Source organism: Polypterus senegalus, chromosome 4 (assembly GCF_016835505.1).
Source record: "Polypterus senegalus isolate Bchr_013 chromosome 4, ASM1683550v1, whole genome shotgun sequence".
In the NCBI taxonomy this organism is placed as follows: domain Eukaryota; kingdom Metazoa; phylum Chordata; class Cladistia; order Polypteriformes; family Polypteridae; genus Polypterus; species Polypterus senegalus.
This window is the reverse complement of record NC_053157.1, coordinates 180,533,846-180,605,934: the sequence shown is the minus strand read 5'-3', so window position 1 is coordinate 180,605,934 and position 72,089 is coordinate 180,533,846. Positions and strand designations below refer to the sequence as shown.

The 72,089-nt window shown below is 38.1% G+C and overlaps 2 protein-coding genes across 3 annotated transcripts in view; one reads left to right on the top strand and one right to left on the bottom strand.

Annotated features, from left to right (window-relative positions):
• Nucleotides 1-31,210: 31,210 nt before the first annotated feature.
• Nucleotides 31,211-46,961, bottom strand: c4h4orf48 (chromosome 4 C4orf48 homolog). 2 transcript variants are annotated; one of them, XM_039751719.1, is made up of 4 exons: nucleotides 46,856-46,961; nucleotides 46,383-46,540; nucleotides 40,250-40,338; nucleotides 31,211-33,006 (listed from the first exon to the last, which is right to left on the bottom strand). In XM_039751719.1, the coding sequence occupies exons 2-4, from the start codon at nucleotides 46,507-46,509 to the stop codon at nucleotides 32,935-32,937; spliced, it is 288 nt and encodes a 95-aa protein (XP_039607653.1). In that variant the 5' UTR covers nucleotides 46,510-46,540; nucleotides 46,856-46,961; the 3' UTR covers nucleotides 31,211-32,934. The 2 variants fall into 2 exon arrangements, with proteins under 2 accessions (XP_039607653.1, XP_039607652.1); XM_039751718.1 differs by lacking the exon at nucleotides 46,856-46,961 and adding an exon at nucleotides 46,726-46,849.
• A 14,454-nt stretch (nucleotides 46,962-61,415) lies between these two features.
• The window catches only part of nelfa (negative elongation factor complex member A), a 52,143-nt gene continuing 41,469 nt past the window's right edge, over nucleotides 61,416-72,089 (top strand). Inside the window, exon 1 of the mRNA XM_039751717.1 lies at nucleotides 61,416-61,726. Within this exon, the coding sequence (XP_039607651.1) occupies nucleotides 61,517-61,726 (210 nt within the window). The 5' untranslated portion in view covers nucleotides 61,416-61,516. The remainder of the gene's footprint in view (nucleotides 61,727-72,089) is intronic.

Sequence of the window (72,089 nt, the reverse complement as noted above, 5' to 3'; positions counted from 1 at the left end):
CTTGTGGAAGGTTGCAAGAAGCATTCTATATAAATAAAATGTATTATTATTATTATCTATACTAATAAAAGGCAAAGCCCTCACTCACTGACTCGCTCATCACTAATTCTCCAACTTCCTGTGTAGGTAGAAGGCTGAAATTTGGCAGGCTCATTCCTTACAGCTTACTTACAAAAGTTGGGCAGGTTTCATTTCGAAATTCTAAGCGTAATGGTCATAACTGGAACCTATTTTTCTCCATATACTGTAATGGACGTTACCTCGATGGCCGTGGGGGGTGGAGCTGCGTGTGACATTATCACGCCTTCCACGTAATCACGTGAACTGACTGTGACCGTAGTACATAGAAAAGAAGAAAGAGCTCCCAACAATAAAACAGCGGAGAACCCGTGGATTAAATAAAAAGGCTGCTTAGTTGGCGAAGCAAGGAAAAACGACAGCCTTATATGCCGTTTGTTTATAAAACAGCGGGGAAGCTGTGTAAAGGCTGCTTCACAAAAAAATAGCGGAGCGGCTTATATGGGCAGGCAGTCAGCCAAAGAAGGGAATCAATAAATAACTGTAATCGTAATAAAGGAACAAAAAAATAGTGGAGAACCCGCGAATTAAATAAAGGAAATGGGTACTTGAACAGTAAACTAAGTCTAAAATAGCTACACAATAACTATAACAATTGTAATAAACGAAAAATAAAACAGTAGAGAACTGCGAAGCAAGGAGAATAAAACAGCGGAGAAGCTGTGTAAAGGCTGCCTCACAAAAAAACAGCAAAGCGCCTTATATGGGCAGGCAGTCAGCCAAAGAAGGGAATCAATAAATAACTATAATCGTAATAAAGGAACAAAAAAATAGCAGAGAGCCCGTGGATTAAATAAAGGAAATGGGTATCTGAACAGTAAAATAAGTCTAAAATAGCTACACAATAACTATAACAATCATAATAAATGAACAATAAAACAGTAGAGAACCGCAAAGCAAGGAGAAAGGACAGACTTATATGGCGTTCGTTTATAACACAGCTAAGAAGCTGTGTAAAGGCTGCTTCACAAAAAAACTGCGGAGCGCCATATATGGGCAGGCAGTCAGGCAAAGAAAGGGAATCAAATAACTATAATCGTAATAAACGGACAAAACAACAGCAGAAAAGCCACGGATTAAATACAGTAAAGGAAATGGGTACCTGAACAGTAAACTAAGTGTAAAATACGTACACAATAAGTATAACAATCGTAATAAATGAACAATAAAACAGCGGAGAACCCGTGGATTAAATAAAAAGGCTGCTTCATTGGTGAAGCAAGGAAAAAGGACTTTCTTATATGTCGTTCGTTTATAAAACAGTGCAGAAGCTGTGAGAAGGCTGCTTCCTTGGCAAAGCAAGGAAAGGAATGAACACACCGTAGCGAAGAATGGCCTTATATGGGCAGGCAGTCAATTACGTGGGAGGCGTGCTGAGTAGCGCAGCAGCCTTACTTATGAATATACTAAGCACAGTCCTTCACCCGTGAATATATTTTACACTTTTGGAGAACCGCCAATGCCTCTTAAACATCTTAGATTCACAGGTGACGATTTGAGTACTGGACATTTTGATGTTTATGAATATTTAAACTCTCAAAAGCTGGATGCGAAGTTATCGATGAAACCAGTTGTATGCTTACAACGCTTGACAGATGCCGAATGTCACTTCAACACAAGTCCTGCAAATACTAACGTCATTGAAACAAACCATGAAACTCAAACCGATTATGACAGCAGCAATCCAAACTGTGAGATTTGAACAAGATTACTTTTCACATGGCCAGCTCTACGTTGCATGCTCAAGAGTAAGCTCAGTGCACAGCTTGGTCATATTACAACCGGAGGGCTGAACTCGCAATGTGGTATACAAAGAGATCCTTAACAAATAATTATTGGTATATTTTCCCTCAGTTTTAAAAGGTTTAATTTTCTTCTTAATAAAAATTTTAAGGCAGTACATATATATATATATATATATATATATATATATATATATATATATATATATATATACTGTATATGACAGCAACACTCATAACAGTGACTACACAATTACATTGATTACATTGACAATCATGTTACATTATTTTCAAAATGTTTCTTTTTCTTTTTCATTACTTCTTTAACACACTACTTCTCCACTACAAAGCGCGGGTACTTTGCTATATATGTATATGTGTATATGTGTATATGTATATATATATGTATATGTGTATATATATATATATGTATATATACAGTATTTTTATATGCATGTGTGTATGTGTATATATGTTTATATGCGTGTGTGTGTATATATATATATATATATATATATATATATATATATATGCCAGCAACACTCATGACAATGACAACACAATTACATTGACAATCATGTTACGTTATTATTAAAATGTTTCCTTTTCTTTTTCATTACTTCTTTAACACACTACTTCTCCGCTGCGAAGCGCAGGTATTTTGCTAGTTATAACTATATGCCAAAACCTCCTCAACAAGTTCTTCTCAGTCCAGAGCAATTCTACTCCAAGACCTTCTCTTGTTGGAACTTATGACCAGAGGTGGGAAAAGTAGCCAAAAATTGTACTCAAGTAAGAGTAGCGTTACTTCAAAATAATATTACTCAATTAGAAGTAAAAAGTAGTCATCCAAAAAATTACTCAAGTAAGAGTAAAAATGTACTTGGTGAAAAGACTACTCAAGTACTGAGTAACTGTTTGATCATAATAAATGGTTTATTTTTTAGAAATGTAATAAGACAGACAAAAATATAAAATAATGTGAAAATTCTGCTATTTCCAAATAACACAATAAAAAATGAGTAAAAATAAATAACATCTTTACAAAATAAAGATGCACAAATAACATAAAGTTCCAAATCTCAGTTTTCCACAACACAGCTTTTGAAGCCAATACCTACAGTAGGTAACATGTATGTTTGAACAGTGCAAACAGTGACAAGATATACTGACTGTACACTGACCGTATAATACTGCATATTCACTTGCCCTCCAAATAGCACAGCTGATAGAAAATAACATTAGAACAAGGCAGCTTGTGCACGTACAACAAGTCTCACTTTATATTGACTGTCTGTGTCTTGTACTTCATTCAGTGAAGTGATGTTTAAGCTTCAGCAGGAGTTGGATCTCAAGGTTCCTGCAGTGAAGCTGTGACCATTTAGCAGTGATCAGGAGCCCTGTATGAGTAAAAAGTCTCTCACAGGCTGCAGATGCAAAACGTTTGTGTGTGTTCATGTGACTGCATGGCTACGTCTGATTAGTGAAAGAGAGTCATGTGACTATTGTTGCTACGTCTGTTTGGTGAAATGGAGTCATGTGATTATTGTTGCTTCATTTGATTGGTGAAGCAGTCATTCAGTAGATCCTCTGGCGACCTCTCCGAGAAAAATATAGCGTATATAAATGTGTAAATGGAAAAAAGTAATGAGTCGAGTGTTGAGCAATGTAGTGGAGTAAGAGTAGCATTACTCAAGTAAAAGTAAAAAGTATGGTGCAGTAAAACTACTTGAAGAAGCACAATTTTTTTAAAAAGTTACTCAAGTAAATGTAACGAAGTAAGTGTAACTCATTACTACCCACCTCTGCTTATGACCACACATGAGGATAATAATATAGACTAACTGGTAAACTGAAAGCTTCAACTGATAACTGTTTTAAATGATGACAGCTCCCACATCACCACCACAGTCTGGTACATCATCCACAAAACTGCTACTGCTGCACCAATGCGATGGTCAATCTCAACATCTCATGTGTTGTCTCACTTATGAACAAAACTCTAAGGTACTCAAACTTCTCCACTAGGGTTGGTTGCTTACTCTTTATGTTAAGAGAACAAGCCACTTTTTCAGGAGAGGGCCATGACTTTAGATTTCAAAGTACAGTACTGATTCATGCACCACTGCAGATCACAGTCCTGTAATACCAAGAGGACAAAATCATGTGCTAACATACAGATATGCAATCCATAGCTTCTCATACAGGGTGCCTCCTAGTTTTTGATATCTTGTCCATGAACATAATGAGAGGAGAACAGATATGGCCATGGCAGAGGCCTACACACACATTGAACAAACTGACTTTAACAGTATGTATGAGGACATGAATCTGGTTTCACAAATACATGAGCTGAATGGTATGCACCATAAGTCCTTGAATATTCTGAAGTGCTGAACACAAGACATAATAGAGTACACAACTATAAGATTTCTACAAATCCACAAAGCACATCATTTCAAGTCCACCTATTTCACAATGTGCACACTGTGTACAGAGCATTGTCATAAAGCAGAAAGGGTGCTCTTCCCAGATTGCTGCAAATGCCAAATCAAACTGTGAAGTACTGACCAATGTTGGCCTTTTGAGCCATGTAATCAATATGGTCTACATCTTCAGCATAAGAAAGTGTACATACAGTATGGCCTTGCTGACACCAGTGTAGACCTTGAATTTCTATTGGTGTTGAACAATCACCATATTTGATTGAATGCTGTAGTTCATCTTTTGATTGTGGTAGATGTTCTGGTACCAATTTACTAGGTGAGATTGAATTCCTGAACATCTAGTGTGCTTCAGCATTATAATTTACTACAGTTATACTGTAGAATACTTTAGTTTTAGTTTTCTCAACCCTGTTGACTTACCTCTGAAGCAAGTATATAAACCATAAAAGGCAGACACTTAAAAAATAGGTTTAGTATAAAGGAGCTAATCTTTAGTCCTTTGGAGTTTTTGATTAAATTGCAGAAAGTTGAAAAGTGTGAGAGAGCACAACAAGTTCAGTCATTGGAGCACTGTTAGTCCAATAGCGTTTGTCTCAGTCTGGGAATTTTCTCTGTGGATGCATGGTCAAGCTCTGCTCGGCAGGCATGAAGTGGAGATCTTCGTGTTACAAAGAAACTCTCTCATTTTGTTGAGCAAATAGGAGGACCACTACTCTCCAGAAGACAGAGCTTCTAAAGTGCAGTGATGCACTTCTATGTGCATATTATCAGGGTTGCTCCATCTCCATCTGGACTACTACAGCTTGATGAAATTAACAGGGATGTAACAGTGAGCAGAAGAATAATAGTAACACATAATTCAAGGCAGAGAAATGCCTCAGTAACACCTTAGTGAACAGATTGTCCCCTGCATAGGCAGGGACCTTTAATGCTTTCCTAATAGATGTCACTCAGACAGGATGCCCAGAAATGCAGTAGCCCATTCACATTAATGATGTGGTGGCTAGGAAAAAAGAAAGGAATGATGCTACAGGATAGATGTTGCTTGGCATATGGCAGACACCCTCCCATAGCCTAAAGAAAAAGTGAGGTCAGCAGCAACATTTATTAGACCATGCTTCCTTTGGATGAACCAAACAGTTGAGACATTTGGTCATTTCAGGCACACGGAAGGTCCAGGGGACACAAAGTATGAAGGCGGAAGATCTAACCTAGAATCCCTATTCCAGATATGGAGTCACTCCTGAAACTCGAAGTGATTTCAGTACTCTGGCAGAAGTAACCCCACAGAAGAAATCACCTCACAGATAGATGCATATTGAACGTGGAATTGGAAGTAGAGAAAGGTGAAATGCTTAACTGGTAGGATGAAGTTATGCCAAATGACATAAAGAGATGGGATGACATACAGAGTTGTGCAGAGAACAGTGATATAGGCATCCCACCAGAGTTTAGCACCAATGGGGGTAACCCCAGAATGGCGATAGGATTTTATTGTTTTCCTTTATGTATAATCTGTGAGCTTTGGTGTATTCATCCCTTTCATTATTTTTGAAACCAAGTTGCATTAACTCAGTTTATTTAGTTATCTTGGCTTCCTTGGTATTATTCTGGGTTGACATAGTTCTCATATACTAAAAAATAGGTATGAAGTCTAAGCAGTCTAAAGAAACTTTCTATACAGATGTGTCTTAAAGTGGCTCCTGTCATCAGTAAATAGGAAGCAGTTGGGGTGGCTTTGGGGAGCTCATTCAATGGTTTGATGTTGATAACTTAGCAGTATTGTCCATTTTGAGAGCATCTAGAAGAATGTAAGATAGACCTGCAGGATTTGACCAAGGTCTTGTATAACATGAAAGAAAATGAGTCCAAATGAAGGGTTTCTTATCGGTAGACTGCACCTCTTTGTGAATTTGTAACAGAAATAATGGAAATCAAAAAATGGATTGGTGGTTGCAATAATAACCTGGGAATAATGTAATTAAGCCAAGGACACACAAATTCATCTTTTTGTGGATTCCTTAAGTATTATTGAATATGCGTAGGTATAAAAAGATAAGGATTCCTAAGTATTCCAGAAAAACAGTATGGGTAACATTTTTCTAGACACCTACACTATTTCCATGCTCAGCTTTTTTTCCCTCAGACAGACGTGTCAGACTCTATTTAATTTTAAATGCACAAGTGAGTGTATAAGGCTCTCTATTAGAGACCTGTAATCTAATTTACCGCCTCATATTACACATTTCAAGGTGCTGGAGGGATTGAGAAACTGTAATTGCATTTCCAGTGGTTCCAATCACTTCTGAGAGTGCAGTTATCTCAATGTATCCAATACTCTGTGGATTCTTATTGCTTATATACCAGCAGTGAACAGTTTCTGCAGGAAGGGGAGCCTTTTTTTCTTATTTTTACAAGCTTTTATTGAAATTGCTCAGCTGGCAGACATGGAGAATAAGGAGTAACATCAGTTTAATGTTGTTCTTGATTGCTTTGTAAAGTGAGGATTCACAGTAAATGATGGTTAACAGATAAGATCCAATGTTCTGTATGATATTATTCTGGTGTGACCCAACAGAAGCACAAACAAATGCCATTATACAAGGTTCCAGCCTGCTTTAAAGCTGCTATTATTGTTGCAGTCATGAAGAAGGATAAAATTAGGGGACTTAATAATTATAGGCCTGTTGCTCTGACATCAGTGGCTATAAATATCTCTGAGTGTTTGGTACTGGCCCACCTACAGTTCATTACTGATCTTTTATTGATCCCATACAGTCTGCCTACAAGGCAAACCATTCAGTTAAAGATGTGATCAGTTCGTGCCTCCATCATAATATGCATTGTGGTAACCAGGGGAGTGCCACCTGCCCCAACCCTGACACAGGCACAAGTTCCAGCACACGTTTACTTACAAAAGGGGAAGTGCATCTCCCTCATTCACCTCAACAGCACAGTACACAGGGCACCAAATATACAGTCCCTTCTGTCTTCCTTTTCTCTTCTTTCTGCCTCCACTCCTCCATGGTCAAGCTTCATCCCTCTTCCTCCTGATTCTGGCTCCTTGAATGGAGTGATGCTGCTCCTTTTAAGCAGGTCCTGGGAGTGTTCCAGGTGGTTCATTAATCAGACTTGTAACCACTCCTAGGTGTGGTGAAAGCCCAATGTAGGGCTCTGCAGCTCCCCCTGGCGGCTCCCACAGAACCCAACGGGGCCGTGCCAAACTCCAACTCCCAGCATGTCCTGTAGGAGTCCATGATGCCACAACTGCCTAGGAGGGCTGCCCTCTAGCGTCCCAAAGAAGGTAGTGCCATGCCGATACTCTCTCCATGGTCCTTCCAGCCAGCTTGTGTTCTGGTCAGGTAATGGCCGTGGCCACCAGTCACCGTATGTTAGGACCTTGTTTTTAGATTTCTGTTCTGTATTCAACACTATAGTCCCAGACTTTCTTTACAGCAAACTAATCACACTAGTTGTGCCCCCTAATATTTGTAAGGGGATTAAAAGCTTCACACAGGAAGGAAGTGTACTCTCTATGCCTGCATTCTTTCACCCCTCTTGCTCCCAATTTGCACTAATGACTGTACCTCATTTGACGATTCCACAAAAATTGTGAAATTTACTAATGAAACGACAGTTGTGTGTCTCATCACTAATTATGTTGGGACCTGCTACCAAAGCGTGGTGGACCGTCTTGTTAAGATGTGTGCTTGTAATAACCTAAAACTCAGCATCATCAAAATAATGTGTAACAAAATGCAAACAAACAAAAAAAGGTTTAGGGTACCACACAGTTATGTCCCATTTAGTGAACAAAAGAAAAGACTTACAATGACAAAATTACCTTACAGAAAATGTAAACAACATCCATCCATCCATTATCCGACCCGCTACTGTATATCCTAACTACAGGGTCACGGGGGTCTGCTGGAGCCAATCCCAGCTAATACAGGGCGCAAGGCAGGAAACAAACCCCAGGCAGTGCGCCAAACCAATGCAGGGCAATGAAAACAACAAGAGATCTTATTTTAAGAGTAAAGATTGCCCCTGGGGAACCTTTTCACACTTATAGGTTGGTTCCACAAATAAATTCAGATGCCTAGCATGGATGTCCCTTATATTTTTAGTCCGAGGTAGAAGGGGTAGGACTTTCAGGCTGCAAGTAGAGGAAATGATGCCATTCTGGCAATGGATCTGTACTGGAGGTAAAAAAGGAGAAGGTGTTACAGACAGCGCCATCTCATGCTTGGTGATATTGCCCATATAGTAGTCATGTAATTGTCTCCTATTTGCATGTGTCTGACAAATGGAAATGGTGATTCATTTCCACAGAGTCTCTCATGGATATCTATATCCCTCCATGGATATCTGTGGCCAGGTTGTGTCCATGGTGGAATCATTTTAAGTTTTTGGGTGCCACCATTAACAACACTATGAAGTGGGGCAAGAGCATCAATTTCAAAACTGGGAAAGAACCACATAGAATGTTCTTTTTATACCAGCTAAGGAAACTCAGCAGTTCTCGATTTGTGCTAATAAAATTGACCCGGCCATCACTGAGAGTGTTCAGAGTTTTTTAAGGCTGTCTATTTACCTTCTGCCTGGTCTTTTTTCTAGACTAGGCTACAGTGGGTGGATCAATCTGCCAAGAAGAACCTTGTCTGTCAGTTTCTTTCAATAAATGTCTTGTTCATTGCCAGGACTAAGAATGCAGCAAGAAAGATGGCTACAGACTCCACTTACCCTGGTAACCATTTATTCTCCAGATTCCCATTTCAGAGACAGGCCCATTGTATTTGGACTACACACCACCTCTGTAGACTCTTTCCTACGGCCATTGAGTTCCTCAATAAACTCACTCAGGTGTAATCCAGTTTTTCCAACAACATCCTATTGTCATTGACATTTCTTGTTAGTTTATACTGCACCGGGAACTTGATCCTATTGCTGTTATCACAGTAAACCACTGGTGCTAACTCTATTGTGAGGTGTTTATATTATCCAGTATTTTATGATATAGTACTGATGCAAAGATCAAATCCTGTATGACTGACATACTGGCAATTAAGTGTTCTAAATCTGCATCTGAAAAAGTAGAAGAATATTGGAAATGTTTCATTACCCTGTATTATAAGAAATGCTGATATTCTCTTAGGTGGAGAGACTGATTAGTAAGTAAGAATGTGGCTTCTAAATATCCCATGATCCCCAATTTCAGGAGGCTACCAATTGAGAACAGATTAAAACACTTCAGATCAGGTAGGCAAGTCATGATTTAAATGACATTGAGGCAGTTGGTTCATAAAAGTATATATAGAATTGTTGATTAAGTTATAAATAAAAGAAAAATTTAGTAAAATACCAAAAGGAGCCAAGCCCTCTGCTCAGAAGTCTTACTAATGTGCCTGTTTTTGTCTTCAGTGATGGGAAAAGCCTAAAAAACATAGCCATAACATGAATGTATTGCTTAAAAGTAGTCCTTGGATCTTCTATCATCATCATAAATAACTCAATGAGAAATAAAGAAAGAAACTGAAAACAGAGTGGCAGAAGGAAAATGACATCCATATGGAGTGACCTGAATCACTGGATTTGTCACTGTTTCATTGTGGGGTGACCCTATTCTAAAACACAGACACTGTAATTCCACTCCCAGATTCTTTGTTATTTAGTTCCACAATATGTTGGCCGTCTCTCCTCTAGTTCTCTTACTCATGAACTCACCTGGTCTGGAAGGAGACAAAAAACACAATATAGTTGTAGCTGGGTCTGCAGATCTGCCATCATTCACCCAGACCTGACTGCTACTCTGCTTCACTTCTCCTGTTTGAGGACATCTCCTCTTTTCTGTACACCCCAGATTTCAAGACAGAGCAAACATTAATAAAAGCAATGGAAGCAAGTTCCAAATTTCTATTCAATCAAAGATTAATCATTCTTAAAAGAAGAAGCAAAAGAAAAAGTAACTAAATCTGGCAAAAGCACAATGTACAAGCTGGATATTCTTTGGAGATGTCATAGATGGCTCCGTCTGGCACTCCCAATGTGGGTCAGCATTCGGTGAGGCACTTCTCTTTTGTTTCTGAATGGTATGAAACTTCTGATCTCCATTCTTGGTTTCACTTGAAGATGTTCACTTTTAAAAGCTTGTCAGGGCCGAGGTGAATAATTCCCTAGCCCTTCTCTATCTAATGTCATTTTTACAAACCATTTCAGTGAATGTGCTTGATATGTACACATGGAAGGGCAATAGTTCAAGGGATTTGCTTTTACATAAGTAGAAAGTCCAGACAAATGATCAGTGCGTCCTTTATGGTTCTGACTTTAATTTTGCCAGACTGCACTTTTTTTTTTTACAGTAACAAGTTTCATTTTTGGCAATTCACCTTTCAGTCTGCTGCCTCTACTAACACTTCGTCTGTCTGTGGATAGACAAGCAACTATACTGAGATCTAAAGTTCATGTTAAAATATTAATAGTACAAGTCAAAACTTTATGCTGTGCTTATTGTCCAAAAGTGTTCTTAACAAACTTCAGTTCTTAGAAGGAAAGAAAGAAAGGTAATTAAAACATATTCCTAACATCAATAAAAATCATATTCCCTCAAAGTTGCATATCAACAGCATTGCTGTGCAAGCATACTAAATGTCTCAAAGCAGGAATTTTCTTACTTCCAATTGCAAAATAAATGAGAAACCCAGTGCCTTCCAGATGTTTGGCTGTCTCTGAGTTTGTTCTTCTCACCACATACAGTATATAAAAAGTGAAAATTAGTAAACAATAGAGAGTGAACTACTTGTAAGCTATGCAGATAGCCAAACATTATCGGAAGCATTATTATTACTCATTGGTTTGTTTCAAAGCAGGTCAAATGCATCGTGTTCAACAAGCTGCTCAGATATCCAGTTCCAATAAACCACCACATTTGCTTTCATCCATGTCGCATACTGATCTGTTAGGTTTTATCTTTGGAGGTTGCCTTATTAATAAACAACTACAAAATCAAATGTGTTGTATATTGTTATGTTATGTGCTATTGTTTTTCACCTTAGATTAGGTTTATGCAGTTTTAGGATTTGGGAATAACTAGATGATTATTACTTATGTCCTGATGTTTAAAACACACTGCTGAAAGAAGGCATACTTTCTCTTCACATGACATGTGAATTATAACTAAAATGTTTAAACACAAGAACAAAAGGAACCAATGGATGTTCATAGATGAATGAGAATCCCATTTGTGGACAGTAAATCACAAGGCTGCTTGTTCAATTTTCATCTCAGTTCCATAGCATGACCATGAACAAGCTGCCTTCCTATGTTTAAACTGTAAATATATATGGGTAAAAACAAATATATAATAAATCTAATGAGAGATTAGGCTCCAGAGGTAGTTCTGTGTTCATGGTAAGTGGCGCATTGTCTCCACGATCTCCCAGTAGATGGCACTGCTTATCAAAAATGAAACAAGTAGCAAATTTTCCAGATTGATTGAATATCTTCTTAAACTGTTTATAGTAAACCAGAAGCTTTTCTAGTCCTCTCTGTGATCACCTCTATATAAAATCAAAGAGCAGGAGGTCCCACTTGGAGTTTCCTACATGTTTTACATATATATGATATACATATATATGATCAGGTGCTGTCATATATGGAGGACAAAAGATTAGGGGAATGACTGTTATTAAATTTGTAGGCACAGCAAATCAGGGGCTTTAGCTTCTGAAGCCCCCTCTCATGACACCACTGAAGCAAATTCAACTTATTCATCAAATCAAAATGTTTCTGATTTCCTTTATATATTTAATGCAATTTCCGATCAGGGAAGATATTTATTTTCTGACTATATGAAATTTCCTTTGTGCCTGGCACTGCTAACCTGCTTCTGGGTTACTTGGGCAGGCACTACAACCCTACAATATACTCACATACTTTTACTCATGACTGCTGCTGTGCGGTCTGAATTTTTCAGTTCTACCTTGGGGCTTGATGGCTAGAGCCCTTTAAAGAGACCCCTTAATTACTTTCTGGGGTCTATCTGAGACTCAATTCACTATTAGTTGTCATCATTATCATGAATCATAATAATTACTTCAGTACAATTCAATGTAGCACTTTGCCCACTGAACAAAAATTGGAAATTTATGAATATTCATTTGCATGTCTGCTTTGTATGTGGAGTATTTGATTTGATTTTTAGATATTCTTTAATACAATTCTTTGGTGGCTGTTCCTTATTCAGTATGCCAACAGATCTTCCTTTCAAATGAGCTTTTTTATGTCATTATTTGACTGACATTTTATCATCAGTGGTGCAGGTAGCCTAATACTAGTGTGATTGTTGTCTCCCATAAGGTTCCTCATATTCATATTTGCATATAAATTCTGAATTGTTGGAGTAAACAGCATAAAACAGAGCATTTGATTTTACAATTGTTATAGTTACAGCAAGCAAGCATAGCATCCACTCATTCATTCTCTAAAGCAACTTTTTTAAGCATGAAATTCCAGAAAGTTGCAGCCTGTAGTAGCAGCGTGGGATTCTAGGAAGGAACCAAACCAGGATGGGCCACCATTTCATAACAATGCACAGGGCGTCACTAACTTCAAAATCATCCTCTGTAGCAATCCACCAGTGATAGAATGTGTGAAAAAAGCAGTAGGCAGCCTCATCCTATCTTTTCGGTTGGATACTTCCACTCCTACTAATCGTCTTGCTGAGATTAATTAAAATTATTTTAGTCATAAGCCCAGTTCCTTTCAGTGAAAAAAAGAACAGCATGATATTTAAGTGCTGATCCCTTCCTGTGAACTGAATTATTTCTTCATTCTTTCCTTTATCTGGGTTAAATGCTTTATGCAGTATGAGCCTATAATAGATTGGACTTATTCTTTAGATTCCCACAGAAGACATAATGTTCAGTTGTTCTTTTTGAAAACCTAGCTTTTTCCCACACATAAAATTATTTTGTTCATTTCTCTCTTCTCATTTTGTCAGACTACTGAGGAACCAAAGCTGGACAGTATCAGGCCATCAAGGGGTACACACACACACAAACATCTATATTCACCTTGGACAAATTTAGAGTTCCCATTCAACTTGACATATAGTCTTTAGACACAAATACAACCTGTGAGCATAAAGCACCTCTCTGGGAATATTCATAAAAATGTAAATTACTCATACATGTAAAAGAGAACATGAAGTGTTCATTATGAGGGAACCATAATTGAAAATTGAATCATGATCCAAGCTCTGTGAGTCAGCTAAAATAAATAAATAAAATTGTTTAATCTCTAAAAAGTCCAATGTGCTATCCAATAATACCAAATATGCATAGATTAAAATTTTATTGATAATATCAATATCAGTCAGTCATTTTCTAACCTGTTTCTTCCTGAACAGGGTCGGTGGGTGCTGGTGCCTGGACAGGACACAAATCCATCGCAGAGTGAACACACACACACACACACACTCCACCTTACCACACACTAAGGTCAATTTAGCACCTCCAATCCACCTAACCTGGAGGACTGCTACTTCATTGGTCCCTTGAGCAAGGCCCCTAACCTGCAGAAAATAGCTGAGCCTGCACTCTGACCCCAAAAAACTGTGTGTGTATCTCTGGAGAGGAAGTTGGTATGTGAAAATTGACAAATTCCTAATACAAGAAACTGTATATGGCAAATAAATGGATTAAAAAAATGTGTTTGGACTGCGGGAGGAGACCGGAGCACCTGAAGGAAAACCACACAGACATGGGGAGAACATGCAAACTCCATGCAAGGAGGACCCAGGACATGAACCCTGGTCTCCTTACTGCGAGGCAGCAGCACTACCACTGTGCTGCCCACATAATACGAATGGTTTCTTAAATTGTCAAAAATGTTAATCCCAGATTTCAAATGCTTCAGGTCAGGTAGGTGCTCAATGAAATAACTGGCAACCACGGATTAGGCAAATGATAACCATTGTAGCACAATATCATAATATCTGAAAACATCACGATAATCTACACCCATCATTAAAGATAGATAGATAGATAGATAGATAGATAGATAGATAGATAGATAGATAGATAGATAGATAGATAGATAGATGATATATCTAATTAAGGATACACAAAGTGCCCCTGCCGGACACTAAAGAGTAAAACAGAATGGGAAAGATTTACTAAAGCTCATTCAAAATGATTACTACCATTATTAAAAAGCAATATGAACAGCCTCAGCAGCAGCAGCTCTAAAAAAATACACTGTTTTAAAGAGACTTCACCTACTGCACATTCAGAGACTCACTGCAAAGTAATTTCTTTTTATGAATGTGTACAAACATCATGTGTCATCTTCACAAACCCACAGAGCCGAAGTGGCGACAATGCACATAGAGTAAAAAGGTATTGTTTCAAATAATTGTATATTATGAATATGTACTAATCACGATTCATAATTAACCCACTGTTTATTATGACCATGTGTTATGATTATATTTGTGTATAATTATGCATAATAATGAATACATTATGATCACGCATTACAATTATTATGCATTACAGTCATGGTCATGCACTATGATTATCATGAATTAAGAATAATGAATTATTGATGGCCAACAATCAGTTTGAATTAATCATGTATGATGATTGTGCATAAACATTGCTGCATTAATTGCACGATGGGAGGGCCATGGCAAATTAAGAGAAAGCCTAGACAGCTCTGCCTCTACAAAACCCTCCTATAAGACTTTGCTCCTATGCAGTATGTAGCGTTCATAATGTTGACCTTCTCATCTGCTCTTCCTTCTCGCCATTTCTGTCTGTTTCTACCTGCCTACTTGTGTTATTGATCTTGTTCCTGTAAAATACTGCTTGATTGTTGCATGTTGGAGGAGGGACGATGGAGGGGGATGTTATTGGTTCACCAAAATTGGATTTAACGGTACATTTTACAAACAGTGCTTTCTTCTTTGAACCTAACCCAATTCACTAAGTGACTGTGTGCCCTACTGACAGCACCAACTGTGAGGTGAGTCGGCCCTGAAGATGACTCAGAGCTAACACCTCCACCCCTCTTTAAACGGCTTTGATAACACCCACATAGTCTCCTTATTTTTGTTTCTTATTCTGCATGTGTATACAGTAATTCAGCTTTTAATATTTAATAAATCCTATTTCTATGTGTAGCCTACTCTAAAATGAATTATTGATAAATCCATTTTTTTTGAATGACTAATAAATGCTATTTGAATAACCAGTTGCTGCACTTAGGGAAAACTAACAAGAATGTACAGGGTATTTGAGCAATAATTATAAAACACCAATGATTTTAATAATCCATCCATTTTCTAACCCGCTGAATCCGAATACAGGGTCACGGGGACCCTGCTGGAGCCAATCCCAGCCAACACAGGGCACAAGGCAGGAAGCAATCCTGGGCAGGGTGCCAACCCACTGCAGGACACACACAAACACACCCACACACTAGGGCCAATTTAGAATCGCCAATCCACCTAACCTGCATGTCTTTGGATTGTGGGAGGAAACCCACGCAGACACGGGGAGAACATGCAAACTCCACGCAGGGAGGACCTGGGAAGCGAACCCGGGTCTCCTAACTGCGAGGCAGCAGCGCTACCACTGCGCCGCCCGATTTTAATAATGATTCTAATAATTCTACAATGTGCTCTGAATATAAACAATATAGAACAGTCAGAAGTGACTTGACATGATTTGCATAATTAATTACATTTTTTATACTGTTAATTTTCTCTGCTGTAATCCCAATACTTAAATATCCATGATAAAAACTACTTGCAAAAATGAAAAATTTATAGAACTACTCTGGCTACTACTGGTCACTTAGGTTATTAAAACACTTTAGATAGCGTTCATCAATGGAATAATGACGATAAAAAAACAAAAGGACACAAACCACTACCCACATAATCTAAAATGTCAACTAACCAGTCCAACATGTTATTGACATCTTTACAAAATTAGAATCTAGAATGGTGCTCTCTTACATAGAATACAAATTGTGTCTTCACAGCAAGCAATGGGGGTCCCTCTACTGCTAGTGGTCCTCAAAAAGCAGACAGGAAGAAAGCAACAGGGCTCAAAGAAGAAGCAGGCATTACAGGTGAGCCGTGAAGAAGCTGACCGCCCTGCACCTTGTTACTCACTTTGTCAAATCTCCATTTGCATTTTCATTCTGTCTCTCATGAATATTTCAAAACCTTTCTAGTTATTTCTAACCTTTCTAGTTACTCCTCTAAGCTCACAGCTGCCCAGCCAAGCATTTTAACATGAATTGGCTGCAAAGAGCAGACCTTCTACAAGGCAGATAGAGACCACCTTCTATTGTAGGGACTAAGATTAATTTAGTGTAAAAGGTAAGCCCATGCTTCAAATTCAAAATGAAAATGTTACTTGTCAGGAAGTGGCATGCCTCTGTGCCTGTAAACAAAAAGTGGTACATTTAAATACATTAGACATCTATTTAGTGGCACAAAGTTTGACAATACTGCTGCATAGTTAATTGTCTTCTATGCATCCGTTTCGCCCTCTCCCATCCAAAGGATGAGTGTGTTTGGTTAATTGGTGACCTGTGTAAGTGTGATTCTGTTGTGTTAGTGCATTACTGTGTCCTGTGGCGGATGAGCAGGCCACCCGGAGTTGTTTTCTGTTTTGTACCTGTCAGTTTCCAGGTAAAACAGGCACAAGGCAAAAACGATATAGTAAGTAAGCCTGGCAAAATTCGTACTGAAAAAGAAGAACCTACATTTTTATAAAGAGAGTCATGTCTTGCAAAAGAGTGGAGAAAATTTGGCAGGCCATAAAGGTTGGAAAGTCATGGACCATGAGGTATGAAAGTAAAAAAAATGCACCATCAAAAGGCTAATAAATCATAAGAACCAACTTTTTCTTAATATGCTGCTTTCCTCATGTGGTGTATAAAATTTCTAATCTTGTGATTTCATGGAGGTAATAAAGCTTTTGATAGAACAGGCATCTATGGGAACCAAATCTGGACAAACAGCAAAGAATGTTAAAACATTCATGAAAAAATCTGAAGTTGCTCATGTCGCATTTATTTGACTCCATGTTAAGTTGATTTACAACATATGCAGCTAACATGATGTACATATTATACAGCAGCATATTTAATTAGTATTGTGAGTTTGATTATTGAAAATTCTTAATGTAGTATTTAGTGCAAAGTATTGAAAAATATCACAAGCACAAAAATATTAAAATCCTGAACTCTTAGAGCAGAAGACTGCTCGGATCACAGCAGTTACATACCAATCACTTTTCTATATTTAGTTTTGTAGTAAATACTACTTCCTAAACAATACAGCTCTATTTATCATCCTGAGAAAATATTAGGAGCTGCAATAAGCTTCAGAAAAGTGACCAGGAACACTTAAGCTGCAAGTAGTCATCCTTAAAGAAGTGGGAGTCACAAACGCCTAGAAGAGCTTTTCGAATGTCTGTGATTGGAGTGTAAAGTTCTAATCATAGGTTTAAGCTAGAGGAGGTTCAAGCTTTAGGGAGAACAATGGACATTATATAAAGGTGCGAACTGCCAGGGACCTAATCACCCATTATATAAATTATATAAAATATTAAGTGAGGATCCTTTCTCCAATGTACTCTGGGGTGTTTGAAAGGAAGAGACTATAAAATATTATATAAATTGTAGAGGTCGCAATCTGAGTCTTCAGGACTGATGGAATAGAATAAGTTGGGAGGTGAGGAAAACTGGACGGTTCTGTTTAGCAAAGTTTCTAGCTTGAAAGTGGTGGAGGAATTGTGTTGATGAGAAGCTGAATTTGAAGCCCAATTGTTCATAGGATACAAAGATATTATGTATGTACAAGTCTCCAAGTGCTTTAATCCTGGACATTTTCAGGACATTAAATAGTGTATATGTTTGAGAGGGTGAGAAAAGGTGGTTGTTATGTAGAAGTGCAACAAATAAAAGCTTCACTGTCTTAAGGTGCTTCCTACATTGGTTCCAAAATTGTGAGAGTATGAAGGCCAATTAGATTATTAGTGTATTGGTGATAAATTGTATTAACTGGGGAACAGAGCAGGAAATATAAAGAAGTAATGCAAGTACTGCATGGTCTTCCCTCCATTTTACATTAGTAGGGAGAATCAGCATTGTTAAAATGACCATCCTTCCCAAGCTTCTCTTATTTCAAAGCATCCCCATATACATTAACAAATCATTTTTCTAAGAAATTAGATTTAATCATAACCTCATTTATTTGGAATTTTAAACATCCATGCATCCAAAGGGCGACTTTACAAAGACTTAAAGCAGAAGGGGGCATGGCACTACCTCAAGGGTCCTTTCATCGGAGCAACGTTTCAGCCGTGGCATGGCCAAATAGGGAGGCAGCTAGATGGATGAGGTCTCCAGGACTCTAAAAATATCCAAACCTAATTATGTCATATCATCTACTGTTAAACCGTACTTCTAAAATTTTTATTATTATGCTGTATTAAGGAATTGTTCTGTTCTGTGTATTGTATTGTATTGACCCCCTACTTTTGACACCCACTGCACGCCCAACCTACCTGGAAAGGGGTCTCTCTTTGAACTGCCTTTCCCGAGGTTTCTTCCATTTTTCCCTAAAAGGTTTTTTTTGGGAGTTTTTCCTTGTCTTCTCAGAGAGTCAAGGCTGGGGGGCTGTCAAAAGGCAGGGCCTGTTAAAGCCCATTGCGGCACTTCCTGTGTGATTTTGGGCTATACAAAAATAAACTGTATTGTATTGTATTGTAAACTGTATTGTATTACTGGGTGGCAAATATGCAAGTTATAAAGACCTGGGGCCTCATGTATAAACACTGCATACGCACAAAAATGTTGCGTAAGAACGTTTCCACGTTCGAATCACGATGTATAAAAACTAAACTTGGCGTAAAGCCACGCACATTTCCACGGTACCTCATACCCTGGCGTACACAAGTTCTGCGCTTGGTTTTGCAGACTGACGACAACCAGCATCAAAGCAGTGCTACTGTTCCTGTGTGGTTACCCTTTCTTTTTCAGATCCACATCCCTGATGCGGCTTTATAAATACACTGAAATTAACCGCATATTGTTTATTAGTTTAAGGCATCTGATTGTAATTAACCAGTAAAAATATAATGGTCCACAGAATGGTCAAACTATTCTAAATACCATAGCTGATTTAGCATTGTTACTCTCACTGCACCTTCTTCTTCTTCTTCTTTCAGCTGCTTCCGTTAGGGGTTGCCACAGCAGATCATCTTTTTCCGTATTACTCTCACTGCACAACTCAGTGTATTTATATCACTGTATCTGAGTGGGGAATCAAAGATCTACAGAAGCTGAGAAAGAGAAATATCGGTATACAGCATCAAGCACACGCTGCCTTAGCCATGCTGCCTATTTGAATTGTTCTCACACGGCAAATGTTTCAAAGCCTTTCCTGTACGGACCTCACGGTTCAGAAACAGTTTCAACCCAAGAATTACAAATGCACTCAATCAGTCCATCAATTGCTCCTTGTAGAACTGTTTTTACTTATAAGTACAATTACCTCACTGTAAACGTGGACTACAGTTATAATATTGCACAACCTGAGCCACTTTATAAAGTGCGTATTTATATATGATGACAATATCATTTTTAAGATGAAATGCAGCAAAATATGTTTATTACATTATACAGATAAAACTTTAACTTCATTTAAATAATCTATATTGTTAATAATTAAATATGCCAAGACACGGTGCTGCAGAGCTAACTAGGAGCTGGCACTCCATTCATGGATTGTTCCTGCCTCACACTGTATTCTTGCTTGTGCTGTCGCGACACTTGAAGGATAGATGGATAGAATAATTAAACACGTACTGCGAAGATATTTCAATGTTCCTGAAAAGTTTTGAAGAATCAGTGTTCTAAGCTTACAGATGGCTTAACGTCAGAGCTGGTTATGTGGCGAATGGGTATTTGGATAAAGTAAAGTAAGGACAGGAATTAGGGGTTAGTACGTTTGAAAGACACAGTACTGCTATAATAAAGTATTTCATCGAAGGTTGTGCATGGCGCAACAAGCATCTTGCATGAGACATGAACAATCACTGCGCCACCATGTTCCCATGTTTAATAACATGATTTAACTCCTATCATCATGAAAATGATATCACATATACATCTCAATATTTTAATTATTCAGAGAGCTGTAATATCACAAATGTAATGGATTCTGTGTCCTGTCGGAGGAAGAGAAAGCCCGGAAGCACGTAGTGATTCACACACATAGAGCAAAATAGAATATCAAATACAAAACAAAGCATTTAACGTGTTACTTTAGTTAAGATGGGATTTGAGAAACTAGTAAATTAAAAGATTTTAAGATGAAGTTTATAATGTTCTACTTTATTGACAAAATAAACTATGTGATTAAAGTGGAAATTTCGAGATTAAAGTTGACATTTTGTGCTTTTCTTCCCACTGTGTGCCTATTTTCTTTTCTCTGTACGCTAATAAGCTTTCATATGACACTCAGACGGTGGGCTACGACTCACCTTTTCACGGTGACTTTGATATCTGACAACTTCTTTTTTATTTCGGACACTGTGCGACTTTGTGAACTTGAGCTTTCGAGCTTCTCCGACACTCTGTCACTCAATCAGCTTCCTTTTGTTGATTATTTCACTGTTTAACCCAACAGATAGTACGTTTTTCCTTGCCTCCACTTGGTATTTGCTGAAATTCTTCTATTTTCCTCCATGCTTTTCCCATTTTCTTTTCACAAAACGCTAAGCTTAAGGGCTATTTATATTGATTTCCATATTCAAAGAGTCGTAATTCAGGGAGGAGTTGGGGCAGGACAGTAGGTGCGTAAACGTGCGTTAGTTTTCATGCTGACCGGGATTTATGTAGCAGAAGAACGTGGAAGTTTGCGTACGCACAGATTTATGCATCTGGAACTTTTTGTGCGTAAGCACATTTCCGCTTTTGTCCATACGCTATTTTTTAGTGTGAATTCTATGCACGGCGTTATACATTAGGCCCCTGGACATTGACACAAATTGATGAATACGCAGAAGCCTGGTCTGCAATAGAAATAAAATCTTGTAGAGATGCTTTTTTTAAATGTATAAATAGGATTTCACTTGACTTCATTTTCCAGGACACATGAATACAGTACATGCCACCAATTTGACAAAAGGAGTTTAAATTCACAACTGCCACACTTACCCTTTAAGTATGGAGATCTTTTCTGATTTAAATTATAATAGAGCATTTCAAAGAAATGTATGCAACAGAAATATTTTATTTTTTTATTTAAATCCTGAATTAAATATGCGTAAAAATGTTCTTTTATTAGGCTATTTATCTCATCTCACCAAATGATTAATGGATAGGCTCACACCACATACACAAAACTGCTGGGATAGGCACTGACTCCCCCCAAACCCTGAGCAGAATGCATGGCTTTGGAAATGGAAATACAGATGGGTGGATCTTTCACAGTGAATACATTCACAACTTTACATAGCACATAAGAAAGTAATGAGAAGGAAAACAAAACAAAACAGCTTAGAAACCCATTGATATACATGAGAAATTGCAGCATACTTTTTAGAAATTAAAGAGATGCTGCAAATCCCTCTTGCCCCAAAATAAGAATGAAGGATGATGAACATATGATGAAAATCTTCCAAAGATGTGATGCATTGGATGCAATTTATACTGCACTCTTGGACTGGATGATACTATATTTAGACAAGACGGCTACATTATAAAGTTTCATTTCTCATTGCATGACTCAGAAATACAGACACAACATTATTTAAGATGACAGTCTACTTTCACTTTTCAGGTTTAATGTATAACAGCATTTAGTTCTCAGGAATGCTATGCATTTCACTCATATACAGTACATTTCTCATTACTGATAACATATAATACGCTCTTGAGATGCAATCTTTAGTTCATTAGGATTAGAGAAGGAAGGCACAAAAGATGACATTGCAAAAAAATTCACTTGGGCAAGGTATTCAAAAAAAGTAAAGAAGCAGTCTGCAGTTTTCTCTCTTTTTGTGCGGTATGCAGATTATTGCATCACTGCGACATCAAACAAAGAGAAACTTGTGGCATCTTACTGCCCTCTAGTGCTGAGAAAAAAAAGCTTTTTACTCTACAGCCACAGCTGCAATGGTGTAGTACCTAGGAAGCCAATACCATACAAAACAAATGTTTTGTAAGGGTAGTGTTCAGCCAAAATCCCAGAAATTTTGAATTAGGTAAATTAAATTGTCCCTGTGTGCTTGTGATTGTAGACCTCTATATAAGATCTTCCTGAGATGGACTAGCACCCTGCCCAGGTCTCCTTTCTGCCTTCTGCCCAGTGCTGCCAGGATAGGCTCCAGCCCCCTACATCCCTAAATTTGTTAGGCGGGTTTGAGAATATTGCCTTATGTTAGAAAGCCTGTGTTTTTGCTATACATCCACCCACTTGTTTTATCAAACTGTTGTATTCATCAACAGAATTGCAGGAAGCTGAAACCTGTCTCAAGAGCAATCAAGTAAAAGACAAAGACTAAGTTTGGCTGAAGTATCAGCTTGTTACCGAGCACACGTGCGCACATCCATACTCATTCTCTCTAGCCCAGTTTACCTGACCAGCATGCTTTTGGATTGTGGGAAGGAAAACTGGAAAAACTACAGAGGAAAACACAACAAATATGAAGTTTAACCTCACCTCTCAAATAAGGTCCTGAAATTTGTCCAAAGCTTTGTGACAGCAATTATTTTTTGAAAGAATGTTAACGTCCTTTTAAAAGTCACTAGCAAGTAATATTTACTTCTGTTTTATTCTGTTAAAATTTTATTTTTAATATAGTTTTAAATAGCATTATTGTTTGTACTTGTTTTATGTATATGAATTTGTAAAGCACCTAGGAAAGACTGTTATTTTAGTGTGCTATATAAGCAAACCTATTATTATTATTATTGCTTAGCATTAAGAAACCACAGATGTCATGTTCAATCAAACCACTTAAGGCCTGGTCAAATTTGTGGAAAAATGCATTGTAGAATTTGTCAAGATGCCATGCAATGTTAGCTGGAAGGACTTTTGATTTGGACGTACTGATTGGAAGCAAGGCAACACATGTGGCAACAGCTGGGTGTGGGCTGAGTTGTTGAAACCATGGACACTGGCATGCAGGGGGGAGAGAACTATCATCCATGACTGGAGATATAGTTGGAACATGAAAAAAAACGCTCTGAGGAACTACTGAACCCAACAGACACAGAGGAGTGGCTAAGTTCTGTGAAGTAGTTCAGCAACTCTACAGGGTTTTGGGGGTAAATGAGATAGACTTGGAAATGTTGAACCTACTGGATATTTGTGGAATGTCTTGATTAATGAGGCAGAGTGGTGACTCTGAGGCTAGGGATCTGCAGTGGTAATCAAAAGGTTGCTGGTTGAAATCCTGTAAATGCCAAAAGGGACTCTGCTCTGTTGGGCCCTTGAGCAAGGCCCTTAACCTGCAATTGCTGAGCGCTTTGAGTAGTGAGAAAAGCGAAGAATTTATTTTTATTTAATGAGCCAATTCAATGTTGCAACAATGGTGAGGACAGTACTTATGGACTGGCAAACGGAAGTCACTGTTACCATTTCAAAAAAAAAAATGAGAATCTGGTGATGTTTTCAAGCTATAGAGGGACTGAACTCTTCAGCATTTCTTCAGAAGAATATTAGCAGGCAGCTAGAAAGGAGACTATTAATCCTTCTATGAGTATCAACATAGAAAACAAGCTAAAGCACTTACCGTCATAAACAAAATATTCCAAATGCTTTAACCTTCCTTTTTACTGAAATCAAAGCTGAAAATGATAACCCTTAACTGTTTATTCCAACATTTCAAATAAAATATCTGCTCTGGTTCAACACTGCACTTTAGTTATATAAAAATGGATATGACACACAGGACACTTTTATCTGATGGAAATACAGTTAGTGCTTTGAATTTTATTTGAAACGAAACATAATAAGTTAAATTTTTATCTCCATTTATAGTTAATTAAGTGCAGTAAAGTGTAATAAAGTCAGCTGTGTAGGAAAAATAAATAGTAGTTAAAATGTACTACGGTATATGATTTATTTAACGTGAAGAGGAAAAGTTTTCTCATAACCAGCTGGACCGTAACCGTGCAGAACTGGGTGGAAGGCAAGGCGCTATAACTTTACAGGGAAATTAATTTAGAGTGTCAGTTTCTGAAGATTTGGTTTGATGTTCTTGACTTAACAGCTTTCCATTGTTTGTTTGGTACACCCAGTCTTGAGTCAAAACGTGACATTTAGTCCTTCTGTGTGAAGCAAGTGCATGCTGTTAAAACCAATGTATTTGAACATTCCTTAAAAACAAGAAACTTCCATTAACCATTAAAATGCATTTACTTTTGTCCAATGGATTTTTGATGCATTTTTCTTTAACAAGGTATAAAAAAACGGGTTAAAAAGTTGTCGTAAACAAGTAGTAAAAGGAATAGTGTTCCACCATTGTCATATAGCTGTGTTGAGCAGAATGAAAGCAGAAAAAAGGTACAAAGATACCAGACTGGAAACACTGATAGCACTTAGTCTTTGGTTCATCTCCTGACCCAACATGTGTACATTAGTAGGTGTTACCTTTTTGAGGTTACACTTATTAGGTTTAGTGGTTTCTTTATTTAAAAATATATATCATCTTCCTCCTTTTCATCCAAATCATGTTTACAAAGCTGATTTCAGAAAAACACTTTTCAGCCAGCATTTCATCTGAATTACAGTAGATGATGTATTTCCAATATACTGTATAAAGCGATAAGACAACCTTCCATCCGGCATCGTGCTCTTGCCCAGGTGTAATGTCACCCAATGTCCAGTGAACCAAAACAAGTAGCTGGCGTAAGGTAGTCGGGAGGCAGAGGATAACACTTGCTTGGAAGAAGAGGAGTAAGATAGAGAAGGAAAAAAAAGTCTTTATTGTTTTTGTGTGCTGCACAAAGGATTCTAGAAGGAGCTGTAAAGGTACTGCATTTCATAAAATCATTGCATTTGAATCAGTGACTGTGTCTGCAACAGTTGTGTCCAGGGTTTGGGCCTCAGCAACACCCCTTTGTTTCCAAATGGGTTTCATCTCAGTACATCATCTTTCCCCCATACTAAACTGGTCAGTCAGCATAACATGCACCATGATGGACTTGTACTCCATTCAGGATTGGTTCTTGATTTGCACCCAGTGCTACCAAGAATTAGAATTTCTCACAGAAGTATCAAGTGCATGGAAGGAACAAACCTCAGGCCAGTTTCCGAAAGAACACTGGAGAACCTCAAGAAAAATCCATGCAAACATGCAAAGAACATGTAGGCTCCACACAGTGCCAAGGAAGTTCATGTGTTGTTTTTATAAAAACAACTCTCAAAATGGATGCACCATTATATTCATAGTTGTTTTTCAAACCTATGGTGTGCCATTGTTTCCATAGTTGCACAGTAGCCAAGGCAGGTTTAGTACTCACTCAGAGTATCACAGACAGTGGCAGGGTCTGAATCAACAGGCAGTCTATGACATTAGCCATTAACTCATAATAATATCTTCAATAATTCATATTGTTTAACAATAATTTTATTACTTCTAAGTAGGTAAATACATTCAGTGTATTTAAGACACTGAATATTTTAATATAAAAGGCACTACAGAGCACACATGCTTTTAACTGATTTATATAATGAACAAAATTACCCAACATCAATTGGCATTGCGTAAAAAAAGTCTTTGCCCCCTGCTTAAAGCAACCCAATTAAAAGGATAATTGCAATCTGCTGACTAAACACAAGCAAGTTTGAATATAGCCAGCCATACTCAATATAATGCAACCCTCACTTAACCACCACAATTCAAGTTGCCAACATCCTTTGATCATGACACATCAAAGGAAATTAATGGACAAAAATAAATGGATGTCTGTAGGTCCAGAAAGAACTAAAGGCACTCAGGACTCCACGTTGAGAGCCTTAATCTCCAAATACAAACAGTTGTAAATCTTCCCAGGAGTGACAAGCCTGCCAAAATATTTCCAAGGGCATAGCATGAAATAATCCAGGAAATCACAAAGGTTCCTAAAAGAACTGTAAGCTGATCTTGCAAAAGTCAGAGTTCATGCCTCCAGAATCTGAAAGACGCAGAGCAAAAATGGGCTTCAATGGAAAGCAGTGAGATGGAAACTGCTGTTAACCAAGAATATAAATACTAACCTCTGAAATGCTAGGAAGCACCTACGTGATTTTTAAGCCTTTGGAAAGAATGATTTATGGAAAGATGTGACAAAAATAGTACTTTTTCGATGACATGGATTCTATTATGTCCAGCTGAAAGTAATCACAGCATTCTACAGCAAGAACGCCACACCAACAGCCAACAATTGTGCTGGTATTGTGATGGTGTGGGAATGCTTTGGTGCCTCAAGACTTGGATGTCCTGCTTTAATTAAAGACACAGTAAATTCGGCACTGTATTAGAAAATTATTAGGGAGAATATCTGTATACCAATCCATAAGCTGGAGCCAAAGTATATTAAGGTTATGCAGCAAGATGAGTGAATTCTAAAAAAGTAGGATGAGTTTGTTTACAATTATTACAGTTAAAGGTAGCACAACTAATTATTAAAAGTAGGGGGCTTCTTTGAGGCTCTGATAAAGTAAAGACAATTGCCCTGTGATGAGAGTAGGTGCTGGCAATCACAACCGTGTCTTCCCATCTGCTGGTTCGAAGTACCACAGCCAAATGACTCCTGACCACTTCTGCGAATAACTCCCAAGCCACACACATTTCTAGATCAGTTTATCAGGGAATGCTGTGTTTCGTGTTTCTGCTGTCGATTTCTTGTTTTTAGCGTTGAAAAGGACAGTGCACAGATTGTTCGTGGGTTTGAATGCTGTTCTGACGCCTGACCTGGCTAGGATTTGTGCTGCACCTTCAGACACCTTGTGGTGATAAGGGAGTGAGTGCCAGGTGGGGTGGGGGTTCTGATACATGTTTACAGCATTCCATGCAGTTCTTGATCAGTGGTATACATAGGACAAACATCAAAAAGAATCTCAACACTTATACAGGAACATCACAACGCCATCAGAAGAAAGGACTCACGATCATTGATCTATACGCACACTAAATCAACAGGACATACATTTAACTGGGACAATGTACAAGTAAGATTTAAAGCCAATACTAAAAGTGCCAGAGAACTGGCTGTCAAATGAGAACGCCATCAACAGATACTTGGACATAAATCCAGCATATGCAAACTTAAGAAGAACATATTTGTAATAAACAAAACTTTACACCCAATAACCCCCTTCCTGATCACACTGACTTAGCCACCTCTAATGCCCCCATACGTAATTTTTGCTATATGTTGCCTTTGATTATTGTAAATATAAGCATTATCCTCTGATGAAGACCCCTGGCAGGGGTTGAAAGCTCAGGAACAAAAACTACTTTATGGTACGCAATTCATTTTTTTTCCCTTAGTGCATCTCCAGCTGAAAATATATATATATATATATAAAATATATATATATATACCGTATATGCTCCAATAGTGGCCCCCAGCATTTATTTGTAAAACTAGCCTCGGCCTAGAGACTGGCCATTATTAAAAAAAACCTTCAGAATGCAATATTTTTTTCACGCGTGTCGGTACATGTAGGTACACAAAAATATTGGCTAATATTACAAACAGCTACTTCATGCTGCATAAGACTGTTAAAGATAAATGGCAATGTCTTTCTGTACCTTTCGCTGCTATTCGTTGTCCGAATCCGCAATGACGGCTTCGTTGTTGTCCAGTTCACTATCGTCTTCCTCTTCTTCCAGGTTTGTCCGTATTTTGGTCAACCCAGCACGAAAATGAAGCAGTTTTAGAAACCGGTATATCCGTATTTCTTATATATGCAATGTGCTGACATGCACATGTATTACACATGCAAAGATACAAACGCTTACAATGCACGCTAGTAGGCAAATATCAAAGACCGGCTACTTTTAGAGCTGGCTGGGGTGGTGACCCGGCCAGTACGCCCAAGAGGAGGGCTTGCGCCTTCCCCAGACCATCTGGGGGCGACCGCCCTGATTCCTTAGGGGGCCATGGGTACAGAGCTTTGAAACTCCACCCTGTAGGGGCCCATGGTTGCCGCCAGGGGGCGCCCTCATGCCTTTGGAGCTCTGGACCTCAGCACTTCCGCCACACCAGGAAGTGCTGGGGAAGAGAGAGGACACCGAGTGCTTCCGGGTTGCAGCCGGCACTTCCGTCACACGGGAGTGTGTCCGTGGAAGATTGCCGGAACCCACCTGGAGCACATCCGGGTGATAATAAAAGGGGCCGCCTCCCTTCATTCAGTGGCAAGAGTCGGGTGGAAGTGGACGGAGCTGGAAGGAGAGGAGTGGAGGCGGTCTGAGAACTGAGCAAGGCGTTGTGGGGTACAGCTCGGACACAGACAGGCAGACATGTTGGTTCACCACACACGTTTTATTTTCAATTCTATTTACAGTGCACAACCCAGTGCCGCAGCACCAATCACTCCTTCAAGTCCTGGCCAACACAATACCTTCCTCAGTCCTCAGACCGCCTCCACTCCTCTCCTTCGAGCTCCATCCACTTCCACCCGACTCTTGCCAGTGGGGTCGCCACCCCAGCCAGCTCTGACAATAACTATATATATATATATACTGTAGTTATGGATGACCAGGAACCCTGCCGGGACGCTTGGAGGAAGGATGGACTGGGAGAGCGGCACTATTCTTCCCTGGGTGCCTGGACGGTCCTTGAACCCTGGAGGACAGCGCTTCTGGTAAACCAGGAAGTGCTGACGGACCAGGGATGGTGTATGCCCGGACTGCTTCCGGGTGCAAGGGCAGCACTTCCGCCACACTGGGGAGTGCTGCCGGAAGGTCATCATCATGCACCTGGAGCACATCCGGGCAAGATAAAAGGGGCCACCTCACTCCAATCGGGTAGCCGGAGTTGGTTGGAAGAGGACGGAGCTTGCGAGAGAGGAGTGGAGGTGGCTGAAGGACCATGCAAAACCTGTAAATAGTTTGTAAATAGTGTGAAATAAACATGTGTGTATTTTGGACATTGTTGTGTCAGGTCTGTCTGTGGCCCGGCTATTTTTACTATATATATATATATATATATATATATATATATATATATATATATATATATATATATATATATATATATATATATATATTGTGCAGCCATCCCGGACACAGAAAGGCAGACATGTTGTTTCTCAACCACCACACGTTTATTTACAATTATTTACAGTGTCACAGAGACCCAAATAATGGTCACTAAGCCCCAAGTTAGTGCACAAAACACCCCAACACACTCAGTCCTAGCCACAAATGCCTTCTTCGGGCCTCCACACCTCCTCTGTGCCGTCCTGCCTCCTCCCGACTCCAGCGCTGAATGAATGGAGACGGTCCCTTTATGCAGTCCCGGATGAGCCCCAGGTGTTCCGGCATTCCTCCCTTGGCCACGCCCTGCGCGGCAGAAGTGCCGCTGTCCTCCCGGCAGCTCTCCGGGTGCCGTCCTAAATCTTCCCCCCAGCACTTCCGCCACACCAGGTAACCAGGTCCCCAAGGCATTGGGGCGCCTCCTGGTGGTGACCAGTGGCCCCTACAGGGTGGAGCTTCCATGCCCAGTACCCGTGGCCCCCAGAGCAACCAGGAAGGCGGCCCCCACGTGATCCAGGGTGGGCTCTGACCCTCTTCCGGTCCCTCACGGCGTCCCGGCCGGGTCGTTGCCCCTGGCATCCCTGACAATATATATATATATAGTATATATATATATATATATATATATATATATATATATATATATATATATATATATATATATATATATATATAGACAATATACCCCTGCACCTTAATTTGACCCTTAAGTAAGAGACAAATAGAACCAAGATGGGTTTAACTCTAGCCATTCAAATTGATAGTACATATTTTTAATGGCACAGGCAGATTTCTTTACTTTGGTATCTTCTGTTGTTTTCTGGTGTCAGGGATGCCAGGGGCGACGACCTGGCCAGGACGCCTTGAGGGACCGGAATAGGGCATGCACCTACTTGGGATCACGTGGGGGCCGCCACCCTGGTTGCTTTGGGGGCCACGGGTTAAGGGCTTGAAAGTCCAACCCTGTAGGGGCCCGTGGTCACCGCCAGGGGATGCCCCAATGCCTTGGGAGCCCGGGACCTCAGCACTTCCGCCGCACCAGGAAGTGCTGGGGGGAAGAGAAGCAGGGACACCCGGAGTGCTTTCGGGAGGACAGCCAGCACTTACGCCACACTAGGGCGTGTCGGCGGGTGATTGCCGGTGAGCACCTAGAGCACATCCGGGTGTGGATAAAAGGGGCTGCCTCCCTTCATTCGAGGCTGGAGTTGGGTGGAAGAAGGACAAGGTCAGAGACGAGAGAGAGAGTGGAGGCGGCCCGAAGAGTGAAGGCATTGTGTGGCCAGGACTTTTTGGGGTTTTGTGTGTGCACTTTAATCTTGTAAATAGTGTAAATAAACATGTGGTGGTGAATTTACAACATGTCTGCCTGTCTGTGCCCGGGTATCGTTCACACTGGTGACATTTAAATTGGGTTACTAGGCTGGTACCCAAGATCCTAAACCTGTGCCTGACCAGTCTGTTCACAATATGTATTCATATCTTTTTACAGCATGATGCCAAACTTCTGATTAGCAAGAGTAAGACAGCACCAGAGGCAGATGGACAATTAAAACATTTTATTATTTAAACAAAAATGATGTAAACAGCAAAGAAAACATTCTCATTAACAAATGTTAAAAATCAGTTCAGATAATAGGTAAACATCCTAATACTTTTAAACAAAAGTTTTGTTTGGCTGCAAGTACAACTGAACATGATTGGTAGCATATGAACATACCTCACAGGTGAGCCAGTGGTACTGCTCAGTACTCAGTTATATAAAGAGCTATAAGAAGGATGAAGACATAGTGCATGTTCAGACAAAAAGCCTTCAGCAAATACAAAGGTGTCTTTTTTCCGAAAAGATTCTATTTCTGGTGACAACAAAAACATTTACATCACACACAAAAATGGAAACACCCTAACAGACTGTTAAGTGTAATCACAGTTTGGTGAAACTTTTTAAATCTCAGCTAACCTTGCAGCTATTTATAGCACAGTTACAAGGACACATTGTCAGACAGATAATATGGAGGCGCAAAGAGTAATTATTTAAATGGTTACATTAATGGATGACACCAATTTAGAAATTGTGATTAAACTACCAATTTTCCACATAGAGATCAAACAACAATATCTGCATAAATATTTGGTGAAGTGTTTTGAATTTACCACCAAGGTACTTGAGGTTTTTGAGCGTAAAGATACTGAAACACTGACATTATTTATGCTGTGTAGAGGAAATTAAACTTTAACTTCAAAAACAAGTCCCTCCTCTGACCTATTTTGCATAGTCAGTGGAAGCTGCATTAGGTGTGGAGTACCATGAAAATTTAAATGCAGATGCCATATGAAGATGAATTGCATCTATATACTTAAATCACACTTTTTAGGTCCTGGGTTTCCTTTTGCCAGGGCTTTTTCTGTATTCAGTATGATGTATGTATGCATGTATGTGTTACAACTTAACCCACTATAAATGTAATCCTCCTGGAAAGGAAAAAAAAAGTTTAAATTGGCTTTATACTGTATCAGAAAAATGTCTGCAGTTATCACTGTGTATTTTATAGTATAAACGTTTTACCCAGTTTGATATATTTTAATGTTATATTACTGCTCAAAGGGATGTCAAAAAACATAGCTGATAGCTGATAAGAATTTAGATATATTATTTCACCTTTAGCTTTGCCACCTTTGTCCACAAAGTTTTTTTCTAATTTTCAATAACCCCCCTACTCATTTCATTTTTGTAGATGATGTGGTAGAAGATAGTGGTTGGACAAGATTTTTGGCTTGTTCAGCCCAGTATGCTTTTGTATGGTTAATGAGCTATGCTGTAATGCCACTTTGCGTGTCCCTTTATAAATGTATATTGTAATAGTTACCAAACATTAGACTGTTAAAAGTTACCACGCTTATTCAGTTTCGGGGAAGGCCCCTTAATATTCCGAAGTTTCTGTTCTTGATGGATGAGTGCCTCACCCTGGGGTGGTTAAATTGGTTTCACAATAGGATTTCTTTTCTATACTAATGATGTTACAAAATTAAACACAGAAAATATGAATACACAAACACTGCATTTCTGAAAAGTCTGACAACAGTAATGCTTGAAACTGACGCTTTGGACAAAGGCTGTAGTAGTGGGCATAGACTGAATCATTAAATGTTTGTGATATTTTCTTTTCATTCATGCTACAGCAACATGGCAATCAAACAAAATGTTTATACTGCTTCATGATGGCAAAATATCAGTTATTTTATATATTATAAGCTGCCTGATTAGTTCCTTACTGACTTTTCTCATTTTATTATATTTTGAAAACAGATCAATAAACATTTTACAGATTATTGTTGAAAAACTGTATTTCTACTTGTCTGGACACTCATATCCTGGGGAATTCCTGTTCAGCTTAGCGCATTGGTGGGCAAGCAGTCACACAGAGCTCTCTTCTCCACTCCCAATAGAAGTGTTTCAGTCTGTTAAAGCAAAAAATGGAAAGCGTTAAATACTAGTACAAAAATTATATTTTGTGACAATTAGACTAAATGTGACAACATTTAATATTGTGTAAGGAAAACTGCACCAGAACAAACAGATAGAACCTTCATTGGCCATACACTGACTAAACAAATCCTACTGGAGCAAGTTTACCACGATGTATTAGGTGATCCTCTATCATGCTAAGATGAGGCCCAGCAATGCAGTGTCTTGTACAATGGGTCTTTAAGATAACAAACAGTAAACACTTGGTGTTTTGCAACTTTCAAGAAACACTCCTACATTCAAAGTCAAGCATTGAAACTTTGTTACTTTTACAGTATAAAGAGAAGAAAATTAGCAAAATTATATGAATAGTACAGTATATATATATATATGTATATATGTGTGTATATATATATATTTGTATATATATATATATATATACTGTATATATATACTAGGAGGCTATGCACCCCATGCTCGCTTCACTCGCCAACCCCCAGTCCTGCGCTATGTGCAAGCCACTTCGCGTCTCTGCTGCTCGCATATGTGGATTTCACTTTCACCAAACAACAAATCTTTTAATTCTCACGTATATGCCTCTTCATTGGGAAGAAATGCTACTTTTCCCTGATGGCAACACGAATTAGACAACCTACAAGTCTCCAACTTAAAGTTTAAATCTGAACAATATATTCCATGTCTTTTTGCTGTTCCAATATTTCTGTTTGTATGCGCTAATAATTTCTGTTTGTTTGTGCTAATGCGATCTTTACTATCATTTTTTTAAGACTTTTGAATTTTAGTACTTTCATTATCTCTAAACTGCTCTGCATGTGTATCGCATCAACGTTGGAACCTCTTTATGACGTTCTACTGGCCCTTCGGTGGTTAAATCTCTTGGCACAAAGTCTTGTCTTGTGGGACTTGAAAGTATCTCTTTGAAAAAGTCACGTCTCACCCCAGGCTAAAATGTCTTGTCTCCTCCCAGTTTTTTTTTTATAATAGATATGTCCTTATATATAATTTGATACTATCCGTGTGTATGGTGTTCGCGTCAATATGTATGGTGTTTGCGTCAGTACCCTGTATGTATGGTGTTCGAGTCAATAACCCGTATGTATGGTGCTCGCATCAATACCTCGACTCAATACAAGTTAGAACCATGCAATGGGACTCTGCCTCTGTAGTTAGAACATAAAGTGGCAAACGCGGACGCAGTATTGCATTTGAATGCTTCAGTGACGCCGCTGGACAGCCGAGTATAGTAAGTCAGTGTTGGTTCGAGCAGATAACAGTAAGTTTGGTTGGTTTTTGGAACGTTTGTTTGGTAGGGCGTACTTTCCAGGACTAACACCGTCGACTGACTTAAGCCATTCGACAGCTTCGGAACCGTAAGTAATTTAGAACGTATCGCCATTTGCTTGGTACGTCGAAATCTATCTTTGGTCAGTTCGGTTTTGGCATCCGTCCTTCTGACATCTATTGGCAAACTGAATAATGATGGCTGGGTATTAACAACGGTCATTGTTTAAATTTTAGCCAATCTCAGATCTAAAATGACCACGCCAACATAATTATTACTCCGATTCTGATTACAGTCGTAAAATATGGTTTGTTTTGAAAATTTGTTTGCCAGAAAAAATCAAATGAGGTGCGCCGAAGAGCTGAGTTAATGTCTCGCACCCCCGTTTAAACAGGAAGCTATTCATGACATCGGCAAAAAAGGTCTATTTTAAGCACAAATCAATGCCATGATAACAAAATAATTTCAAGGACATAAAAAAACAAATAATTCTTTGCAGAGAAAAAGTATGGATTTCACAAACGTAGAATTTGTAGCCCAATTCGATCGGGCTCCCAGTCGCTAGTATATATACTGGGGGAGAGAGAATCTCTAAGGAACTACCTCCCCTGAGACACTAGAGGGCAGCCCTACTGGGTAGCTGTGGCACTACTGATTCCCACAAGGCATGCAAGTACTTGGAGTCTGGTACTGCCCTGTTGGGTTTTGTGGGGGCCACCAGGGAAATCTGGCATGCCCTACATAACTGCTAAAAAAAATTAAAGGAACACTTTGAAAACACATATCTCAATAGGGAAAAACATCATGCTGGACATCTATACTGGTATGGACCGGGTAGTGTGTTAGGAACAAAAGGAGGCCACATCATTGGATGGAAATGAAAAATTTCAATCTACAGAGGGCTGAATGCAAAGACACTCCAAAAATCAAAGTGAAAAAATGATGTGGCAGCCTAGTCCATTTTGCCAAAATTTCATTGAAGCACCTCAAAATCATACTCAGTAGTTTGTATGGCCCCTATGTGCTTGTATGCATACCTTACAATGTCAGGGCATGCTCCTAATGAGACAACAAATGGTGTCCTGGGGGATCTCCTTCCAGATCTGAACCAGGGCATCACTGAGCTCCTGGACAGTTTGAGGTGAAGCTTGGCGGCATCAGATGGACTGAAACACAATGTCCCAGAGGTGTTATGTTGGATGTAGGTCAGGCGAGCGTGGGGGCCAGTCAATGGTTTCAATTCCTTTATCCTCCAGTAACTGCCTGCATACTCTCACCACATGAGGCCGGGCATTGTCATGCCCCAATAGGAGCCCAGGACCCACTGCACCAACATAAGGTCTGACAATGGGTCCAAGGATTTCATCCCAATACCTAATGGCAGTCAAGGTGCTGTTGTCTAGCCTGTAGAAGGTCTGTGCATCCCTCCATGGATATGCTTCCTCAGACTATCACTGACCCACCTCAAAACTGGTCATGCTGAACGATGTTACAGGCAACATAACATTCTCTATGGCTTCTCCAGACCCTTTCACATCTGTCACATGTGCTCAGGGTGAACCTGCTCTCATCTGGGAAAAGCACAGGGCACCAGTGGTGGACCTGCCAATTCTGGTATTCTATGGGAAATGCCAATCAAGCTCTGCGGTGCCGAGCAGTTAGCACAGGGCCCACTAGAAGACGTCAGACACTCAGGCCACCTTCATGAAGTCTGTTTCTGATTGTTTGGTCAGAGACATTCACACCAGTGTCCTGCTGTAGCTCATTTTATAGGGCTCTGGCAGTGCTAATCCTGGTCCTCCTTGCCCAATGGAGTAGATACCGGTCCTGCTGATGGGTTAAGGACCTTCTACAGCCCTGTTCAGCTCTCCTAGAGTAACTGCCTGTCTCCTGGAATCTCATCCATGTCCTTGAGACTGTTGTATACCAGGATTAATTCTATGAATCATCTGCAAGATTTAAGTTAAAGTTTATTATTTTAATCATAGTAATATTGATGAGAATGTACTCAATTTTAAACATGAAATTCATGTTCTGTGCTTAAATATCAGTAGCTAATTTAACAATATGATTTCTGCAAAGAATATGTCTGCTTTAAAAGAATTCAAAAATATGCATTGTATTCCACACTTAAAGAAATACATGCTAAAGAAATGCATGCTTTAGAAATTGAGTATCTAACTTACTCCTCCTATGGCTGACATTTGCATCTATTCAAGAGCTGAATAGCTTTAGCAACCCCACTTGGCTATACATTGTTTAATTTAAGCATTAAGCAGGGTCAATACAGATTTTAGATCTAATTTCATCATTGTAGTTATCATATTTATACTTTTTTACTGTATGACATGCCACTAGAGAAGTCATTGATCACCACTTAATAACTGATACCAATTACATCACTGCCTGAACAAAACGATTGCTACCAATCATTACCTATCAAATCAAATTAGAGAAATGCTTTCAGTAAGTTTACAAATTAAAGAAATGATTTAAGTAAGTTTACAACATTTTTGTATTTTGGATTGTTAGCACTGACCTGATGTAACAATCTAAAGGGGTTGCATTTTAAAAAGTGCTAAAATATCTGACTGCTTCATACTAAGGAACAATTCAACTCCTCTGTAGTTTCTAATTTACCTATGTCTTTTACATGATCTGAACTAAAAATAATAATAAAAATTATATCTCACTGATGAATTATAGATCTTACATATGAAAAGAACTGATTTGCTTTCCAAAGTAATAACACAAATATATAACTACTTCCTAATTATTGTTAGTAAGATGCTATATAAATATAAAGTATAATAATATTATTATTATTGTTATTATTACTATTTTTTTTTAGTGGTTAGCTCTGTTGACTCACTGGTTCAGAGTCCTGGGATCAAATCCAACCCCTTGCATGACATGCCCTGGCTACCCCAGATAACCAAAATGTTTAACATTAATTATATCTCTATACAGTATATTTTTTCTGGAGTAAAAACCTGAATCTGGTGATTGTCTGTGTTGAGGATGCACAATTTGCTGTACCATCAAAAATCTTAAATTGGATGAAACTAATTTGATAATACTGTATATGGATGAAATTCTTGAAACAACTAACAATTTAAACATATAATAATATGGCAATGTGTGATCCACATTTTACCTAACACATAAAATGATCACATCAGTGTCTCAGTCTAGGAATTTGCTCTGTGGTGTCGCTTTCAAGTGCTGCCCAAGCTTTAAGATAATATATAGCATGATGTGAGAAACTGTTGCTATTGCTAACATGAATTAACTATATTGAAACAAACAAGGTAGTCCATAACAGTACATAAGGTTACAAGTCCTGTTTCACAAATTGTGCTAATCCAGGACCCTGCACAGTTTCTCTTTCACCCTTAATTAATCCTTGCATTTTCAAAAGATAAAAGAGTGCTTTGTTGATAGGCTTCCCCCTTCGTGCCTGTGATCTTTTTTTAACAGCAGGCTTCAAGCCTAGGCCCAGATTTTTTGAAGCTTGTTCTTATTTAAGGTATTCTGTGGCTATATGTCACAACAGGGTCAATCCTGAGAAGTAATTATTGCAAGGTATCAACCCACCCAGGATTTGGAGCCATTCCATTACAGGACACATTTACAAGCACACTAACTCTCACAATTTGGCAAAACCTAACATATACTTTTTTGGGATATCTTCTTCTTCTTCTTTCGGCTGCTCCTGTTAGGGGTCACCACAGCGGATCATCTTCTTCCATATCTTTCTGTCCACTGCATCTTGTTCTGTTACACCCATCACCTGCATGTCCTCTCTCACCACATCCATAAACTTTCGTTTAGGCCTTCCTCATTTCCTCTTCCCTTGCAGCTCTATCCTTAGCATCCTTCTCCCAATATACCCAGCATCTCTCCTCTGCACATGTCCAAAACAATGCAATCTCGCCTCTCTGACTTTGTCTCCCAACCACCGTACAACTTGACCTAACCCTCTAATGTACTCATTTCTAATCCTGTTGATCCTCGTCACGCCCAATGCAAATCTTAGCATCTTTAACTCTGCCACCTCCAACTCTGTCTCCTCGTTTCTGGTCAGTGCCACCGTCTCCAGCTCATATAACACAGCTGGTCTCACTACAACAGCAATGACAATATTTATTTATATAGCACATTTTCATACAAACAGTAGCTCAAAGTGCTTTACATATTAAAGAATAGAAAAATGAAAGACATAATTATAAAAAATAAATCAACATTAACATCGAATAAGAGTAAGGTTCAATGGCCAGGGGGGACAGAAAAACAAAAAAAACTCCAGACGGCTGGAGAAAAATAAAATCTGTAGGGATTCCAGACCATGAGACCGCCCAGTCCCCTCTGGGCATTCTACCTAATACTACCGTCCTGTAGACCTTCCTTTTCACTCTTGCTGATATCCGTCTGTCACAAATTACTCCTGACACTCTTCTCCACCCATTCCACCCTGCCTGCACTCTCTTTTTCACCTCTCTTCCACAATCCCCATTACTCTGTACTGTTGATCCTAAGTATTTAAACTCATCCACTTTCGCCAACTCTACTCCTTGCATCCTCACCATTCCACTCTCATTTACACACATGTATTCTGTCTTGTTCCTACTGACCTTCATTCCTCTCCTCTCTAGAGCATATCTCCACCTCTCCAGGGTCTCCTCAACCTGCTCCTTACTATCGCTACAGATCACAATGTTATCAGCAAACATCATAGTCCACGGGGTCTCCTGTCTAATCTTGTCTGTCAACCTGTCCATCACCATTGCAAATAAGAAAGGGCTCAGAGCCGATCCCTGATGTAATCCCACCTCTAAATTGAATGCATCTGTCACTCCTACCGCAGACCTCACCACTGTCACACTTCCCTTGTACATATCCTCTACAACTCTTGTATACTTCTCTGCCACTCCCGACTTCCTCATACAATACCACAGCTCCTCTCAAGGCACCCTGTCATATGCTTTCTCCATGTCCACAAAGATGCAATGCAGCTCCTTCTGGCCTCCTCTAAACTTCTCCATCAACATCCTTAGAGCAAACATTCCATCTGTGGTGTTCTTTCTTGACATGAAACCATACTGCTGCTCACTAATCATCACCTCACTTCTTAACCTAGCTTCCACTACTCTTTCCCATAACTTCATGCTGTGGCTCATCAATTTTATTCCCCTGTAGTTACTGCAGTCCTGCATATCCCCCTTATTCTTAAATATTGGCACCAGTACACTTCTTCTCCACTCCTCAGGCATCTTCTCACTTTCCAAGATTCCATTAAACAATCTGTAGCCATGTAAATAATGTCCAACTCTACACAGGCAGTAGCTGGGGTAAATTAGAAAAGAAAATTCTTAAGCTATGTCTTAGTACATTGCAATACTTTGTTTCGCATAGGTCACTTGAGCTGTGAGGCATACTGTATATGCTAACTACTGTGCTGCGCATTCAAAGTCATTAACAGAAAGTCAAGCTTAATACATTGTGTTATTGTAAGGCACTTAACTATTTCCTTAATACTGTATATTGGTGGTACAGGGTAAAATGTAACATATCACTTTTAATTCCATAACCTGTATCTCTTATGTTTTGGCAGTGTGGCCTAGTGACTAAGCAATTTTACTGCTATTTTACTTAATTTATCAGATGTAAACAAAAAAATATATTGTTATACTATAGATGAGTATTTCTATGAAACACACCAATATAGCAATGAATTCCAGTTAAACGAAAGCATTAAATTTAGATCAGTGCAGCAATTCCAATATACACAAGAATAATGAATGATAAAATACCAAAAAAATTAAACTCATTACAAAATGTAGAATGAAGCTGTTTAAAATAACAAGAGACAGAAATAATTACTCAATTTAAAAATCAGTAGTGGCACACTCAATAAAAAAAAAACAACTTACTCTTGAGTCTAGGTTAAATGCAGTCTTCCTTAAGTCCTGCAGTGCCCTCTGCATGAACTCAAATGCATGACAATCCACACAGGGACGACCTAAAGTAATAAAAAAAAAAAATAGCAGCATTAGAAGCATAGAAGCACAAGAGGAACTAAACCAGGATATGGTCATTCACATACTCACATCTGGATACTTTAAAGATGTTAAGCAACATAACTAACCTAAGATGTGGCGTCAGTTTGTTTCAGGACCATAAATACATATGGTTCTGTATGGGGTATAGTGGGTATAGAAAACAGATGATTAAAGGCATTATGAAGTGGAAATACCTTTCATCTATTTTTAATTCTTTTGAAGGCTGCATACTGATTAATTAGAAGATTAATATTTGCTATTAACAAATTATACCTAAAAACAATGTATCGAGTTTCTGAATTTATCATCATGCCTCCACTTTGTTCCACTCTGCTTCGTTAGTTAATTTTACATGTGTAATATATGTTGGGATAGTGCAGTGAGTTCTTTTATCACAGGTCTGAATTTTAGTTTGGGTACATATTAGTGGAGCATATGCTCTCAATGAGTCTGATCTGGATAAGTTGGTTCCAAGATATACAGTATGGAGAGATGAACAATTTATATTTATAAAATGTCCAATTAAAATGTATATATTTGAAGTCTATGCAATGTCTTCTTATTTTATATATAAAAGTATATACAGTATATAAAATGTGTATATACTGTATACATATATGCAGTACAATATGTATATTGTATATAAAAGTAGTATGAAATCAAACAAGTTAAAAACATCAGATCAAAACCTAGGTCACAATGTTAGTATGAAGAGAGCCCCTGAATATAGTCACCCTCAGTAAATAAAGGATTATGAGATCTTGCTTTTTAAATTGTCTGCTTATTTATTGTGCAGAGAAATACCAGTAGTCTGAGTTAAATAAAGTATGAGTTTAAGTGTATAACATCCAGGAACATAGTGAAGCCTGGTTAATACCAGTGTGGATATCACAGTCACACACATGATCGATATCTGTATGGAGTTTGTACCTTCACCCAGTGTCTGCATGGGTTTTCCTTGATGTATCCCAGTTTTTCTCTCACATGTCCTTAGACATATTTGCCAAATTAATTAGTAATTCTAAATCAGCCACATGAGTGTGGCTATGCGAGTAGAACCTGTAAGAAACTGGTAACCTGTAAGGGAATGTTTTCCTTCTTGTACTTAACATGGCCAGGATGAGCCCCAGGTCTCTGCACCTCAGAATTGGATTAAGCAGGTTGTAGATTGTTAATGGAAATGTTTAAATAGAGTTTGACATGGATTACTAGTGCCCTAAGACAAGACAAGACAAATAGTCCCTTAAAAAAGGACACATTGTAGGCTACAGCATGTGTTTGTGAACAGAGATGTGGCATGTGGTATGAGGGCAGCAGCTGATTCACTCAGTGATTTACAGCTTGGCTGATACGTTCTCTAATTTACATTAACAGCACAGGTTGAGGTAGTGAACAAATATGTGAAATGTACTGTACAGGTGACCTCAAAACCAGACAGATATCAGCTCTGCTGCCAAGCTGTTATCCTGCATAGGGAAAAGTGATCTGAGATATTTTGAGACCTTAGAATCATAGAAACCCTCTGTCATCAGACTGGATGGCCCAGTACAGATTCTACAATAGAATTCCCAGAGGGCATCCCAGTTGGCCTAGGTCTATGTGACTTACAATTGATCATGGACCTCCCAAAGGTTTATTTTCTCCATTGGTGCCACTCAGGTTTTTTGTTTTCCTCTCCTCTAGTGTGAATTGTCTATAATTCAACAGTTAAGTAATGGAGAAATATTGTTGGTTTCCATTTATGCTAATCCATTTCAAACTACTTTGTTTTCCTGTATGTTTAAACAAATTTTGTTTTTATGTGTACTAATTCTGTATTTAGTAATCTGTAAATTTCATACTTACCGATTACCTACGCTTTTGTTACAGTGCTCTGTGCCTGCACTCAGTGAAAAGCACTTGACAAAAATAACCTAAATTGAATAAACTGAGTAGTGTGGAGACAGGAGATACACCTGAACAATCTTCACGGAACACCTGAACAATCTTTATGGACAAACTGTGTTTTATCCTCTATGTTTCACTTCCTCAAAGAAATTGGTAGGCCATGAGCCAGGACCTCCAAGTCAGGAAGCAGCACCCTGTGCAATTGGGCTAAAGGAATTTTCCTTCCCCAAAAGTGATTAGGTGGAGTTGTGACTTTTAGACTGCAGTTGGGAAAGTCCCATACTACACAGTGGTTAGCTCTGCTTCTCTAAGTCTAATTGCACCATATATACCTTCTTCTTCTTTTGGCTGCTCCCATTAGGGGTTGCCATAGCAGATCATGTTTTTCCATATCTTCCTGTCCTCTACATCTTGCTCTTTCACACCCACCACCTTCATGTCCTCTCTCACCACACCCATAAACCTTCTCTTAGGCCAACACTTAGAAATTGCAGGTTAATGTAGAAATAGCTCTTAAACATTTTAGATTTCTTGTATCATTTAGAGACAGTAACTGTATGAAGATAATTTGTACTGGGATGCACAGTGTTGGGGTTGGGTGTTTGAAACACTCAGGCCTGAAATAAGAGAAGAGTGTCCAACAGAATACAGAGTCAGACAGCAGCCTTAAACTAGAGAAGAGCTTATGAAATGTATGATAGCCCAATGAGGTTCCAGTGAAAGAGACACATAAGGAAACATACTTTTAAAGGAGTAATGAAGTACTGAAGAAGTGGGCCAAGCTATAGGCTGATCACATCCTGAACCTTTGTAACAATAACAGATCAAAATTATAGATTTTTTTTTACAATGTACTTATGTGTCATCCAGAGGCAACTGGATAAACTCTTCCTAGATGACATGTCTGCAGCATGAAGGAGAAATTATACATTTGGCTGGGAATGGCTCCAGCAGACCCCCGTGACCCTGTAATTAGGATATAGCGGGTTGGATAATGGATGGATGAATGGATAGATGGAAAGGCCAAATATCAACAGACACTAGCCAAGTGAAACAGTGATCAGAATTTTCTGAACAAAATAAGTCAAATTCTGTGAACAGCATAAATGACAAATAACCTAAGGAATCATTTAATTAAGCCTACTGTAGCTCTTCATGGTCTAAATGTTTAGTAGTATGGCTTGTAGGAGGACTTTCAGGTATTGCTTTTGCCAGTTGTTGCCACAAGGCAGCTAGTTAAAAAAGAACTGGAAGTCAAGCTTCAATTTATGCACCAGCTTAAGACAGAAATTTAAAAAAGCTTAATGTCATCACCCTTCAACAAAACTGGTCCTGTGATCTACTTGAAGTATGAAATCATGTTTTGCTGTTCTTACAAAAAGAAGTATAAGTAAAGTTAATTAAAAGTATTTGTTTTTTAATAATTAAAATCAATAATGTCAAGCTCATTTCAAAGAAAAACACACTGTATGTTTTAAAGTCTCATGTACAGAATACTGATTTGTTGCATAAAATTTTAAATGGAGTGTGTTGTGTATCAACTTTCATTTTAAATATCCATCCATCCATCCATTCTCCAACCCGCTGAATCCGAATACAGGGTCACGGGGGTCTGCTGGAGCCAAACCCATTTTAAATATACACATATATAACTTCTATAGCTCATTTCTAATTCTAATTCTCATTTTCTTTTGCTTTGCACTTTGTTAGTTGGCTTTGGGTTGTCATGTGTACTTGGTATGGTGGCCAGTGATGATGCGATACATGCAAAGTAATATATAAAAGAAGATTTAATAGACTAAGTTTGTATTTTCAGACTTGAGTTTGATTACTGAGTTGGTGACTTTCTGTGTGGTGTATGTATTTTATATCCACCGGGGTTTCTTCCACATTCAGAAGATGTACATACATGTTCAGTGTGTTTGTCAGCATGTTTCTGTGACTAGCATCTCAAAAAGGGTGGCTCCTTACCTTACATCTGTTGCTACCTAGCATAAGCTCTTTTTGACCTTGTAAAGCATAATACTGTAGATAGATAGATAGATAGATAGATAGATAGATAGATAGATAGATAGATAGATAGATAGATAGATAGATAGATAGATAGATAGGCATATACATTGATTCCGACTTTAAGCATAAAAAATTGTGAGCACTAAACAAATGAAAATTCACTATTTTAAACACATTTTAAATCGTTTCTAATTCTTACAGTCTTGCTACACAAGTGAAGATATTAGACCCAAGTCATGAATTATGGTTCTAAAAAACTTCTCTGACCACATTTTCTTCACTCTTCTCCACAAAGTGAAGACCAGATAAAACCAAAAATACCAAAATTTAATAAGGTCTAACATGTGTCTTTGGAATGTGTCAGAAAAGCCAATGTTCCAAAAAACAAAAAACACAGAACCTGGAACAGCATGCAGATTACACAGGTACTGTGGCAAGGGTAGGAATCCGACTAAGTGCTATGAAGCAGTGAGACAATAAAGCTAACCACTATGCTATTATTCTTTTATAATTTAAGTTGTGAAATGTTTCATTTTTCAGACTGTGCTCTTGTCATCTTCTTGTTAACTGAGATATTATTTTTAAAAGGGAAAATTGAGAAAACTACTCACATAATAAGACCCCATCAACAGACCTTCGGGACTTAATCTGTCTACCCTCTCAGTTCAAGTTCACTTCAGTTTCACACTATTTTCAGTATCTTCTTCCAGTGCCTACTATGGAATTCCCAGATACCCTTACACCAGTCAAGAAATAAATATTTCCAGCGTGTCCTGATTTGCCCATGGTATCCTCCCATAGGGCTGTGCCTTTTACACCACTTTTGTGTGCAAACAGCTGGCTCTTCATGATCCAGAGAACCATCGTTCTACACTGAGTTCCTCGCAAACAGCAGAGTTTCTCACCCTATTAAGTCTAACAAAATTGTTATATTATTCAGCATATTCTAATGGTGTGGTGGCATGGTGGTGCAGTGCTTAACATTGCTACTTCACTGAACCAGTATCCTCTGTTCAAATCCTGCGCCTGGCTATTGTTCATGTGGTGCCTGCACATTCTTTTCCTGGGTTTTCCTCCTCCCACATGCCCAAAGATGTGCATACTAGCCTAACTATCAAATCTAAAATTAGCCCCAATGTAAGTGTGAGCAAGGATGTGTTAGTGGGCACTGCACTGGACTGGCACCATATTGTGCCTTGTGCACAGGTGCTACTAAGATTAGTAATTTTGAGAATGTTATGTTCTGTATAGTGTGGTGCAGTGGTAGCATTATTACCTTGCAAGAAGGCGACTTGAGGTCATGTCCCAGGACATTCCTGAGTGGAGTTTACATACCATATTCTCCTTGTGTCCACATAAGTTTCCTCTAAGTGTTCTGATTTCCACCAAAATTTCAAAGACATGCAGGTCGGATGCATTTGTGTGTGTGCAGGTTTGTGACTGTGTGTATGTGTGTTCTCCATGTGATGGACTGGCGCCCTGTTCAGGGATTGTTCTTGCCTTGTTTCCCTATGGTTTCTGAGACAGCCTCCAGCTTCCCCATGACTTTGACCTTAAAGTATGGATTAAGAAAATGAATGGATGAATGTTCTGTACTGTAATCTTTTAAACTGTATTGTTCACAAATAATAAAGTGTCAAGCACTGCAGGCCAGAAGGAAAAATTTGGGAAAAAATGTGCTCATGCTTTCTCAACCTACTGACACTGTTAACACTGCCTAGTTACTATTTGTGAGAACCTTTTTAATTCAAAGCAATGGGCACAGTCTTCATAGCATATTCAAATTTAAATGAATACAGTGGTCTAATGCTTTTGCTAACATTTTTGATAATAAAAATAATGATATAAATCTATTCATTTATTTTCTAAATCCACTTTATTCATTATCTATTAGCAGGACGCCCGCCGATCGCCTAGGGACACGAGTGCATTAGTAAAAGTGTGTTAGCAACACAACTGGATGATGACAGAATAGCTTAATATTTAGTCAACATCCACCAGCCACCTCCTCAGAACATCCCACAGGAATCCTCAAAACATAACCTGAGGAACTGAATCTTGAATTGATCCGACAGTTACAGAAAAAAAAAGAAAAGATACTCACTTTCTGCTGGAATGACAGTGCCGGCCTCTGGGCTACTTGCGCGTATTGGCTTCACCCATATCGATGCCATCAGTGCCACCGTGAGCACCAAAAAGAGCATAGGCTGCGAGACTGGAGGAAGCGCCATGGCCGGGGTCCGCCGCGGAGCTCTGCCAAGGCTGCAAATGATAAGCAACGATAAAGCATAGGGCTTTAAACATTTAAACCAACATGACAGCATGCGAAAACATGGCACAGACAGAACAAAGACCTGAAGCGGCGTCATGTACAAAACACAGGTAGCTAAATAACATTATAAAATGCTGTCACTCAAGATTGACCAATATAAGGCATTGTTAAGCACCTGATCCTCAAAACCAATAGGTAAATCAGTATAGCTGTTCTGTATTTTTAAATCTGCCAGAGTCCGATTAAAGCCATCAGGAAGCTCTTTCACAAAAGAGAAGAACCCCCACCTCATACCAGCCGTTTACCTTTGGGAGTCGAAGATGCACACAGAAATTGGCAGGAGTGTCAACCAATCAAAGCGCTCCGCGCGCCGGTTTTACAAAACGCAAAATTGAATGAAAATACGGATTGATCCCTTACGGCCACCGTTCAAAATGTAATCGTGTTGTAAAGCTTCTTTGCCGGGATACTGCGACTGCGAGTGTGTGTGTGTGTGAGTGTGTGCGTGTGTGTGTATGTGTCTCACTCGTACGGAGACAAAAGGGAAAATTGATAATTACAGCTCGATCTGTTAGCAGTTTAATTCACCTGTCGAATGATGCAATCTGTGGCAAAAAGCATGTAATATGTCTAGAATTCCATATTTATAGCTTGTAAAAATACAAGGATTTACAGATGGTCAATGGATGTAACTGGAAACGAAAGATGTCCATTTAAGATAAAAAATACATTTTACAGGAAAATATCACCGTGAAATATATGTAAACAGTATAATATGTAAAGGATGCATTACTTTTAATATGTTTAAAAATCAAAAAATATCTAATTTAGTAATGGGACACCAAATCCGAGTTCAATAATCAAGAAAATTAATGGTACTACCACGAGAATCATCCATCCGTTATCCAACCTGCTATATCCTAACTACTGGGTCACGGGAGCCAATCCCAGCCAACACTGGGCACAAGGCAGGAAACAAACGCCGGGCAGGGTGCCAGACCACCCACACAACACAAGCACACACTAGGGACAATTTAGAATCGTCAATGCACCTAACCTGCATGTCTTTAGACTGTGGGAGGAAACCGGAGTACCCGGAGGAAACCCACGCAGACACGGGGAGAACACGGGAAGCGAACCCAGGTCTCCTAACGGCGAAGAAGCAGCGCTACCCACTGCGCAACCGTGACGCCCACCTTGAGAATCAAAAATAGGAAAAAAATTAATTACGTGGCAAATTTTAATATGCCAAAACTTCGGCTTAAACATCGAGATGTGATGTGTTTACTGCACAATTCAAGACATTTAATTTACCAATGTTATATGTGATTACTTGGCTTTATTAGCACTTAATCCCGCATGGAATGTATGCAGCCTTTGTTTCAGTTTACAGACCTGTTAATGCTTAATAGTAGGAGTGGAATATTTTAAGATTTTAAAAATAAGCATAAGTAAACAAATTGTCTCTTACATTGTATTATCGTTTACAATGTGCTAGTTAGTGCTTCACTTGTAGAAACACAAAAGCTATTCTATCATGATTTGTAGTTGGTAGACTTTGAACCTTCATCCTTTACAATACAAAAGCTTACTATCTAAGTTTAATTACCAATACATAGAATTCCTGGTATTCAATCAGTGTTGGGTATTTGATTTGTAAACAGTACTGCTGGAATGGAGGTTTATGAAGATAAATGAATGAGTGGATGGACACATAACAAATGGCTTTGCTGCCTTCTCTTAAAATGTGTTTCAATCCATGAAAAGTTTTGACAAAACTGAGTCATTCAGCCCAACATTGCTAACAATCCTTACTCAGAAAACATTTGAATATATTGTCATGTTAAGATTTGAAAGTCATCAAAGTTGTCTACTATACTGCTTTGTTTCTTATTGCATATTATGGTATAATGTGCAAATAAACAATTTTATCATGAAGCTTTCATTTCTGCTCCTGTACTCTAATTTTAAAAATTACATTTAAAGTAACATCTGGCATCCTTTCAGAAACTAAAATATTGTTTTTGTCACCTTTCATTATTGTTTTGCTTAAAGTGAAATGATTGAACCTTTTTTATAGCTAATACCCTACAGTCACTCTGAACCTTTTCTAGCCTTTGGACAGTAGGAGGAAACTGGAGCACCCAGAGGAAACCCACAGAGAGACAGGGAGAACCCAAGGCAGCAGCACACTGCACAACCATGCTAACAATATAAATATATAGTAAGTAAAATGTAACATTTTACAAGAGATAAAATTAGCATCGTTAGGGAAAATATGTACTGGCAAGTATCGCTATCACATTCTTTCTGACTGCCAAATCCACCACATCAGGTGCTGCAGTCATGTTCACTATACATTCCTATCATTGATCTAAATGGCTTCTGTCATTTTATCTGGGCATTCATAAACAACAAGCACTACCTTCATATCATTCTTCAGTGCAGTATCATAAGCACATTCTGTTTGTTAATAGAAAGCATCCTCGTTTTCTTTGTCAGCATCTTTTATAGGCACATTTTTATATTAAATTATTTTGCTCTGATGCTGATGATTTATCCTAAGAGTAACTTCTTCAAATGCCTACTAATTACATTGCCAAATTTTATTTTTATATTATCATTGTAGAATTGTGCTTTCCAGTATCTATGGTGACATTTTTTCTTGCACAGATTTCAGTATATGGTATTTGCTCAACTGTTGTCTTGACTTTCAAAGGTTTCTGGCCATTATAGACTAAAACATTCCATGTTGCAATCAGCAAATCATGTTTCCTTTAAACTCGCCTTGGTTGATGTTCCCTTTATTGTCCAATTATTTCTGTTAGGTTTTCTGGGATGGGGCCATAAGTCCTCTGCCAACTCACCACTAGGAAGAGTGGTTCATTTATTCCAGCATGCTGTACTCCTACAAGCTGCCTTCAACTCAGCTGCAGAATATCATCCACCCCTTCTCAGTTAATCTTCTGCCTTGACCCTTGGATTCTGTTGTTGATATGTTAATAGGTTCATTATCATCAGCCCTAGAAATGTGCCCTGCTGCCTGCACCGCCAATCTGACATGCCTGGTTTCACATTTCACCCAGGTAACCATGCCAGGACCCCATCTCTCACGGTCGCAAAACTGTTTCTCTGAAGGGACTGATTATTGCATCTTACCCTTGAACAGAGTCACTCATCTTAACAGGGTTCAACATTTGTAGGTGATAGTGGAGATGCAGTAAAGATACAAAGTAATATGCTTTATTATGGAGGATATTACGTGCTGCAATATACACTTTTTTGAGCTCATGGATATAACATTTAGATACAATATTCATCCATTTTATGCTTATAAAATGATTCACTGATTTGTCTGACACACGTTTTTTTTTCCTTATAGTATTTCAGCCACCACTAACCAAACTATATAACAAGTCTTTTAGCTAATCTAGGTTTGAACTGGTTTGTGTTTACTACAGTCGACACTAGTTGACTCTCAAAGTGCTTTGTAAAATATGAAGCCAGAACCAATTAGGTGCCCTAGCTCTTCCATTAAAGAATTTAAATAACCCTAATTCACGGCTGCTCAAGTTTTGCCTTATAGAGTCATAATGGCTGCAGGTTTTTTGTTTATTTCAATTTCTTTATTATATTTGCAGAAACCAATTATTCCTGCTGAAGTAATTATTCCTCGAGTAACATTTTTGCATTTCATTTTTGTTAACTCACTTGTTAAGCTTCCCAGCCCTTAATCAGTTATTTAAATCTTTAACAGTAATGAAATGTTTGGTTTTATATTTCATAATAGTCATTTGTATCTATCACTGGAAATTTATGCATGAGACCAAGCGGCATTCCACATCCTCTAGCCCAGGGGTGGGCAAAGTTGTTCCTGGAAGTCCATAATGTCTGCGGGTTTTTGTTCCAACCCAATGGCCTAATAAGAAGCACTTATTGCTCAAGTGACATTTCTGCTGCAAAATCTTAACGAGCGAGTCAACTAAAATGAACTCTCATTGCTTATTTTAGTCTTAAACAGCTGAATTCTTGGTTTTTAATTGCTCCTTATTAGCAATAAAATTAGCAAATGACTAAAGAAAGCAGCAGTTCTCCATTTAGCTTGTTACCATTGACACCTCTGTGCATATATCATGCACTATTTGGATTAATTAAATACTTGGAAGAAAAGTGAAAAACTGAAAATTACTCCACCGTTTTGGATTTTAAATCATTTGGATGATATCCTTAGAAAGGGGAAGAAAATCTAGAATATGAGAATAAGCTGACATGGCAGAGTTAAAGCACTAACAAGCCATGACATTTAATTATTGGCAAGAATTGCTTTCTAATTAAGTAACTGGGTTGGATCAAAAACCTGCAACCACTTTGGCCCTCCAGGATTGACTTTGTCCACCCCTCCATCTAGCCTGTTCTGATTAAAAAATAGTGAGGACTACCTAGCTTATTTCCTAGTAAATGCACTCTTCTAGTAGACAAGTAAGAGGTCATTCCTGTTTGACATGCACATATTCACTTTTCTTGTTCCTGAACTTAAAGCTACACCCTCTTGTCTTTCTCTCTCTTTTCATAAGCTTTCTACTGGGGCATCTGTCATTGTCTCCCCATATCTTAGCCTAGACATAAGGTTTTCATTTCTTTCACTGCTTTGAAGTTCCTTATTCTGTTGCCTGTATGATGCTTTATATTAATTAGGATCAGCCTTGTGCAATGAAAAGCATATATTTGTGGTATAAAATTAAAAGAAGAGTAACAATACAACAAAATGTCTAGCAACAAATTTATAAAATAAACTGTGATCCACACTGACATTGTAGTTCACCTATAACAATTCTGTAATTTTTTAAATATACATAGAGGAGTATTCATTAAGACAAACTGATAAAACCTATCCATCCTTTAATTTTCTGAACTGTAAAATATCCATCCATCTATGATTCTAACATTACATAGTCACACATTTAAAGATTATCTTCTATAAGCTGTTATAAATTAATAAAAAGGATGTACATCCTAAGATAACTGACATCGAGTCAAAGACGCCAGTTTATTTGTATATTATAGCTATCATTTTTCTGAGTTCATCTAACAAAATTTAAGGTTCCAGGGACCCATAGTAAGGGTTTAACAATAAGGTGCAACAACAAATCAGTATATACAAAAACAGAACATATGTTAAAAAAAAAAAAAAATCTCTATTTTATATATCAAATACTGTACATGGGTAGATATTTAATAATGTTTTATATACTGTATATAACTGTTTCCTGGGATTTCTGTAAAAAACACAATAAGAATCTGAACACATTTAGAGGCTTTTGGTGTAACTCATTCTGATATTTGTCAATGTATGCCTTTAACTTAGAACGGCGTTACTTCCTGATGTAATTCCTCCACAAATTCTGATGCTGTAATTACAAAAAAAGAATTAATTGAAAAAAGAGAATTCCTTCTACACTGTGCAGCTGTGTACATCAAAGCTATAAAGGAATAATTAAGATAAACTAAAGACAAAACAAACAAAGACACTTCGCTACTGCTACATGTGTAATATAACTCTACCTCGTGCTTTGTGTGTGCCAAAAAGTGTTTTGATCCTTTTGTTTCAGTTTTGGTGAAAATTTCCATAATGTTGAGTCATTGAATGATTCATTCATTTCATCAAGTAACAATGAACTTCACCCAGTCAAATCACCAATCCCAGAAACTCCAAACACCAACCTACTCCACCATAAGACCAATGGTGCTGCACATCTAGAGAAAAGACAATAGACTTAAAGAATCCTCTACCTAATTAAAAACCACTTTGAGAAATGTTTGAAATATGTGATAACAAAGCTGAATATGATAATGTTGCCTATTCTGAGATCCATATTTACTCTTTGGGATGAGCAATTCAGGCAATTAGCAGAACTATTATTTGTTGAAAGCTACAAATGTAGGGAGTTTCAGCAATAGAAATAGTATATTTGTTGGCTGACACAGTATTCCATTCGGCATTACTGCTACTTCTTGCATTTTGCACAAGTCACCTCTAAATGCAGCCCTTTCCACATTATTTGCAAGTCATCTGTTAAAGTTATCTCCCCATGTAATAAGCAAAGGTTTCTTCACACCCCAGTTGAATAAAAAATTGATACAATCGTTTAATAGTTTTTTTTGATAATGTTATGGATATATCTCACAGATAAAATTAAGACAATACTTCAAAGATGCAGGATTAAACAGATGGATTGCAAATCTATATTTTAAATGACAAAACAGAAATAAAGAACTAGCTGTCCCAGTATGCTTTAACTATACTTTACTATCAAAAGTGCTGTGGGTCATGCATATACCAAACTCCAAAGTACCACCTAAGCACACCTTTCATTGCTATTTTCTTTATTTGTTTCAGATGAAACTTGAGTCTATTCAACTTACCAGTTTGCTATTACTTTAATTCTCACCTAACTTTAGACTCTTCAAAAATTCTGGCAAAAGTTACTTTTAAACACTCGTCTCCTGGCATAAGCCTCTGGGGTCAGGCTTAGCTATTTCTGGCACCAGCCATCCTTAAGCCCTGCATAACACACCAAGAGCTGGCTTTCTACATTATTTATGGGACAACACAGGCCAACTCACTCAAGTCATTCTCATAAAAGACCATGTGCTCCCCCCTAGATGCCAAATAAGAAAATATGAATCTTCCTCCAATAATCCCTGGTCTCACCCTTGACACATATACTGTAATATGGCTGCTGATATTCAAGCTAGAGACCATATACTGCCATATACTAGTTGGAAGGTCTTTTGACCTCTTAATACCTCTCCATGGCTTCATTCTCTCTGCAGATGGAGGATCAAGGACTTGGGTTTCCTACTGTCTGATGTCATGGAGAATTTAATTTTGGGAAATCCTTTATAGGGTCTTTCATTTTGTAGTGGTTGTTGTCTTTTTTCAATAGTATACAGAGTGGCAGTAAGGCTCTCTCTTCTTCCGTCTTTCTCTTTTTTGGACTTCTGTACACTGCTAGAAGCCATGGCAATAGCAATAAAAAAAAACATTCAGAATATTGAAAAATATGCTGCAATGGACGGTAAGGACAAACCCTAACTTCATTACAGCAGTATTAGAAAATGGAATGATCTTCATCAAGTATACCAGATGTAAAGAATAGTGTTACACTCTTGATCTTTTGAAGAGTATCTTTGTCTTTATTATCTGCTATCTTTACTTGAAGAGCACTGTCCTTTCATATACAGATTGGACTATTATGTTTTTATTTCCAGTAAATGTAATGCTTTACATAACAGGCTTCTTATTGAACGCTACCAAAACACTATTGTAAATTTAATGGAGAGTGGTGATGTGATACATTTTGATTAGCATACACAAATAAAAATGTCACAGTACTCTGCACATGATGCAATAATGACCCTATAAAACTAAAATGTGCAGCACCAGTAAGCTCTTCCTTTTATTATTATTATTATTTGGTACTGTGCACTTAAATCTATTGATGTTAATTACCTTTTTCTCCATTTTTTTTAGCTCTGTTTCATCTCAATTTACAGTTAAATAGATCTGGAAAATATTTTTCCTTCATATTCTAGATTTTACATTTATCCTGAAAGTCCTAATGTATCCTTGGGCTGTTCCTGTACTGCCTAGATCACCTTCTGACTATCTGTTAGTATGCATTCTGACCTGTCCTCATGACATGCTTTCTTTCTATGCAATTGCGAAACCAACTATGATTAAACAGTCGTTTCATATTGTGTCATAAGTTCATCGCCATACTGATGTTATACTCATATTGAATAGTTCTTTCTTGAGTTTTTCTATTTGTTACATGCCAAGCCATTTTTGACTACAATTAATTCACTTTGCTTTCATCAGTAAACAAGATTGTTAGGGAGAAACAATTTTCACCTGTCCAACAGCTTGTCCACATTTTACAGTGCTTTTGTATCTAGTGTGGTCGTAAATGCATTATGTTATTTGGTGCTTTAAATACTTTATCCATATGTGGAGAATGCTCAGTTTTTTGTTTTTTTTTACTTCTCTTGATTCATGCTTAGCATAAAAAACAATATATGACATTTAGAAAGCACGCAAAATAATATTTGAGATTTTAAGCAGAACTTATATTGTTTATTTTTTTAGTTTCATCCAGGCGCCTCATTAATTTACCTTTAGAAAGGCAGCTAAACTGTATTCATTTTAACAAATCTTCAAAAAAAAGAAGCATTTAGCTAATTCTATAGTTTTCGCCAGGATACATGGAGTACAAATTCAGAAATTTGCTTTTTACTCCCTCTGCTCTTTTGCCATATGTGGCAACAGCCTCTCTCTCTCTATACACACACAGACACAAACGAAGAATCAGGTTAAGTTGCTAAGAACTTGCACATGATCAAGGATAACCAACATACACGTATTTCTAATTTGCTTACGTATTATTAATTATGAAGCGCCTTTATCAAACAGAGAGAAAAGCGGTAAACATTATTCTAGCTTTAGTCTAACAATGATAGATGTACACATATAAGTGATGCTCTTATGTACATACTAAGTGGTCATTAGTCATCTAGTCTAACATGGTTCTAGTATCATGTGAAGTGGTTTTTGACTAGCCCACACACTGCCTTAGCCTGTTATTCCAGAAACAGAGGGGAGAAGATTTAGAGGGGAAAATGTTCACTTAAGTTGCAGCAGGTCTTCAAAGCCAATGGTGATATGCCAAGAAAAAAATAACAGTAATAATTCAGAGTAATCGAAAAAAGGAATGCAAGGAATACTATTTCTTTTGACTGTGGGAGGAAACTGGAGCACCCGGAGGAAACCCACGCAGACATGGGGAGAACATGCGAACTCCATGCAGGGAGGACCTGGGAAGCGAACTCAGGTCTCCTTACTGTGAGGCAGCAGTGCTACCACTGCACCACCATGCAGCCCTCCACCTTATTCCAACGATGTCATTTTCCGTTTCCGGCCCAATGATGTCACTGCCTGTTCCAGCCCCAAGGATGACACTTCTGGTTCTGGCCTCCTGATGACAGAACTCCCACTGACATGCTTTAAAAGCAAGACAACCACCATTTGTATTCAGTTCTGTTTTTGACTCAAATCTGTACACAACTGTGCAACGTATTTGCCTTTTTGCAGCCAGGAATAAGCATATGGGTGGCTGCCCCAAACCTTTTTTGTGTGTCAAGGCTAGGCTATTCATTTCACACTTGCCAAAAACAGTTTACCATCTGGTTAAATTAGCAAATAGTATATCATTAATCATATTCCAAGTTTAATTATAACATCAGATTTCCACAGCAGAAATAAAATGTGATTGTTAAACTTTAAAAAGTGTTCATTATTAATAAAATTTTATATTCAGCTTCTTATTATCTTAAGAGTTTAAATATAATCAAAATTCAATAAAGTTTTCATGTCTGCATATTTCTAATTATTAGATGGACTTATTTGTTTCTGTTTGATTATTAAACTGCCAATTTTTAAGAAAACTGGCCATGTTATATCACACAGCAAATTAAAAATATATTTTTCCTAAACTTGTTTTGTCAATAGTCTAAAATGTTGTCTAGTAGTACATACTGACATGTGCAAAGTTGTGTATTTGAAAAATGTCAAAATTATCTGAACAGTTCAAAAATCCAACATATAATACTTGGATTTTATAATAGTAAGAACTTTAATTAATAGAATGTTTTTTCTAAGGTTCCAAAAAAAAAATAATGCCAGTATATCTGGCATATAACACATAATTTTCATTTATTCACAAAGACCCTTTCATTGATAACAGAGAATTATAAAGCAGAGGGAAAAGTGATGCCTGAAATTAATAATTTGGTACTATGGTTGTAGAAGTTTGTTGTCCACCGTTGGAGTCTGTGTCTATATAACACTTGTTTCCAAACAGTTTGCCAGACTGATGTTTATACAATTATTTTAACATCTTTTTAAAATCATTTTGAATAAAATCATCTGTTAAGCAAATAAATGTAAATTTCAAACCAATTGCAGAAAATATGCACATTTCAAAGTGAAGAGTGCTATGTTTAGCACTCCAAACATAATGATAGATTAATGAATACATTTGCCTGTGAACAACAAATATTAATTCAAAAGCTAATCTCAAGAGGTAGTACTTTGTGTCAATTATGTTACATATAAATAGAATCAGTTATAACAGTCTATAGAAGTGTTTGACATATGAGCTTGCTACAGTGAAACAGTGGCTTTGCATTTATTTGTAAATGACAGCCTCTGTGCAATCCCAGGTAAGGAACAATGGCAGCAGTTGTATCTGGTCAGCTCATCTCTTCTGTGGGGGTGTCAGGGCTGTTGAGATAAAACAAAAGAATGAATTTAATACATAATAATACATTTTACTTATAGAGTGCCCTTTTTCTAAACTCAAGATGATTAAACATTTAAATTCAATGTATTATTATGAGGTGCACTTCTACATGTGTTCTGTGTGCTGTGCAATAAGGTAGAGTGTTATTGTTAAGGTGAGGTTGGGCCAAGCCAGTTTTAAATATATATGTAAGAAGGAGGGAGTAAAGACATCTCTGCTCTTAACAGGAAGCCAATGAAGTGATTCAAGAATTAAAGTTATAAGATAGTATGCCTTAATGCCTTTGCTGTCACAATTGGAATCAACTATGGACTAGTAACTGTACTACTTGAACAGTGTGACCAGAAAGCCAAGCAATGGTCAATTCTGTTTAGGCAAATTCTTACATTTCTTTTTAACATAACATTTCAAGATCCTACTGCTTACGAAAACACCTTAATTTTACAACATTTCACAGCTGCAGAAAGCAGACTTTAGAAAGTGCAGAAATGTGACTACGAATGGTTAAATCCCTGTCAAAGACACCAGTTTTTCAGTTATGACAAAATCTTCCTAAGTATTGCTTCAGCTTACAGGGGTTTAAATGGGTTTTATGGCCTTATCAGGAATGGTTTATAGATTTCTTTAAAATGAGACAAACAACCTATATTTTACTGTTTATAGTGCCTATTCTATAATGAACACCATTCCAATATGAACTTCGCATTTAACTTCCAATGCCTTAGTTACCAAGACATACTGCCTCCCTGAAAAAACTGATGTAAAGTGGGCTTTAGTTCAAATCTTTTTTTTTCTTGGGAGTTAGAAATATGCAGAATTTGTGTTAAAAATGTTCTGAATGTTTTTTTTCCTTGAAAGTTGATGAAAGCATATACAGTATTAAAAGAAAAAATGTACATTAGTCAAATAATTCTAAATTTAGAAACAGATACATATAATTCTACTTGTCACCGCACATTATAAAATAATTAAAAGTGTATGTTGCCAGATCCAATGGTTATGAAACATGCAGCAGTATATGAAATAACTAGCAAAATACCCGGGCTTTGCAGGGGCAAAGTACTGCCTTAAAATTTTTATTAAGAAGAAAAGTAACCCTTTTTAATCTGAGGGAAAATATACCAATAATTATTTGTTAAGGATCTCTTTGTATGCCACGTTGTCAGCTCGGCCCTCCGGTTGTAATATGACCAAGCTGTGCGCTGAGCTTACTCTTGAGCATGCAACGTACAGTTGGCCATGTGAAAAGCAATCTTGCCTCAAATTTCACAGCTTGGATTGCTGCAGTCATAATCGGTTTGAGTTTCATGGTTTGTTTCAATTACGTTAGTATTTGCAGTACTTGTTGTGTTGAAGTGACATTCGGCATCTGTCAAGCGTTGTAAGCATACAGACGGTTTCATCGATAACTTCGCATCCAGCTTTTGAGAGTTTAAACATTCATAAACATCAAAGTGTCCACTACTCAAATCATCACCTGTGAATCTAAGATGTTTAAGAGGCATTGGCGGTTGTCCAAAGGTGTAAAATATTTGGCCATTTCGGTACACTTGAAAGCGACAACCAAACAATTCAGCGGCAGCCATCAACTCACATGCAGAACCATAGGTGAAGGGCTTAAGCATTTCACTCTTATAGTGCTCCTGTGTAGTATAATTATCTCCTGTACCATCATCAGTCCACACCTTGAACCTGTCCAAGTGGTTCAATACATAAGACACAATGTTCCTCCGGATATCAAGAGTGAGCCTGATATGGCCGTGCAATATGTAACACAGAGAATGGAAAAGGCAGGTGCCATCTCCGGGCATGGAAACCACTCGGAAAGTGGCAGTTCTTTGATCGATGGTGATCACCTCGATAGACATGTTAATGGGGGTACGTTTGGAACGTTAAAGGAAATGGGCACATGAACAATGCAAACTAAGTCTAAAATACCTATACAATAACTATAATTGTAATAAACAAACAATAAAACAGCGGAGAAGCCGTGGATTAAATAAAAAGGCTGCAGTTATCAGCAGGGAGACATGAATACCCTTGGCGAAGCAAGGAAGGGAATGAAGAGACCGGAGCGACGGACGGCCTTATATAGGCAGGCAGCCAACAACGTGGGAGGCGTGGGGATGGGGGACCCAACACCGCCTCACACAGCAACCGAGCTGTAGGCTATGGATGTATATATGTACGTAAGTAGGATTCAGTTAGCGTTGGGAACCTGCGTATCAAATTTCTTGAAGATGGGCCCATAGGTAACAAAGACTGTTGGAAAGTTCAATATGGTGGCCGACAGTGGCGTCATACCACCGAAATAAGTAAGTACATTGGTTTTGGTTAGTACAGGGAAGCCGCCTACCAAATTTCGGGAAGATGGGGCCATAAATAAGAAAGTTTAACATGGTGGACATTGTTGACTGTCATGACCGTTACGCGTAGAATTTCTAAATGAAGCCTACTTAACTTTTGTAAGTAAGCTGCAAGGAATGAGCCTGCCAAATGTCAGCCTTCTACATACACGGGAAGTTGGAGAATTAGTGATGAGTGAGTCAGTGAGGGCAACAAAGACCGTTGGAAAGTTCAATATGGTGGCCGACAGTGGCGTCATACCACCAAAATAAGCACGTACAACTATTTCACTTAGCCCAGGGAAGCCGCCTATCAAATTTTGTAAAGATGGGACCATAAATAAGAAAGTTTAACATGGTGGACGTTATCGACCGTTATGCGTAGAATTTCGAAATGAAACCTGCTTAAATTTTGTAAGTAACCTGTAAGGAATGAGCCTGCCAAATTTCAGCCTTCTACCTACACGGGAAGTTGGAGAATTAGTGATGAGTGAGTGAGTGAGTCAGTCAGTTAGTCAGTCAGTGAGGGCTTTGCCTTTTATTAGTATAGATGACACAGCAGACAGAAACTACTAAACAAAGCAATGGCAATAAGCAAACACTAAATACATAACTACATCAAATTAAAAATAAACCATCAAAACCAAGGAATTGAGCAACAGAATGATCAGCAACATTTACTCGGTAATGCAGGTGATTACACAATGGATTCTTGCTCACAAGTGAATGAATGACACTGTAAGTTAACAGTTTAATGAACCAGGATAAAAACTATTTGTTTGTAGAATTACATTTTTCAGTTACTTACTGGACGGCTGAGAGGAAAAAGTTTGTTAGTGGAGTCTGTGTGATCTTTTCAGGCATCTCTGGTCATAAGTGTTTTGGATGGGTGAGAGTGTTTATCCAGTGATATTCTGGCCCATTTTAACCATTGAATGCAGTGCTATGCGGTCTACCACATTGCAATTACCATATCAGACTATGATGCATCGGTTTCAGCATGCACTCCACTGTGCACTTGTTGATATTACTGACTTCCCCCAGACTTACATCAAGTGAAAAATGGCTGCCACTGCCCATAATTACACAAAAAGTAGTCATTGCAATTATTCTAAACAGATAGTAGTCCTCCAGTAAATCACTTCACCGGCAGTGCTTGTTTGACTCTGAATGTTTGTGATCTGCAAGTGGTCACCTCACTTTATTGAGTGTCCTGGTTTGAGGACTTCTGGCTTAACGGTGTGCCTACTAACTTCATATTATTTTCAAAACCACTTAATGCAATGCAGGATTGTGGGAGGCCAGAGCCTGTCCCAGGATCATCGGGCACAAGACTGGCATCATATCACTGTAAATCATATTATCAGTCCATCATTAGGCCCACTCACACACGCACCAACGCTCACAATGGGGCAATCTGGAATCATCAGATGTTGGGAGGAAACCCACACGAACATTGGCATTACATGCAAACTCGAAGTGAAGATGTTGTACGAGATTGGTATAGATGTTAACCACCCAGTCATCTAAGCATTGACATGAAATTGTTTTAATGGCAGGTAAACGTGCTAGGGGTCATGGCATTTAAAAATGTAGTTTATAAAACTGTAAGTAATACATTTAAATGTGTCCACTCATTTTCTCACGTAGTCCAGTTCTGGGGTGAGCGGGTCATTTGCCACAAGCCAGACACCATTACCTCAACTTAAAGCATGACAAATGACTACTACAAATATCGTCCGCGTTTTTTTATCGCAACAAAATGCCGTTAAATGTCTGGCCCGATTGTATTCATTCACCTTCTTGTTGCGGCTCAATGGTCATATACAGCGGAATCATTTAGCAATTTTCATCAGTTATGTTTCACACTGTATTTATTGCCGTTTTCACGTTAACAATAATATTGTGTTTCGCCTTTTGTTAAAAAGCACGGAAACACTGATGCCATCACTGTTACAGATTTGTGCAGACAACCGCCTAACTGTTTTAAACAAGTAACTTAAACAATATCAAATTTTACCGCGTACGATCCTGGACATTCTGGCCCAATTGGCGTCCCATAGCAGTCTAACCTTTTCTGTCACGGTGAAATGGTTCATTCAAGCTGCAAACGAGACGTGATGAGGCGACGCAATCCCGTGTTACGTCATTGAGCGGAACAGAACAGGGGGGTCCTGACTGTTGTTGTGAGCGCGTGTGTCTGTTTTTTTTTTAGGTAGCCTCTGAAAATGCCCGCACGCTGTGCACTCTTTTTTTCAAGATGGCGTCGATGAGGGAGAGCGACACTGGCCTGTGGCTGCACAATAAGCTGGGATCCACGGACGAGCTATGGGCACCTTCCAGCATCGCTTCCCTGCTCACCCCCTCTGTCATCGACAACATCCGCCTGTGCTTCTCTAGCTTATCACCCCCGGTGAAGCTCAAGCTTCTGTTAGGGATGCTGCACCTTCCGAGGCGGGCGGTAGACGAGGTGGGTTGGAGTGAGTGACAGAAAGAGAGCGAGTGATAGGTACAGTGAATGAGTGAGCGAGTGCGCAATATGGATCGAGACCGAATCGGCGTGAACACTTCTCAACTTGGACAGCCGCGCAGTCACAGCGCTCTCGGGCAAGGCAGAATTTCAGTGTGCGGGACGTTTAGGCGATTCGTGCACATAAAACCAGTAAAGTCAGCTCACCTGGTCGAAAGTTTTGATTAGTGTTCGCAAACAAAAGTAAAAGTAAGCCTACCGAGCAAATGCATCTTCTTGGTGTCTTCAAAAGTGAACATTTCTCGTTTTACGAGTATATTCTTTATAAAAATCATTTCATGAATTAAACGAGCAGATGTCCAATTCATAGCGCACTCACTGCATTAGTTTCCGCCCACAAGCCATGCTTACGGTTCAATCTGAGTCCTGCGCAAGTTAGCTCTGCTAAGCCAGTGTAAAACAAGCCTGATGTAGCAAGAGCCAAGAGCATCGCGGAGGATTGAAGGGGTCACATGTTCAGGTGTTGGAGGCCACTTGGTCATCTTCACGTTATTTTCATTGCAGATAGTGGTCCGGTTTGGAATTACTGCTTTATGTCACTGATCAATTTCTCTACGTATAGTGTTGGAAATTACAACAAATGTAAGTTTAATTTCGTGGAGCGTTCCCATTTTACCGTGGTTTCTGATTTTTCTTTTTTTGTGTTGATTTTTTGTAAGAGAACTTAAGCTACTATGTCTGCATGCGTTTTGCTACATCAAGTTATTGTGTATTTATTTGTGTCTGCTTTAATAATGTAGCTTGACATTTACAATTTTTCATTTGTCTGTTTGTTTGTCTGACGCACTGCAAGGTGAGGCGATGGGTAGTGATGCTGCCCAATGGATTCAGTGGCCTACAACTGTCGAACATACCCGGCCATGCCTGTGTTGAATTTACATGTACTTCCCATGGCTGTGTATACGTGTGATCCAACGTTTGTTTAGTGTGGATGTGTGGTTGAGATTTCTCTGTGATGGACTGCCAACCCATCCAGTGTTGTTCATGCTTCTGACCCCATGATCTTTAATTGTATTAAGTGTTTATGCAAATGTTATTTCACAATGACACTTATTCATCGTGAGTTACAAGTGAAATACTCTGCTTGCTGTATGGTACGCTTTTTTAAAAGATTAGTTCAATTATATTTACTTCTCCAGGTCATAAGGTCATGAAATTCTTGGTAACTGATCTTACATGCCCTGTATTATACCCACAAGGTGGTTTATGTTTGATTCTACTGCATGTTACATCTGTACTGCCATCTACATTTTTTCACTACTGTTTAATGCTGTCTATATGTCTGTATAGTTCTATTTTGCACTGTGTACATTAGGCCATTTGTCTGCTGTTCTTATTTATTGTATTCATGGATTTATACATCGCCTTATTGCCCGTATATACTTCCCTCCCCACTCGGCATCTGTGACACAAGAAAAAGTTTGTGTCACTGTAAAGATCTCTAATCTTGTCTAATAAGAATAAACATTTTGTGTAAATATTTGGTAGTTTTTATATTTCAGATTCGATGAACAGTAATTTTGCATAAACAATTTTTGTTTTCATAGTAGACTGCTAGTATCAGTATTCTTTATCCAGATATGCTAAAAATGATTTCACCTTCTGAAGTGGCTCTTTGCTAACTTTCTATGGATTGCTAGATTGACTGTATTTCGGGCAGTCTTATTTTTTTTTCCTTTTTATTAATTTTATTGTAATCATTCCATACAAATCAATCAATTTTTACAAAAAGTAGGAATGAGAACAAGTCGACTCCCACCCCTGAGAGAGAGAGAGAGACCATGGCCAACAGGGTAAAACTTAAGGCTTGTAAACATACCTAAATTGATGATTTTAATACGCCAATAGAGATGAATGGAGAAGAAAAAAGAAATGCAGAAATAATTGCTTCCTCTGTGTTTTAAGAGCTTATTCTAAAATATTACTGATTAGATCCAGCCATGTTCTGAAAAAAATCTGTACAGATCCTCCAAGTATTTGATTTTTTCCAATTTCAAATAGTATAAAACATTGGTTTCCCACTGACTTAAAAGAGGAGAGTTATGATTCCTTCCAGTTTAGCAAAATAAGTCTGTGTGCCAAAAGTGTAGTGAATGCAATCACAATTTGTTTGTCTTTCTCCACTTTAAACCCATCTGGAAGAACACCAAACACAGCTGTTAATGGGTTAGGATGGATTGTGGCACCAAGGCTGTCTGAAAGGCACTTAAAAATTTTGGTCCAAAACGATGTTAATTTGGTGCAGGCCAAAACATGTGACCCAGTGAGGCTGGGACTTGATTGCAGTGTTCGCAGGTTGGATCTTGCCCAGGAAACATTTTGGAGAGTTTTAGGCGAGACAGATGTGCTTGATATATAATTTTGAGTTGAATAATTGTATGTTTTGCGCCTATGGAGCTTGAGTGAATTCTCTGCATTGCTACTTTCCACTCCTTTTCTGATATATTGATTAAGAGATATTTTTCCCAGTATCCTCTTGGATCTTTGAAAGGGAGGGACTGTAAAATAATTTTATATATTGCAGAGATGGTGTCTGAGTCCATGAAATTGAGCAATATTTTTTCCAGCATGGACGAGGGTGCAAGATGAGGAAAATCGGACAGGTTCTGTTTAACAAAGTTCCTAATTTGAAGATAGTGAAAGAATTGTGTAGTTGAAATGTTGCATAGATGTTGTCTATACAAAGATCTCTAAGCAAGTTAATCCCACATTTTTTCCAGATATTAAAAACTGCATATGTTTGCGAAGGTTGAAAGAGGTGGTTCTTTTGCAGAGGTGCCACAGATAAAAGCGTCTCCATCTTAAAATGCTTTCTACATTGGTTCCATATTCTGAGTGAGTGAAGCACAACTGGGTTATTAGTATATTGCCGATAACTTGAATTTTTTGGGGCACAGAGCACGGAATATAAAGAAGTACTGCAGGATTTTACTTCTATTGTGGACCAAGCCTGTGTAAGTTCATCTATTTGTGTCCAGGTTTTTATAGCTTGTTTGCTGCCCAGTAATAAAACTGAAAGTTAGGTAGAGCCATGCCACCTTCTGCCTTTGGTCTTTGTAGGGTCGCTCTTTGGATACGTGGATGTTTTGAGTTTCAAATAAATGAGGTTATTGTTGAATCTAATTGCTTAAAAAATGATTTATTGATGTATATTGGAATGTTTTGAAATAAAAAAAAGCTTAGGAAGAATATTCATCTTAACAGTGTTAATTCTTCCAGCTAGAGTGAGACGAAGGGGTGACCATCTATGCAAGTCTTGCTTAATTTTTTCCATGCATACAGAGAAATTTTGTTGATAAAGAGCTTTGTTTACTTGTGATGGTTACATGTAGGTATTTGAACTGTTCTGCAATGATAAAAGGTAGGGTGTCTAATCTAATATTATATGCTTGAGAATTCACTGGAAAGAGTACACTTTTATTCAGATTAATTCTGAGACCAGAGATCTTTTGAAATTCTGTGAGTGCTGTTAAGACTGCAGGCACAGAATTTTGTGGGTCTGATATATACAGTACCATATCATCTGCACATAGAGAAATTTTCTGTTCCAGTCCTTCTCTGATAATACCCTTTATCTGATCTGTATTACAACAGTGAACTGCTAGTGGTTCAATGGCGATTGCAAATAGCAGCGGTGACAAGGTGCATCCTTGTCTGGTACCACGTTCTAATTTAAAGTAGTCTGAACAAATGTCGATACAAACTGAAGCTTCTGGATTGGTATACAGTAGTTTGATCCATGTACAAATGTTCGGGCCAAACCCAAATTTCTTAAATGTAGTAAAAAGGTGTTTCCATTCAATCATGTCAAATGCTTTTTCTGCATCAAATGATAATAATATTTCTGGGGTGTTTGAGTTTGTTGGTGAGTATATTACATTAAACAGGCGTCGAAGATTGGAAGATAAATGTCGACCCTTGATAAATCCAGTTTGATCTTGTGATATTACCGAAGGGAGCACTTTCTCCATCCTTCTAGCTATGATTTTTGAGAGTATCTTAACGTCATTATTCAAAAGTGAAATTGGTCTGTATGATGCACATTGTAATAAGTCCTTATTTTGTTTAGGAAAAACGGTGATTAATCCTTGGCAAAAAGTTTGAGGAAGAGTTTGATTGTCTCTAGCTGTAAATGTTGCTAATATGAGGGGAGCTAGCTGAGTGGAGAATTTCTTATAAAATTCTGCTGGGTAGCCATCAGGGCCTGCTGCTTTCCCGCCTTGAAGTGACTTTACAGCATCTAGTAATTCTGATAACGCCAGAGGTTTTTCCAGTTCCTCTGCACTAAAAGTATCTATTTATGGCATCTGTAATGTATCCAGAAATGTATTAGATTGTGTGCTGTTTTCTTTAAACTCGGTAGAATATAAGGATTTATAGTAGTCTCTAAATGTATGCAATATATTTTTATGGTCGATGATTTTGTCTCTGTTTGTGTTGGTGATTACTGGGATTGCGTTGCGGACTTTTGCTTGTGGATTTGTTGAGCTAAAAAATTTATAAATTAGTTGTTCAGTTTCTTTAGTTGTCAAGAGGTTGAGTTCTGAATACAGAGCCTGCCTTTTCTTATGTAGAGCCTCGCTTGGGAGCCTGGCATGTTCTTCTATTCTAGTATTTTTGCTTTCTTGGTTTCTAATTTATTTCTGTGGGAAAGATATGAAATAATCTGTCCTCTTAAGAAAGCCTTAAGAGTTCCCCAGAGTATTACTGCAGAAATCTCTGAGGATGTATTTATCTCTAGGAAGAAACTGATTTGTTTGGATATAAATTCTGTACAATTCTCGTCTACTAATAGAAGCGGGTTGAGATGCCATCTGTGAGGTGAGTGTGCGGGGTATAATGACTTTATCACATAGTGACATAGTGAATTCCCACACCTCTAGTTTTCTTTGTAACGCTAGAATGGAACATTTGGCCAGTCCAGTCCTTTTGCAGCCGGAACTGATCCTTGCTTAGTAAGTGGGTCTCCTGTAAAAATACTATTTTAGCATTTAAATCTGTTAGGTGAGAGAATACTTTCTTTCTCTTTAATTCATGATTCGGACCTTTAACATTTCAGCTCACAAAGTTAACTGTCCCATCATGGAGACATTGATTCTGAATTTTTGATGTCATTTTATAGTCTTAACTGGAAGTGAGGCAGCTTTAACCTTAATTTCCAATTTCCCCAAGAGTTATTGCCATGCAGCTTATTTTTATGTTGGTAGTTATAATTATAAGGATTAAAAGGATAGATTAGATATAGATATAGTCTGCTTTCTTTCTCTCTCCCCCTTAATCCCCCGCCCTCCCATTTTGCCTCCCCACTTGAGGCTGGACACCACTTCACACAGTCCTGGTCATCTGACAAACCTAGAGACAGAGCACGTCCAAAGCAAAACAAGCCTCCACGCAGTGCCGTTTTAGGATTAAAAAAGAGAGATATCTATTGCCAATTTAGTCTAAATACTATATGCCTAAAATATAATCATTAACAAACTATGAACTTAAAATTTAATCTTCAGCAATCTTAAAGTATTAAGATAATAAACCCTGGATAATAAACCCGGGGAATGGTGTTAAAGTGGTCCAGAATAAGCATAGTAAGTCTTAATGCAATAATAACAATAACGATAAACCAAGGATATGATGTTAAACAGTCTCCTTTAGGGTAGAGAGAAAATAAATAAATAAATAATAAGGATGTATAATTATAATACCCGTATCTTTACAAATAGATCAGACAGTAGGTTATATATCCTTGCCATGTCATGACAGGCTATGACTCACTATTGTGTTTCAGAATAGTGTCGGGATCAGCTTTCTTAATTCCTTTTCTGCTTCTTCCTTGCAGGTGAAGGCATAGAATTGACCTTGCAATTCCACTTTCAGTTTGGCAGGATACAAGAGGCTGTATTTGATATCAGCTTGCCGTAACCGCTGTTTAATGTTGTAGAAGGCTGCACGTTTAGTAGCTGTTGCGGGAGAGAAATCAGGGAAGATGGAAATGTGATTATTTTCATATATAATCTCTTGCTTGTGTCTGAGGAGTGCCATCACCTCTATCTTAAATAATAATCTCTCAAAGCGAATAATAAAAGATCTAGCTCTAATGGTATTTGATCCGCATATGTGATAAGCCGCTGCTATATCAGAATCTGCTTTAAAGTCCTCTCCAATTATTTTAGAAAATAGTTCAGCTCCAAATTTCACTGGGTTTGGACTTTCTCGATTCTCAGGTCGATTCTCAGGTAGACCCTCGATTCTAATATAATTCCTTCTGCGTCCATCTTTCAAAGCAGCAAGTCTGTCTCCGAGTTTTCTACATTCGGAGTTGGCAGTTGTTGCTTTTTCTTCAGCACTGGCAGATAGATTTTCGGCTGTTTCAGTCAGAGTCGTGAATGTCTCCTTGACATCCTCCAGTTGATCAGCAAGTGTGCTCAGTTTAGATGTGGTTTCTTGAATATGCTCTTCAATTTTACCCAGCATATCTTTAAAGACTGCCTCAAAGCAAATACATATGCTTTTCTCCAAGTCTTTATTATCCTGCTGCAGCTCCTGTCGCCTTCTAATTTGCCTTCTCGCTTTTCCTTATATCTTTCTTTGTCTCTTGCTTGAGCTTAGCGATCATTACCTTCAGTTCAGACAGATCATTTCTGCTTTTGCGCACCGTAGGTTAGGCGGTGGGCACTGTTACAGTCGGTGTTCCTGGCTCGCCTGGAGTAGTTGAAAGTGCGGACTTCAAGGCCTTTTCCAGTTTCAGATGATTTTCTGCAATCGGCGAGCTATTGTGACCTGTGTCACTCGCACTTGTACATTCGCTCCCCATTTCGCTCTCAGCCGGAGACGACGTAGCAGACCATGGTCCCAAGGAGTCTGGGCTTTCGCCCATCTGATCCAGGTCAGTCTCTGAAAGGCCGTACCTTGAGCTTGAGCTTTAGTTTTTGTTTCTTTCTTAACCCCTTTCTTGTTGGCCATGTTTATATATGCTTGCATATACTGTAGTAGTACCCTCAGGTTGGATAAATACAAGATATCTCAGGATAATAAGAAGAAAATATGAAAAATATCACCGCTGCCTGCGGAGCTCCGCTTCAGATGTCCATCTCTCGCAACGGACGAGACCAGTTGGGCAATGTTATTTTAACAGAGTCTAATGTGTAGAAGCAAATTAAAAAGGCAAATAAAATGTTATGTTATATTGTAAAAACTGTTGAATATAAATTAAGTTGTGAATTTCCCCTTGGGATTCATAAAGTATCTATCAATCTATCTATTTTAAGGATTGTTATGTTTAGACTATATAATACACTAGTGAGACCACTTCTTGAGTATTGTGTGCAGTTCTGTTCACTATGCTACAAAAAAGACATAGCAGCACTTGAAGCTGTGCAGAAGAGAGCAACTAGGTGCATCTTTGGAGTTAATGACATGCCATATTCTGACAGACTTAGAGGTTTAAGCCTGTTTAGTTCCACACAGAGGAGACTGTGTGGGATCTAATCCATGTTTTCAAAATCCTCAAAGGCATTGATAAAGCATTCTTTCAGTTTAAGATTGAATCACATACTCTACCAGTGGAAATTAAGGGGAGTGAATTTAAGACTGAAGCTAGGAAGCAGTTTTTTACTTGAAGAGATATGTGAATCTGGAACAAACTACTGAGCCATGTAGGTGAGACAGAATTGTTGGTAACCTTTATTAAGGGTCTGGATGAGATTTACGGAGAGCTTTCCTGTTAGTAAAATAAACAAGCCTGATAGACTAAATGATTTTCCCTTTTTTATCAAATTTCTTACGAGTGGATATGTGGTAGCAGAAAAGAAAGTTTAATTAAATATTGAAATCCTATCACTAGAAAAGCAGTGTAATGTGACCAAGTAACATAGTGAACCTGTACTCCAAAAGTTTAAATAAAGAAAATCTAAATAGATTTGTGCTTAAAAATTTAGGACTGTTGTATTTTTTTTAAGATACTTAAGGTATTATATGAACAGGAAGTTAATACAGTATAAAAAATATTTTGTTATCATATGGGGTAAAAAATTGCTTAGTAGTCCTTAGTTGTCCAGGATGAGTGTAATTTTTTTTAACATTTTTATTTACATGTTCCAATTCAGATGGCATTATTTATGGGTTTACATTATGCTATTATAGGATAGTTAATCTTTAATTTGTACAGTGTAGCTGTAAAATTTTGCTGACGAGACATCCTTTTTTTCCTGGACAGTCCTGTATTATGCACCCTGTGCTGGAATTTACCAAACTTTCCTATTTGTCCTGGTTTTACCCAGTCAGTACGTGGAGACAGAGCTGTCCCTTACCCTGACTCTTCGATTTCACATTTATTTTAAAAAGCACATGAATCCATGTGGCCCACCCTGCTCTTTGATGTATATTTTTTACAAGGCACACACAACTTCCCTGGGGACCATCTCTTTCCCCATCTCTCTCCCCGCTCTTTGATTTAGTTTGCATCCAGCTCACTCACTAGATGAATGAGTGGTGCCCCCATTTGAAACTCTGAAAATCTGGTCAGCCTATTTAGAAGTCATGTCATAAACTGGACTTTAGCTAAATTCAGCTTTATTTTGAATTATATACATTTGTTGTAGTTCGTTTACAATGCTTGTATTCTTCTCTTATTTAAATTCTAAGGCTTTTTTGTGTACAGTATAATGTTTTTGTTGCATGGTTTGAGACTGCTAAAGAGAGAGATGAGTATTGTGTAAGTAATAAACTAACCAAGTATGTTCTTGTGTGTGCTGTTGCTCTGATTTGTGATTGTAAATGGATCCTTACTGTTTTCATCTTGAGTAACTCCATCCGCTATAGGTTTGACTTTCATTCATTTTCCTTTCAATCATGCCTTATGCCTAACATTATTTAGATTGTTGTTTGTTTAAACCTTGTTTGAAATCAATAATTCCTGCTATTATTATTGTTGACAATTATTTTGAATTATGCACATATATGATTTACTTCCATGTGCTTATTTACTGTGCAACTGTAGATATTGTTTGCCTAATAGTTATATCTTCTATGTCAATTTATTTACATGAACATTTATTATTGTCTTTGAAAGATCCTTTTGACGCATCTGCCTTTGAAAGGTATTTGACAAGATAAAATACTTGGTTGATTTTGCAGTTACTGTTTTTGTCTGAACTTAGTGTTTTGCAATGCTTTCCTCTACTCTGTAATATACCAGTGCCTATTATTTATTTGTTAATTTTATTTTTAATTCTTTCTAGCAGTAGAGTATTTTTGAGTGTACAAACCTGCCCTGTACAAGAAAATTTCTCCTGACTCATTAGCAAGTGTTGTATGCAACAAGACAACTGTCCTATGCAGAGTCCCAGAGCTATCAAAGAATTAATCAAGCAAGGCAGTATGTAGAAGGTCTTACATTGACCAATTCTTTTTCCTGATTTAAATTCAATTGGGCATGTCGTTCATTTGCTAAAAATGAGACTGAACTCAAGAACAACCTTAAATTAACAGTATCTACAGCTACAGTTTTTGGAGTAAGCTCTCTCTTCATTGACTTAAGTCAGGGTTACCACGTGAAAATAATTTTTTTATCAGAAAAAAAGGTGCTTATTTAGTTAACTTTTTTCCTTATCTTTTCTAGAGCTTTTAAATTAGCCAAAATTCAGTTTTAAATATGCATATTAAATATATTCAAACCTAAGTTAAAAATTTGTGCTGCTGAATATTATTTTATATATATACTTTTAATATTTAAAATTTTTCCTTAACGTTTGTTTGAAAACATTTAGTACTATTGAATCATGCACTGTAGTTTGAAAAAGCATACTTGAAAACCTTGCTGCGCCGATCAATTGGCCACCCATCTAAACTGTCCGATTTTCACTAAAAAAGATTTGGTCAGTTATCTGAAAAATGGCCAATCACAAAGGCCGATCATTTGAGCCCCTGCTTTTCTAAGCTTTATGGTAATTTAGTTGGAGTGGTCCTTTTTGCAAGGTATTACGGTAGCTCATTTAGCACTTCCTGCTGCTTTTTTAAAAAAAAAAAGCAGCAAATAGAGGCTTGTTTTAGCAGTGTGGATTCTTCTGTGTAACACAGAGCAAGAGGCAATTGAAGTATTAGGCTTTATGTTAGTGATGAGCTGTACTGTTGATTTTCTTTTTGATTCAATACTGGGTGAGACTGAGGCCAGTATTATCAACCCTGATGCAGCCAGAGTGTCGTCATGCAAAAATGGTTAATCTGTAAAAAAAAAAAACAGTTTGTATGGACATCAAAAAGTCACATTTTAAATACTTTGCATATATAGTGCCAAAAATCAGACTACGGT

Bases quoted from the DNA above. Each gene is read 5' to 3' on its own strand.
- c4h4orf48 (XM_039751719.1), bottom strand. From the start codon at position 46,509: ATGGCGCTTCCTCCAGTCTCGCAGCCTATGCTCTTTTTGGTGCTCACG. The intron at 40,339-46,382 runs GTGAGTATCTTT...TTATTACTTTAG, and splicing joins CACTGTCATTCCAGCAGAAA to GTCGTCCCTGTGTGGATTGT. The intron at 33,007-40,249 runs GTAAGTTGTTTT...TTGCTTTAACAG, and splicing joins CATTTAACCTAGACTCAAGA to ACTGAAACACTTCTATTGGG.